Source organism: Schistocerca gregaria, chromosome 1 (assembly GCF_023897955.1).
Source record: "Schistocerca gregaria isolate iqSchGreg1 chromosome 1, iqSchGreg1.2, whole genome shotgun sequence".
Classification (NCBI taxonomy): Eukaryota; Metazoa; Arthropoda; class Insecta; order Orthoptera; family Acrididae; genus Schistocerca; species Schistocerca gregaria.
Genome location: NC_064920.1, coordinates 207949714 through 208021802, shown reverse-complemented (window position 1 = coordinate 208021802; position 72089 = coordinate 207949714). Strand labels below are relative to the sequence as shown.

The 72089-nt window shown below is 41.4% G+C and overlaps 2 protein-coding genes across 4 annotated transcripts in view; one reads left to right on the top strand and one right to left on the bottom strand.

The window, feature by feature from the left end:
* The window catches only part of LOC126288710 (uncharacterized), a 22999-nt gene extending 20066 nt beyond the window's left edge, over positions 1–2933 (top strand). Inside the window, exon 3 of the mRNA XM_049986259.1 lies at positions 2702–2933. The gene's annotated coding sequence lies outside the window, so the exon portion shown is untranslated. The remainder of the gene's footprint in view (positions 1–2701) is intronic.
* A 36922-nt stretch (positions 2934–39855) lies between these two features.
* On the bottom strand, positions 39856–60894 carry LOC126361402 (uncharacterized). 3 transcript variants are annotated; one of them, XM_049970899.1, is made up of 3 exons: positions 51599–51868; positions 50396–50457; positions 39856–40593 (listed from the first exon to the last, which is right to left on the bottom strand). In XM_049970899.1, exons 1-3 carry the CDS (start codon positions 51692–51694, stop codon positions 40194–40196), a joined length of 558 nt encoding a protein of 185 aa, XP_049826856.1. In that variant the 5' UTR covers positions 51695–51868; the 3' UTR covers positions 39856–40193. The 3 variants fall into 3 exon arrangements, with proteins under 3 accessions (XP_049826856.1, XP_049832568.1, XP_049836198.1); XM_049976611.1 differs by lacking the exon at positions 51599–51868 and adding an exon at positions 60844–60894 and having other exon boundaries at positions 39889–40593; XM_049980241.1 differs by lacking the exon at positions 51599–51868 and adding an exon at positions 50697–50735 and having other exon boundaries at positions 39889–40593.
* Between the last annotated feature and the right edge of the window lie 11195 nt (positions 60895–72089).

Below are 72089 nucleotides of genomic sequence, written 5' to 3'. Positions count from 1 at the left end.
CGGAAGAAGTGCTCTCAAGCACTGAACGCTGCATACTCAATGACGACTCCCTACCCGAAGGCAAGTCCAAAATCGTATAAGTTCGCGATAGTGAAGTACCTGATCATTCTAACTATAAAATATCTTGAGAGCAAAGACAACAAGGCCGTCTGTACCAACAAAAGCTGATACTGAGCGACCGTCAGACACGGGCGCTCAGAACGGAAGACCTCAATCTCCCCACCGCTGGCTTCCCAGCAAAGCCCGGCTCCCCTGCCGCGTAACTGCAGAAGGCGACTCATATTGTCGAAACCACGGGATATTCTCCCTCTCTACAGATTCTTCCGAACGCCGACCAACCATATTTTAGTCTTTTGTCATCCGGCGCGGAAAGCTTGAGAGGAAATGTCTATCCCCGTTAATTAGAAATTCATACAATGGCGCACTTCTCAGAATAAAAATACTCGGAACGATCACTACGTGGCTTTATGTCATACTTTTATCTCTACTATTATGTTTCCTACATTCTCGCCACTGCGTAGGAGTTCCGTCTTTTGAAAATTTACTTTAAATCCCCTTTTATCATATTCCTGCAGCTATTTTCTTAGCGTAAAGGAGTGATCATCTTCTTCACTTGCCACCACAACGTGATCAACTGCGAAGAACAAGGTATACAAACTATGTTCCTTTGTTTCTCAATGCTCATTTCAGTACATTTCCTAGTCTACGGTCTGAGCTTTCTCGGTATATATTTCAAACAATGTAGGAGATAAGCAGTCTCTGGACGGTGATAAGACAATGAAAAACCTCTATACTGTTTAATCAAAAATTCAGTGTTTTTATGTTTTATTTTTGTGTCTACTTAGTTACTGAAGCAATCCTCTTTTAACCTTTTCTTTATTTCTATGAAATTGATATTATATGATATTTACACAAAATTGTTTTCGGTTTGCGACCGATTCTTGGTATAAATGAAACTGTCAAATTTTCGACTATTATCACTTTGGGATAATCTGTGGCACTGTCTCCAGTGGTCGCGAACTTCTTTCCTTGTTGTAATACATCACTTACATGTAATACTAAAACATGAAAATCCACCTGGTAATGGAGGTGTTGCAGATAGCGACTGGTAGGAAACCTATTGTTTCATTTGATACATCATTTAAGGCATTAACTAAAATTTTGTGATAAAAATTTCCTTAAACTTGCTCAAACTTAATGCTTATCGGAACGCTCATAACCCCTCTGAGTTAATTGCGTGAAATATTTTTCAGGCTGCATCTTATAAAGTACTGTCATGAATATGCGGAAGACATTACAAACAGCTAGACTGCGGCCCACAGTGCAATGTTAGCATGATACTTCTGGTTAAATGTGGCTGTCTTACTTCTGTATGGGAAAATAATTCTAGATACCAACAAGCATTGTATCACGGGTCTCCTCTTTCTGACAGATGCCGAATGTCGCTAAGAAGGCGTCTAGCCCCATTTTAAATGTCGCAGCTGCTTCTTTAGCTTAATAGAAAAACCTCGTATTATTGAACTGAAAAATGCTCATATTTTTCCATACTATCACTTGCTGAATATCATGTTCTCGTATCATGACCCATTAAGGAAATATAACAGAAGTCCATGTTTCGTGGCAAATACTACTCGTTACCTTACATATTGCTCCATTTTTTGAATAGGACATACACACCACAGTTTGTGTGAAGCCCTTTTCAGCATGCGCGGCCACAAATAAGAAGAATTGGTAATTAACGTCTTGTATTACTATAAGTGTGAAACGTCCCCTTAGAAAAATTAATGAATTACTGTGCTAATAAACCTCTTACATTATTTGATTTTCAAACAGCCGAGCAAAACTGAACGTACTCAGACATTACTCTCTTTACTTATTCTGATCAACACTAAACAGACACACAACATTTTTAGCACAACGCAGTCTGACTTTCAAAAATCCCTGCGAAAGATTGTCCCTGACTAACATAACCTATACCTTTCACAAATCACTTACCTCACAAAAATCTTCGTTACTCGAACTACTGCAATACAGCGAACGCCACTACTGGCAGCTAAATAAAAGATTCAAACTACTGAAGGCACTAACTACTGATAGGCATAGTTAGCAAATGAAACATTTTGATAGAGAACAAACAATGTATTTACCTCAATAGTGTTCAATAGTGATAATATATATATCCGTCCATGATATCCAATATTACAAATTTACTCTTTCTGATGTCCGCTCTCAAAATTCCACCATCTCTCTCCACACATCCACCACTGCTGGCGACTAACCACCAACTGCGCAACGCTACGCGCTGTTAACAGCCAACAGCCCAACGTTGCAATAGTGATTATTACAACAATGCCACCCAGCCTCAGACTGCACACAGCACAACCAGTGATTTTCATACAGTGCGCTACGTGGCGTTACCAATATAAAAACCTAAACAGCCTACTTTCAAGTGGTACGCATCTTCGATAAGCCAATACAATCAGTTGTCACTATAGAATTTTATGGATTTCGAATTCCGAGAGATCTTCATGAGACACCAGAACTTTATAGAGCAAACTGTTCATCACTTGTTAACAGGAGCAGGAGAACTTAAGTCTTAGATAGGAGTAGGATGAGCATTAAGTAACGATAATAAAGCGTACGTAATAATTATGTCCATAATTTGTTTTTCTAATCGCATCTTTTTAATTTATTTTTACAGGTTGAACCCCAACAAAAGGATGTAACAGCTCAAATGTTTGGGCGCTCTTGGCGAACGACATCAACTGGCGACTGGTGATCTTGAGGTCCCCTTCATGGCCCCCTAGAAGTACACAACGAAATGTTCCTTTTTCTCCAAACACGTGACTGCGCTGGAAGATGGAGCACTGACGTTTAAACTCTGTGTTTATGAATCATGTATATCAGTTTCGTGAGGACTCCATAAAGTCATATTTTGTGTAAATATACTTAAATCGAATAAAAATAATACACTGCTGAACTGCGTGTTGTTTCTTTGTATTCCCGCTGAATATTGTTTTAGTTTTAAATTATTTTGTACGCGCAGTAGTCTTTTGTATTATTCGACCAGAATATTATTGCACTTGGGAGTGATGTCACCTTATTATGAGCTTTTATCGTGATATTTTACAAAGCCACGCTGAACCACTTCATATGATATGCACACCTGTTTTGGAGGAATTTACAGGGTGTTGCGTTTTCCCTAATTTTCCCCTGTACTTATTTACTGTAACGTCACGGGAGGCCAAGTGAAATAATATTGTGGTCGGATAGTATATTGCTGTACGCACTTCTGCAGGTTTCTTAATATATTCATGTAGACCACACATTGTGTGGTGTGATGAAATATCTTGTAGTGCAGTACAACCAGAAAAACTGGAGAATAACCATAAATGACTATAAAATACACATATAACTAGAATAGAATATGCATGAAGTATTTTAATACATACATACGTTACGTGACAGATGAAAATTAAATATTTTTCGTTTGATGAAAATGCCACTGGTGGAATTAGTAAAACATGACCCGAGTAAATTTAAATTTACCGTTAATTCGGCTCTTAATATTATGCTTATGTGGTAAAACTGTCTAATGAAAGGAAACACATATGACGACAAGAAAGAGGACTCTGTGGTTACAATATATTGTTAGTAGAATTAGAAGATTGGGTGAAACTGCTACAATAATGAAAGGAGCACTTCATTATTAATTTCGTTATACAATGTAAAAACAGACAATTCACAAGATGTCTCATATCTAAACACTTCACATCAAACAGTTTAGAAATTCCGTCCATTGAAACATAGCTCATTAATCCCTGTATTATGAAATAATATTGTTGTCGGATAGTATATTGCTGAACACACTGCTGCAGGCCTCTTAAAGTATTTATGTAGACCACAAATAGTGTGGTGTGATGAAATAACTTGTAGTGCCGTATAACCAGAAAAAATTGGAGCATAACCACAAATGACTATAAAACACACATGGTGAGACATCGTGTGGATGTCTAGTTTTCACATTTACACGAAATGAAATACTGGATAACTTATGTGAGCACGGCAGCTGACAACGAAAGAAAGAGTAAGACTGATGTTCAGGATAAAGGGTGTAAACTTTTGGTAATATACTGCACAACGTGGACTCTTTTCTCAAAATGTGACGTATCAGTGTTTATTACTGAGTGAGGTGACATTGCATGAGTTTAAAAATATTGTTGTCGAGGTGCCTAACCATAGCTAATATCGAATAAAAAATAAAATAAAAATCTAGTTACTCGGACAGTGAAGTTATAACTGTAATATAAACAGAATTAGTGGATGACGGATGGCACGATATTGGGTTCATGGCGTGTCGAGATTTATTACACATCGAACCACAGTAGCAATACTACTCTTCTCGAGAAGTGCTTTCGTAGCGTTCATTTCGATACGCGTTCTAAACGATGAGAAAAAAACTTTGTCTGGTATTTTTTGTAAGGAATTTTGCTTGGCTTGGCGTCTTCTCACAATGTTCCTATCGAGACAGGAAGAAGTGAGAAATAATAGTGAAGTATGTACACAATTACATCAAGTACATAGGAGTGAGAAAGAAGTTCAAGTTTAATCAGTATGTAGTTTAAACAGACCTAATTGTGTATTACGACGCATAAAATATAAAATATTCTAAGGCGAAAACTGTAAAGCACGCATTAATATGGACGATGACGCCAAAGCTGAATTCTTGTAGAGTTGTACAATTTGATTTTGGTCGTTGATTTTTTATTATATATTCGTGCGTTTAGAGGTCTATCATTAATATTTCGGTATTCTTATCTGTTGGGTCCTGCCCACTCGTCTCGTATAGGGTGCCTAAAGGATGCTGCGCTCTCAGAATGCTATACAATAATTCAAGCCAATAACATTAATAGTTTTTATTATAAATAAGAAGACTGAAATACATAACTTGAAATGGTGTCGCAAGCGATGGGCGACATGTAAGATAAACCCAGTCATTTGCTATTTACAATGTTCATGCAAGTATGACACACAGTTGTGATCAGATTAGATTTACTTTCTTTTGAATTGGTCCGTAGTGAGAAGGTCCTCCAGGATGTAGAACATGTCACAAAAACAGTAATGCATGACAAATATTTACAAGTAAAACAAATAAGCTAACGTACCTTCCACAGATCGCAAGTGGATCACTAGCAGCTGCTATTGTAGCTTTCTCTGCTAGGTCTGTCCGAATACTGAGCGGTCGAAGCTGACAGAAGCGGTGCTGTTGTAGGAATGCCGGACATTTGCCACGCCGGACATTTGCCACACGTGCCCCTTCGCCAGGTAGCGATCCCTCAGGTAAGGGATGCCCTTCCTCGTACTTCTTCCGTCCGCTTTCAAACCGCCGTCTCCACATCTTACTCGATACAACCAGTACGTAAGAGAACTTCTTCTTCGACATCTTGGCGAAATACACAGCTTCTTTTCCGAAATCGAAATACTTACAACTTTTGGGAAACGTAAGCAATTCCGACGATTATGTCAGTATGTAATTAGTTCTCCCAAGTATAAATATAGATCCCTCTGTCTGTACGGTAGCTTCCTTTCACGGTTACTGATTGGGATAGAAACAGTCCATCGCCATGGGAGCAACAAGAAAGGAATGCTGTAGAGAGAATGCGAATGTGTGCTAATTATTTCTTTTTGATCACTGCATTTGTGCCTATTTTAATTACAACAACTTCATACCCAAAAGATATCAAGGAAAGAAGAAATGAGTATGTGAATGTTTGAAAAGAAGCACAACATACTCCATATTAATTTACTCTCTAAAATGCGACATCCCTTGCGGCGAAACATTAGTTAATAAAACGTAGCGGGACAATGTTCAATACATGACTGAAAATACCTTCACTAAATAGAGATAAGAACGTGTATGATTGACATGTCATCTAAAGTCGACGTAGAATTTTAAAATGTTAGAAATAAGGAAATGAAGTAATACAGAATGCTATGCTTGTAACGTACGTTGTTGTTCTACATTGTTTAGCCTTGGTACTCACAGGATCACAGAGAAAACATCCTAGGTTTTGGAGGGAAAAGGCGTAATTGTAATGGTCTGCACTACAACAAAAACAAGAAGCACAACTTTAGGAAAAATTATGTAATGTGTGTTCTAGCTCACAAGCGACATTGAAGCAGATAGTTCCTGTAACTTAGTATGGGCAGAGGTTATATTCGACAACCGGAATAAATTAATAACTGGCTCCTTTTACCGACCACCGGTCTCAGATGTAACAGTTGCTGAACAGTTCAAAGAAAACTTGAGCCTCATCACAAATAGGTTCCCTACTCATGCAATTATAGTTGGCAGTGACTTCAATCTACCTTCCGTATATTGACAAAAATACATTTTCAGACCCTATTGTTTGTAGAAAACAACTTCCGTAATTGTTCTAAATACTTTTTAAAAATTATTTTGAAGAATTAGTTCACGAGGCCATTCAAATTGTAAATGGGTACGAAAACACACTTGACATCAGAGCATCAAATAATCCTGAGCATCACGACGGATACAGGGATTACAGTCGTAGCGAGGCTCAATTCCATAACAAAGAAATTCCCCAAAACTAAACGCGAAATATATCTATTTACAAAATCAACTAAAAAATTCGGTTGACGTCTTTTTAAGAGATAGTCTCCAATCCTTGCAAACTACGTAAGTGAAGACCATGTGTGGCTTCAAAGAAATAGTATCAACAGCACTCGAGGGATTCATACCAAATAAATTAATAAGAGTCGGAACTGATTCCCCATGGTACACAAAACACGGCAAAAAGCTGCTGCAGGAGCGCCGAAAAAGCCAAGTATAATTTAGATGAACGCAAAATCTCCAAGACAGGCGAAGTTTTACTGAGGCTCGAAAATTGGTGCGTATTTCAATGCGAGATGCATTTAATAGTTTCCACAACGAAACTCTCTCTAGACATGTGCCGGAAAATCCAAAGAGATTCTGGTCTTATGTTAAGTAAACCAGCGGAAGACTCAGTAAGCGATGAGGAGGAGGAGGGCAAGAGACAAAGGACCCAACCCTGCGGAGCAGGTGACACCGTGGAAAATGTCCGGCGTGGAAAATGTCCGCACACCGCTCAGATTATCACCTAGATCATTTATATAAATCAGGAACACAGAGGGCCAATGACACTACCTTGCGGAATACCACATATCACTTCTGTTCTACTCGATGATTTACCGTCTATCACTCCGAACTGTGACCTCTCTGAGAGTAAATCAGGAATCCCGCCACACAAAGGGCAATTGTTGACCAAGTAGGGGGAACTAAAGATAATCAGGCACGTGGAAGGTAATCCACAGCATAGCAAGAAACAGTTATGAACAGATTTACAATAAGTTAGCAGCAGCGTGGTAGTGTAGTGAATAAAAAAAGCTACAGATATCAAAAGTACAAGGTGCACTTGTTATAAAAACTAGCGTCTGCTCATTTCATGGATGCTCGTTAAATTTATAGCATGCGCATGATAGTGACCTACTGCTTATGGCTCTGAGCACTATGGGACAACTTCAGAGGTCATTAGAACTACTTAAACCTAACTATCCTAAGTACATCACACACATCCGTGCCCGAGGCAGGATTCGAACCTGCGACCGTAGCGGCCTCGCGGCTCCAGACTGTAGCGCCTAGAACCGCACGGCCACACAGGCCGGCTACCGACTGCTTACGCACATCAAATTGCGCGCAACAGTGAGCCTTTAAAGTGACTTCAAGAGAAACAGTGGTACAGACCTGAAAGACGTAAGAGCAGTAGCTTTTCAAAATAACTTGCTTTTGCTTGATTCCTAGTCTGCGTGTAAAAATCGTACTCCTTTACAACAAACTACCCCTCTGAAGCATATGTGACATTACATTTCGGGCCACCTACAACTACTGGAGAAATTGACCATCTGGATGTTAGTTTTTTTTTCGTCCCTGTAATTCATATTGTCCCACTATCTTCCAGCTACGCCTCAAAGGATAGCCAGTTGCACGATAAGATCCACGGTAGACTGTTTCGCATTCAGTTGGATGTCATCACATTCCATCAGTTCTCATCACCATGTTACACCAATATGACTCTATATGCATTCTTTAAGAGTGGATACCTAGTTGAAATATTCTAAATTTCTAAAGGTGGCAGGGGTAAAATACAGGGAGCGAAAGGCTATTTACAATTTGTACAGAAACCAGATGGTAGTTATAAGAGTCGAGGGACATGAAAGGGAAGGGAGTGAGACAGGGTTGTAGCCTCTCCCCGATGTTATTCAATCTGTATATTGAGCAAGCAGTAAAGGAAACAAAAGAAAAATTCGGGGTAGGTATTAAAATCCATGGAGAAGAAATAAAAACTTTGAGATTCGCCGATGACATCGTAATTCTGTCAGAGATAGCAAAGGACTTGGAAGAGCAGTTGAATGGAATGGATAGTGTATTGAAAGGAGGATATAAGATGAACATCAACAAAAGCAAAACGAGGATAATGGAATGTAGTCGAATTCAGTCTGGGGCTGCTGAGGGAATTAGATTAGGATATGAGACACTTAAAGTAGTAAAGGAGTTTTGCTATTTGGGGAGCAAAATAACTGATGATGGTCGAAGTAGAGAGGATATAAAATGTAGACTGGCAATGGGAAAGAAAGCGTTTCTAAAGAAGAGAAATTTGTTTACATCGAGTATAGATTTAAGTGTCAGGAAGTCATTTCTGAAAGTATTTGTATGGAGTGTAGCCATGTATGGAAGTGAAACTTGGACGATAAATAGTTAGCACAAGAAGAGAATAGGAGCTTTCGAAATGTGGTGTTACAGAAGAATGCTGAAGATTAGATGGGTAGATCACATAACTAATGAGGAAGTATTGAATAGGATTGGGGAGAAGAGAAGTTTGTGGCACAACTTGCCCAGAAGAAGGGATCGGTTGGTAGGACATGTTCTGAGACATCGAGGGCTCACCAATTTAGTATTGGAGGGCAGCATGGAGGATAAAAATCGTAGAGGGAGACCAAGAGATGAATACACTAAGCAGATTCAGAAGGATGTAGGTTGCAGTAGGTACTGGGAGATGAAGAAACTTGCACAGGTTAGAGTAGCATGGAGAGCTGCATCAAACCAGTCTCAGGACTGAAGACCACAACAACAACAACCTAGTTGAACGGACTGCGCGGTTGTAACTCCCAAGGAATTCGCCTTCAATCTTGATGGTGCTAACCTTCGTGATTACTGTGGTGCGCCATTTTTCATGCGGTGTTCATGGTGCAAGTTAATGGTGTGTTTTGAACATTTATTGAATATCGACGATTTCGATTTTCTAACCTGCAATACATCCCACAGAACATAGATCTTTGTACCTTCCGAACACTCATTTTGTGTCGTCTTGCTGGTGAACACGATGAGTCATTGCCAGCTAATATTTTAGCTGTCACAACTGTTAACACAACACTTTCAGACAAGCTATATTAAGGACTGAACTTGCGACCTTGCACTCAAGGGTTTCCTTGCCAGCCTGTTTCGCAGGTGAGTAATGTGGTCCCTACAAATTTTCTGATCGTTTCGGACTTTACTTGCTTTAGTCCGAGTTGGGTGCATCAACATCCGGCGTCGAATGTACTGCTCTGCTAACGACCATCTTCTTCGGGTGAAGCTTTTGTTTGGACGTCGGGATCGTGTGCGAGTGCGCTTTCTCGTGTTGTTCTGGGTGGTCGTGTGCTCGATGGTCTGTGACTGTCGCTACTCTGTTTGTAGCCAAAAATAGCACTAAGCTCTAAGGACTTAACATCTGAGGTCATCAGTCCTCCAGACTTAGAACTACGTAAACCTAACTAACCTAAGGACGACAGACTCATCGAAGCCCGAGGCAGGATTCAACCCTGTGACCGTAGCAGCCGCGTGTTTCCGGACGGGAGCGCCTAGAACCGCTCGGCCACAGCGACCGGCTCTGTTTGTAGTCGCCGGCGATAGGTTCCCCGCAGCAGAAGGATGGCGGCCGCCATCTCTGCGTGGAGCGTCCACATAAATGAGGACTCAGCCTCTTCCAGGGCAGCTGTTATCCCCACGCCGAGTGTTGTAGCGACGCCTACTGCCATTGCGACGAATGTCTGCTCTGCGAGTGGTCACTGTCTGCTTCCGCTCTGCACCACTCGGCCGGCCTTCCTCTCCCACCATTCTCGTGCGTGTACTTAAGGAGGGGAGAGGGCACAGAGAGGGGGGACGGCAAGCTGCTTGGTGAGGGATGCCGCTGACACCCCGTCCTCCGTTCGCCCCGGTGGCGACGCCGCTGTTTTGTCCCAAAGTCGTCGTCTTCGGCGGCATCTCCTCTTTCGTTGTTCAGCATGAATAACCTAAAATTCTACCGACTTTCGCGACCGTTCGGTTCGCAGTGCATGAGGCAAACATGATGTTCGAATCAGCAATATTATCTGATGTAGAGAGAACGGGGGGCTACGCTTTTTTGTTATTGCAGGGTACGTTAACCCCGAATGTACATCGTTTGTAAATGTATTGAGTTCTGCATTCCTGTGAATTGGCTGTGAATAAGGGAGCGATTAAAGTGTTGGCAAGAATTAACTCCGAAACGTACGGAAAAATGTGAAGTAACTATTTTTTCCTAATACGCCTTCGTTAGTTAACCAGGAATGTGAGACAACTTACTGATTTTTAAATTTTTTATAAATTTTACGCCAGCAGTCAATTCAATAAAATGTATATTCAACAGTGTTGTTTAAGGTGTCTCAACGAAATAGCTTACTTTTAGAAACTCTGAATCCTACACTACTGGCCATTAAAACTGCTACACCATGAAGATGACGTGCTACAGACGCGAAATATAACCGACAGAAAGAAGATGCTGTGATTTGCAAATGATTAGCTTCTCAGAGCATTCACACAAGGTTGCCGCCGGTGGCGACACCTACAACCTTGCTGACATGAGGAAAGTTTCCAACCGATTCGATGCCTGCGAAACCCTACATTTCAGCAGAATGATGCACGACCGCATGGTGCAGGTCCTGTACGGGCCTTTCTGGATACAGAAAATGTTCGACTGCTGCCCTGGCCAGCACATTCTCCAGATCTCTCGCCAATTGAAAACGTCTGTCATTGGTGGCCGAGCAACTGGCTCGTCACAATACGCCAGTCACTACTCTTGAAGAACTGTGGTATCGTGTTGAAGCTGCATGGGCAGCTGTACCTGTACACGCCATCCAATCTCTGTTTGTCTCAATGTCCAGGTGTATCAAGGCCGTTATTACGACCAGAGATGGTTGTTCTGGGTACTGATTTATGAGGATCTATACACCCAAACTGAGTGAAAATGTAATGACATGTCAGTTCTAGTATAATATATTTGTCCAATGAATACCCGTTGATCATCTGCATTTCTTCTTGGTGTATCAATTTTAATGGCCAGTAGTGTACAACATGTACGACTTTAATTTACTACGTCTCCCGTACTAACTCTAGTCGCAACGCATTTGTCAGACGGTATTAATATATATCGCTGAATGTACCTGTAAAATTACATCACTGTGAACCCAGTTTTTGGAAGAAATGACGTCGTACGGATTGAGCTGCGTCAAACTGAAATTGAAGGATGAAATTCGCTTTAGATACAAGTGAAAGATATGTACAAATATGTACGAAATATGTTAAACACTATACATGTAACCCATACGTATTTTGGCAAAGCCTCCGCAAAAAAATTACCCCTGAACCCGTCGATCGATTTCTAATAATCGTGGTACACGTATTACTATCTGATTAGAAAAACTGTAGGAACAGGAACCAGCAACCTCCTGTTGGGGGGGTGGGGGTGGGGGGGGGGGTGATAACGTGGAGAGAGAATGGCGGAGGAAAAGATAGACAGACAGAGAGGGGGAAGGAGGATTTGGACACAGATATGATGGAGGAGGAGAATGGACACGTTTAGGTGGAGGTGGAAATGGATCGAAAAAGGGAAGAGGACGAGATGGGCAGAGAAAGGGGGAGAAAGCCAATGGATACAAGAAAGAGAGAGGAGAAGATAGAAAGAGAGAGAGGTTGGTTGGTTTTTGGGGGAGGAGACCAGACAGCGAGGTCATCGGTCTCATCGGATTAGGGGCGGATGGGGAAGGAAGTCGGCCGCTCCCTTTGAAAGAAACCATCCCGGCATTTGCCTGGAGCGATTTAGGGAAATCACGGAAAACCTAAATCAGGACGGCCGGACGCGGGATTGAACCGTCATCATCCCGAATGCGAGTCCAGTGTGCTAACCACTGCGCCACCTCGCTCGGTGAGAGAGAGGAAAGAGAAATTGGATAAACGAATATGAGGAGATAGGCAAAGGGACGAGTGGATGAGATGGACAGAGAAAGGGGGAAGAAGAACATGGACAAAGAGGAGGATGAGAAGTGGGACAAAGAGAGTGCAAGTTGGAGATGAGCTAATGGAACTCGTATAAATTCACACTTGAGAAACACCTGGTACTCAGCTAGTAGTACATATAATTGAACATATTGTAGCACAGTTATGCTTACAACGAGTAATGAGGAGTATGTGTGGAAACATCTGAAACACAAGTGGAAAAATTATGCTATCAGAGTACAAAAAATGCAAATATGTTCTTGTTTTTTTTTAAAAAAAGACTCTGATTGAAAAGTGGGTTACCAGATGCCTCATTTTGCCTTCCTCAGCAACTTTAAAATTTTCCGAAATATTTTGGTATGCGAACATATTCAGGCATTTTTTTAACAAGCAACTCACCTCAAATTCCCACAAGCTCCACTAACTGTAATTCACTTACACGCACGAATCTATCGCTGTAAGTCGCTCATACCCATCCACTCCCATTTGCACTTTCTCACTCATTCATTCAGCACATCGCATTGTCGTTATCTCTTTGTGCCTCTCTGTCGTTGTCTCATGTGTCACACCCACGGTCCTCGTCGTTCTGCCCTACTACTACAGTCTTCTCTCATTCTCATTGCCTCCTTCTTGCTCTCTCTCTCTCTCTGTCTCTCTCTTACAACTAGTATCTCATCCTTCCTCCCCACTGTTGCTGTCTTTTCTCATTGTCATTTTCATATACTCTATCCCTCATTATTACTGGCTTTCACCCACATCCACTTTCTCTTTATTCATTCCTTCCCCCCCCCCCCCCCCCATCTCCCAACTTAACTCTATCCCTAGCGCCGTTGTTTCGCCGTCAACCATGTTAAATTGCCACTGTGTGCCTCTGTTTCTCTGGCATCGCCATTGTCTGCTTCACTCTTTCTATAGCGTAACCACTGCCTACTATCTTTCAATATTTACTACTTTGCATCTCTTTGCCACTGGCAGTGTCTTCTTCTCTCTCAGCATAAAAAAGTGTGAAGATATTAACCATAGAAAATTTTTTAAAGATGCTGAAGAAGAGAGAATGAGGTAGCTGGCATCCCAGTTTTCAGTCATAGGCCTTTAGCCCGCCAGGTTAGCCGTGCGCTCTAACGCAATGCTTCCCGAGCGGAAAGGCGTGCCGGTCCCCGGTACGAATCCGCCCGGCGCATTAGCTTCAGGTCCGGTGTGCCGGCCAGCCTGTGGATGGTCTTTAAGGCGGTTTTCCATCTGCCTCGGCGAATACAGGCTGGTTCCCCTTATTCCGCCTCAGTTACATTATGTCGGTGATTGCTCCGCAAATACTATCTCTACGTATGCGTATAAATAATTACTCTACGACGCCAACATTGGGGTTACAATCGTCGGGAATGAGCCGGCCGAACCGCACAATAGTCCTGGTTCGGCGATGGGCGGTGGTGGCGTAAGTGGACTGCTCTAGCCTGTTGTGGGGTTGTGTACCACTGAGGGCTATGGCGGGGACAAAGCCGCTGCGTCGTTTCTAGGTCCCCAGTTCAATATATACATACATAGTCCTTTAAATAAACATGAACACATTCGCATTTTTTTGTGCTCCAATAGGAACATTGTTACGATGGTTCCCTTTTTTCCCCGCTGCGACGGATCAACTCTAGCATATTAAAAGTAATTTATTAGTAAAGTTTAGATATTCTGCTTACGTGAAATTGAAACAATGCAAAACTAATTTTACACCACAGACAGGACTTTATACGCAAAAAAATGTAACAAGTGCTTCAGTACTGCAACATGGGGTTCCCAGAGGATTACGGAAACACTTAACAGAATCCAGAATGAGATTTTCACTCTGCAGTGGAGTGTGCGCTGATATGAAACTTCCTGGAAGATTAAAACTGTGTGACGGACCGAGACTCGAACTCCCGCGTTCGAGTCTCGGTCCGGTACACGGTTTTAATTTGCCAGGAAGTTACTCAACAGAATATTTCTCCGTGCTACGTCACTTTATAAACAAGGGCTTCGCTCAGACCGGATTTTACGTGCGTATTTTATGTGTACAAGTAGGATACCTTTGAACCCCTGTATCTTCGGAACGGGTAGAGATATGAAGAAATTTTTAAGGTAGTTGAAGTTTGGGATCTTAGGAACCATCGTAAAAGCTATAGCCATTGGCTGTGCATAGCCCTCTCGAAATGCGGGACTGGGTTTTAGTAGCCAAAAAACAGGTTTTTAGGGTGTCTGTCGATAATGGATAAAGATTTTTGAAAAAGAGGAGATGGCTCTTCTAGAGAAAGGCCTAAAGAAAGAATAAACCGTTAAAATTTGAACAAAATACGGGATGTTCCAAACTGAACATAGCGGTGGTGGTGGTGGTGGTGGTTAGTGTTTAATGTCCCGTCGACAACGAGGTAATTAGAGACGGAGCGCAAGCTCGGGTTAGGGAAGGATTGGGAAGGAAATCGGCCGTGCCCTTTCAAAGGAACCATCCCGGTATTTGCCTGAAGCGATTGAGGGAAATCACGGAAAACCTAAATCAGGATGGCTGGAGACTGGACTGAACCGTCGTCCTCCCGAATTCGAGTCCAGTGTGCTAACCACTGCGCCACCTCACTCGGTGAACATATCGGTTTTAAGGCTTTGTACAGTAGTAAATAATACAGAAAATGAAAGAACAACTCAAAAGGTTTTGTTTGTATACCTGTGCGCAATGGGAAGAGTATGGAATGACAAGGAATGACTGAAAAACGTGTTGAACGAGTGCGACTCTTTCACGTTTATCCCCAAGTAATGTCCCTGCGGAAAGTTTATGGGCTTTTCTATTTCGGTGATTCAACTGTAACTGATGTTTCTTGTACTGATGTGCCACAGCTATGGCCCGTGCCTCAATGGAAAGAAGCTGAACAACACACCTTTATTTGGGAGCAAGATGGTACACTGCCTCACTGTCATAACTCAGTACGCCAATAGTGAAACAACGTTGTATCCGACCGGTGGATTGGGCGCAAGGGGCCGGTTGACACAGCATTTTATGCAGGACCTCCACGTTCGGGAGGACGACGGTTCAATCCTGCGTCCGGCCATCCTGATTTAGGTTTTCCGTGATTTCCCTACATCGCTCCAGGCAAATGCCGGGATGGTTCCTTCGAAAGGGCACGGCCGACTTCCTTCCCCGTCCTTCCCTAATCCGATGAGACCGATGTCCTCGCTTTTTGGTCTCTTTCCCCAAACAACCCAACCCTCCACGTTCACACACGATCTGACGTGATCATGTGTATGTGCCTCCGATACTAGCTGATCCATCCGACTTTAGAAACAGTGTTATTGCAACAGTTACTCCTGAAATATTGATCAAGGTTTCGGAGCAACTCGACTATCGACTCGATGCGTCATCGGTGTTCACATTGAGTAATTGTAAGAAAAACTGTGTTTCTCTTTCATTTGGTGTGTTATTTGTAATTGTAAGGTGAATTTAATGTATGCTACATAGCCTTAAAACCCGTATACGAGTTTAGAAACACCCTGTACTTCTGTTACCTATTATATAGTTTCACAGCATGCCGGATTTTATGTGTAGAAGTAGGGAATTTTTGAACCTCTGCACCTCGGAAAATAATAAATGGAATACTAAATTTTGAATGTTGTTCACGACCGGGAGTTTAGGAGTATATTGTAAAAAATTCAACCATTTTCTGTGCATAGGCACCTTTGAATCCTCGACTGGGATTTGATCCGTTGGTGACGGTGAAAATATGGTAGAAACACCTTCTTTGGGGGGGGGGGGGGGGGGGGTTAGGAAGAAACGCCCATGCATTAATGGCGTCTCCATATGTCCATCAAGCCCACTGTAGGCCGCATCAAATGGAAAAAGAACCAAACGATTTGCTCCATTTGCCTAAGCAAAAGCGAGGTGTGTAATATTAAAACTTTGATCATTTACTGTAGCATAGTGCCAGTAAGACGACTGAGTACACAAATGGTCCTAAGTCGAAGGGCTATCGAAAACAGTTGATCGTATCTTTTTATCACCAGTAGATGCCGAGGTAAAAGCACCGAAAATCCCGTGTTTATGCGTGGATTTTGGAACATATTGCTAAGCATGTTGTCGCATGTATACTGTTAAGTTTGGCCTGCTCTACTAATGCCTATTTTCAGGTCAGTTTGTTTATGATATTATATCCTACAGATGACTTACCGTCTTTAAATTACAAAGGTTTTAGTAATGACCAACATAACTTTCAGCTATCATTCAGAAATAGTTAATAATTAAGAGCCGCGCTAGATTAGCCGAACGGTCGCAGGCGCTGCAGTCATGGCCTATGCGGCTGGTCCTGTCTGAGGTTCAAGTCCTCCCTCGGGCATGGGTGTGTGTGTTTGTCCTTAGGATAATTTATGTTAAGTAGTGTGTAAGCTTAGGGACTAATGACCTTAGCAGTTACGCACCATAAGATTTCACACACATTTGAACATTTTTGAATAATTAAGATCAACATAACACGGTCACAGATGTGTTCAACTAACTTCTACAGTTTTAATGACATTTATTTATGAAAGTGTTAATAAACGCGAGTCAATGCCGAAAGCATGCTGATACGTTTCGATTGGTCGTACTCTGAAGCATGGAATAAATAAATAAGTAAAATAAGCAACAAAAAGATTCTATACAAATGTCTGAAGACGGCGATATAATTTCGCTGCAACTAGTAATCATTGTCTATTTTTGTTCGATTTCGGCCAATAAACGTATGTAATTAGAAAAACAAAAATGTTTAAATGTGTGTGAAATCTTATGGGACGTAACTGCCAAGGTCATCAGTTCTAAGCTTACACACTATTTAACCTAAATTATCCTAAGGACAAACACACACACCCATGCCCGAGGAAGGTCTCGGACCTCCACCGTAATCAGCCGCACAGTCCATGACTGCACCGCCAGAGACCGCTCGGCTACTCCCGCGCGGCTAAGAAAAACGATCCTGCTGAAATTATGAAGTAGCCTACTTCAGTATGGTCATTTTTCATACTGTAGCAAAAGCCGCCATTGTACCGAACAAACGTTGCATCCCAGGCTGGAGGTCCGCCGCTTTCTCTCCAGTAATGCGGGTAAAACCCATCTATTCTCCTCTGTTGGCGGGCCCTAATGGCCCACCAGGAAAATCCATGCATCCAGATCTCGCTCTCATGGTACGTTTCAAAACTTGTCTCTGGCCAATTCCTGGAACATATGCGTTGTAGAGTACCTAGTCAGTTCTGAATTTGAGAGTAGTGAAATATGCGCCGTAAATGACCATATCTTTTGAATGCATTAACGCACAAGCTTACATGTTTCACTCCACCAAAGGACTGTAGACTTTAGTATGTAACATAAATTACAAGTATATATCTGTATGAGGTCCTGAGATACAAGGGTATTCATAGATAGACAAACGGACAGCAGCAAAAATATTTTTTAGGTGATGTACATACAAAGTGACAATTTTCTAATTTTTTTCTTTTGTTTCCTCATTGAAACCTTGCTTCTTGTCGAATTTCATGATCGTAGTTAATCGTGAAATACCCTGTAGGTTTTGGAGACTCAGTTGGCGAGTATCGAAATATGTGGCATAAATCGGCGTATCTTTTGAATGAATTGACTTAGAAATTTATATCTTTCACGCCGTCAAGGGACCATAGACCATAGTACTCGATTTATCTACTCGTTCCTGAGGAAAAAATTGGTCTTAACAGGCGAAGAGACAGTCATGTGGACGACAAAGTCATCGGACAGAGGTTCCATTTCTACCGATAGAGGTACAGAGCCCTAAAAGGCCACAACAACGAAATCTAATAATGAAAAATAAAAACAGCGGCATATGAGCTGTAACACTCGTTGCAAACAAAAGAAATGCCAGTGCATTTATCTCTTCGAATATTTAAGTCAAGTTCTTTCCAGATAATCTAATTCACACTACTGACATAAGATGCCAATGCGTTCAAACTCCATAGTACTTTCGTACGAAATCTGCCTGTAATACAGCTGTCACGAAATTCATTATCTTTTTGATAGACCTTACGCTGCACTTTAGCCACGTGACTCTTTAATAACAAAAATTCTGCACTAAGCATTTGAATGACCACTTCATTTCATGGACAAGACACTACCGTATAACGCCGTCAAGCAACATAAAATAAATGCGTTCTAGCTCGTAGGGTTGGCCAGAGACACAAAGAAATATTAGAAAAAAATGTAATCTCATATTAAATAAGTTACTTTATCGTAACATTTTCCACAGGTGTGCAATGTGGAAAAGCACACAATTAATATTTTTTCTATTTGTTGGTCAATGTGAAATACATCAACTCAGAAAAGCTGCAACATGATAACAGCATACAATCAAATTACAAAATTTTAATTGCCTGGTTCAGATTCGTTCCCGAACCAGTACCTAGTAGATGACGCTGACGAACACACTTACTATTCTTTCATCACGTAAAAATTTAAAATATATTGTCTGTTTCGGAAAACTGTAAATCAGAGATCTCTTTTTCTACTTGCTATACCGCTTCCATCATTATATTCAATATTGTTGTGAACTGCAATCATATTATGGAAATTTCAGCTTGAACAATGATTATTATGAACGATAATTGTCAGGAACTTAAAAAAAAAAAAAACAGTTTAGTAGCATATCTGAAAGGACGTCTTGTTGACGATCCACAGTTAAAGGAAATAATTCCAAATTTGTTAGCTGTTTTAAGTATAAATGCAGTCTAGTATACACTTAACAGCACATTCATATTTATGTCTTCAAAACGGAAAACTGTAGGGAACTGTCAATTGAGTAATATCTTAAATAACGCTTGCGCAGAATTCACATTATATTTCTCTTAAGTGAGAACGTATATTTCTTATGACAACTGTTAATTTTTTTACTTTGTGGTGATGCTTAGGCATGTACTAGCAGAAACCCTCTTTACTCCTATCCATTTTTGAGAACATGCAAAACATCGTACTTTACTTTATCCAGTTGACGGCATTTATTTCATTTTCTGGTAAGATTCTTCATCTAGTTGAAGAAGACTCGTTTGCATCACCACTTTGGGCGATGTCCTTTAGATACCTGTAACTTTTTCCTAATGGACAACCGTACGTTGACTGCATTACCACAAACATATTGATATTTTTCGGCGTCAGTGAGGTTGCAGGTGGCACACCCTAAAAAATCTGCCAGATGTATGGAGTGTAGTCTTGAGTTTGTTGGTAATTTTCAGTGCACAACGTAGTACTACTTTGCCCTTCAATCAGTGGGTGGTATTTTGTCGTGGGTATTCTTCCAGAATTCGTGCAAGCCTACGTCTTTATACTTTTGTTCAATGACTTCTGTAGTTTAGTTTTGCACCAAGTTCTTATACACCGCCTTTTACTTTGGTCAAAAGTTTTTCAGGAGTTATCATCTTAATATAATTATATTCATCAGCATTCTAAGGTATAATTCCCTTACGTTTCACAGACGTACAGGGCCTGCGCTTTACTCTACACATCTGCAAGGCTCAGACCTGCTGTCGGTGTTTCATATTTCACCTCAAATATATGCCCGCGACTGACAATGTGAACAAGTGTGGATGAAAATCTTTTGGCAACATCTTTAGACAGTTGCAGAACTTGAGCAACGTAATATATTTTCGACGCGATGTCGATGTTCACCAGTCTACCCTCTGTATTTCGTCTTTGACTGTGTTGATGTGTACTGGCTGACATGGTGGTGCGCATTTTTCTGTAATTTATGGAAGTGCCGGACATATATTACGCGTGAATTCTATCTAAAGATATTTTTTATTGGTAATCTCTTGTGTTTGTCCTTGGATGGAAGTTTCTAATCCACTACTAATAATCCTTATTCCATTCATTTCTATTAAGTTACGCTCCTGATGCTAGTTCGTACTTGTGTATTACACTACTGACCATTAAAATTGCTACACTACGAAGATGACGTGCTACAGACGCGAAATTTAACCGTCAGAAAGAAGATGCTGTGATATGCAAATGATTAGCTTTTCAGAGCATTTACACAAGGTTGACGACGGTGGCGACACCCACAACGTGCTGACATGAGGAAAGTTTCCAACCGATTTCTCATACACAAATAGCAGTTGACCGGCGTTGCCTGGTGAAACGTTGTGGTGGTGCCTGGCGTAAGGAGGATAAATGCGTACCATCACGTTTCCGACTTTGATAAAGGTCGGATTGTAGCCTATCGCGTTTGCGGTTTATCGTATTGCGACATTGCTGCTCGCACTGGTCGAGATCCAATGACTGTTAGCAGAATATGGAATCGATGGGTTCAGGAGGGTAATAAGGAACGCCGTGCTGGATCCCCAACGGCCTCGTATCACTAGCAGTCTGGATGACAGGCATCTTATCCACATGGCTCTAACGGATAGTGCAGCCACGTCTCGATCCCTGAGTCTACAGATGGAGAAGTTTGCAAGACAACAACCACCTGCACGAACAGTTCGACGACGTTTGCAGCTACATAGACTATCAGCTGGGAGACCACGGCTGCGGTTGCCCTTGACGCTGCATCACAGACAGGAGTGCATGCGATGGTGTACTCAACGACGAACATGGTTGCACGAATGGCAAAACGTCATTTTTCCGGATGAATCCAGGTTCTGTTTACAGCATTATGATGGTCGCATACGTGTTTGGCGACATCGAGGTGAACGGACATTGGAAGCATGTGTTTGTCATCGCCATACTCGCGTGTCACCCAACGTGATGATATGGGGTGCCATTGGTTACACGTCTCGGAAAATGTTCGACTGCTACCCTGGCCAGCACATTCTCCAGATCTCCCACCAATTGAAAACATCTGATCAATGGTGGCCGAGCAACTGGCTCGTCACAATACGCCAGTCACTACTCTTGATAAACTGTGGTGTCGTGTTGAAGTAGCATGGGCAGCTGTACCTGTACACGCCATCCAAGCTCTGTTTGGCTCAATGCCCAGGCGTATCAAGGTAGTTATTATGGCCAGAGGTGGTTGTTGTGGGTACTGATTTCTCAGGATCTATCCACCCAAATTGCGTGAAAATGTAATCACAAATCAGTTCTTGTATAATTATTTGTCCAATGAATACCCGTTTATCATCTGCATTTCTTCTTGAAGTAGCAATTTTAATGGCCAGTTGTGTATTTGTAGAGCTTGTTTCTATTTCACTGGCGTCCGTCACTAGAAAACCAACGTCACCGGCGTACGCTTTACATGCGATCCTTAAACCAAGTATTGTTAACCCTTTGAGCATATTACTCGGATAAAACGGAGAGGCTAGTATGCATTGGCAGAGAGTGCTATGGACATCGGCATCGTTGCCCTGCTGAGATAGCCGGCCATACACGAGGGGATTTCCGAACATGGCCAGGGATATTTCAGGCGCATTCTTGAATACCTGCAGTGGCCGCCCATGTGATGATGGAGACACGACCCCCAGACCGTTACCTGCAGTTCCCGGAACAGGCGGTCCGGCCTGTATGTGAGCCTGTGGCTGACGCGCTACTCCAGCAGATCGGCACGCTCACGTCGGCTACCCCTCAGTCTTTCTAAATCGATTTTAAATAAACTATTAGGTAAAAATGAATGTTTTTTACGTCGGTTATACCTTTATATGACGTTTTCATCATGAAATTCAAACGGAAAGTTTAGATACGTCTCTTAAGCACTGAAAGTAAATTTCAGTTGTCCAGTTTTGCCTAATATTCTTCTCACGTCAATAATTTATCATCGTTTTTCGTATTGCGGGTTGGTAACTTTCAACGACCACGTGATTACCGAATTGTGTGAAGAGAATTTATTGTCGCACTCTTTTCACGTATTATTGAAAGCTTCACGGCGTTAGGGGTGTTTTAAAAGTTCTGTGTTCCACTTTGAGTGGCTTCTTCCTCTAAAAGTTGGTTGCTTTTTTAAGTTCGCAGTGCATATACAGTGTGTTCCAAAAACCTTCGACAATAGTTAACATGTTGTGCGGGAAAACTGATCGGTTTTCAAGAAGGAATCGCGGCTTGGCCGCTAAAAAGCGTTGGAGTCTGGAATGTATGTGCGTCAATGAACACAAGATGAGTAGCACTTCGCGCTGTCTACATAACGAACAGGCTTTGAACTGCGTTCCTCCTACATCAAAGCAGAGGCTACATTGGCGGTGCTGAACCTTACGCACATGAGCCAATGACTTTGAACTACATCAATCGCTCCGTAGACTCGAACAATAAGGTTATTCGCTAACGTTACAGGTGTACCTCATTACCCCACAGAAAATAGTCGCGACGTGTCAGATTTGGCGACGGTGCTGGTCATGGAATTGATCCACCTCTACCCATCCATCGACTGGGATACGCGATTTTGAGGTGATTCCACACATCGATATCAATGCTGGAGTCTAAGTGCTGCAGCCGCGTGACCATCCGAACTTTTAGTACCACTGCATTCAATAGAATAGGCAAAACATTTATAATAAGCATCAATTATATCTGTCCTGTTAGACTGTTTGGCAGTAGATATGACCCAATGATATGGTCATCAATTATCACGGCAGAGATGTTAATAGCAACTTTGTGTTGGCGATTTTGACTCATCTACGCACGCGGATTTTCGTCTGCCTAAACTTGCACGTGTGTAGTTTAATATTCCGTCTCTAGCAAACGTGTATACAATCGAGAACTGCACCAACGTCTGGAGTTGTGGTTGGAGTATGTACTGTTGTAAATACCACGGCGAAAACGGTTCCAGTCGTGGGTAATCCCCTTCCTGTAATGCTTGGACTTTCTGCATATGGTATGGGTGGAGCCGGTGTCCATACACAACACGCCTCTCGGCACTTTTACCCGCATGCGGTGTCCGCGAATCCTCCCGAGTGCTGGCGGCTGTGCCCTTTTCGTTTCGACGTCTACCAGAGGACAGACGGTAGCTTGGGGATAGTTTTCTCGAGTAACAAGCACAAAGTGCTGCTACTTTATTGTACAATGGGCCCATCTCAAGTAGCGTGGAATGATAGGGCACGTCTGTTTAGAAAACCTTCCTCATACAATCTTGCGGCAGTTCTCCCACTGAAATACGCTTTTTCGTAGGCAAGCACTCCATTGGTAATTTGCACGTCTGTCGGCTGGTAGGCCTATACGACGCACTATCATCAAGAACGTTACTGCACTGGCAGACTACACAAGGTCGTCAGTAAAATGCGCACAAGTGCTGCGTGGAATATTGTAACGCAAGGAAGTTATTAGGCTCCGGTCGTCCATCCGCATTACACAGATGTCTAAGGAATTGAATGTCTTCCTTATTCATACCGGAAAACGTATCGGAACACACAGTCTCAACCATTCGTTCTCAGACTGGACGCTCTCCAAAGCCCAAGCCGTGCGATTCCGGTTGTGGGTTCCTTCTTGACGACAGTACAATTCACCTTGTCGCAGTACATACAAAGCGTTGTTGCTCTTCCTTTTTTTTTTTTTTTTTTTTTTTGGACGCTCTGTATATGTTACGTGATCTGAAAATATATTCAGTTTGAAGAACCTTATTTTTCAGGATTGCTGTATATTCTACAGGGTGGTCCATTGATCGTGACCGGGCCAAATATCTTTTGAAATAAGCATCAAACGAAAAAACTACACGAAACTTGTCTAGCTTAAAGGGTTGGTCCACTAGACGGCGTTGCCATACCTCAAACGGATATCAACTGCGTTTTTTAAAATAGGAATCCCCATTTTTATTACATATTCGTGTAGTACGTAAAGAAATAAGAATCTTCTAGTTGGACCACTTCTTTTGCTTCGTGATAAATGGCACTGTAATAATCACAAACGTATGGCTCACAATTTTAGACGAACAGTTGGTAACAGGAAGGTGTTTTTTTAAATTAAAATACAGAACGTAGGTACGTTTGAACATTTTATTTCGCTTGTTCCAATGTGATACATGTACCTTTGTGAACTTATCATTTCTGAGAACGCATGCTGTTACATCGTGATTACCTGTAAATACCACATTAACGCAATGAATACTCAAAATGATGTCCGACAACCTCAATGCATTTGGCAATACGTGTAACGACATTCCTCTCAACAGCGAGTAGTTCGCTTTCCGTAATGTTCGCACATGCATTGACAATACGCTGACGCATGTTGTCAGGCGTTGTCGGTGGATCACGATAGCAAATATCCTTCAACTTACCCCGCAGAAAGGAATCCGGGGACGTTAGATCCGATGAACATGCGGGACATGGTATGGTGCTTCGACGAGCAATCCATCTGTCACGAAATATACTGTTCAATACGCGAGCTATGTGCCGGACATCCATCATGTTCGAAGTACATCGCCATTCTGTAATGCAGTGAAACATCTTTTAGTAACATCGGTAGAACATTACGTAGAAAATCAGCATACATTGCACCATTTAGATTGCCATCTATAAAATGGGGGCAAATTATGCTCCCTATCATAATGGCGCACCATACGTTAAAGCGTCAAGGTCGCTGATGTTCCACTTGTCGCAGTCATCGTGGATTTTCCGTTGCACAGTAGTGCATATTATGCCGGTTTACGTTACCGCTGTTGGTGAATGACGCTTCGTCGCTAAAAAAACGCGTGCAAAACATCTGTCATCGTCCCGTAATATCTCTGGTGCCAAGTGGCCGAACTGTACACGACGTTCAAAGTCGTCGCCGTGCAATACCTGGTGCGTAGAAAAATGGTACGGGTGCAATCGATGTTGATGTAGCATTCTCAACACCGACGTTTTTGAGATTCCCGTTTCTAGCGCAATTTGTCTGCTACTGATGTGCGGATTAGCCGCGACAGCAGCTAAAACACCTACCTGGGCATCAGCATTTGTTGTAGGTCGTGGTTGACGTTTCACATGTGCCTGAACACTTCCTGTTTCTTTAAATAACGGAACTATCCGGCGAACGGTCCGGACAGTTGGATGATTTCGTCCAGGATACCGAACAGCATACATGGTACACGCCCGCCCGGCATTTTGATCACAATAGCGATACATAAACACGATATCGACCTTTTTCGCAATTCGTAAACGGTCCATTTTAACACGGGTAATGTATCATGAAAAAAATACCGTCCGAATTGGTACTTATACGTTTGTGACTGTTACGACGCCATCTATCACAAAGCGAAAAAAGTTGTCCAACTAAAACATTCATATTTCTTTACGTACTTCACTAATATGTAATAATAAATGGAGGTTCCTGTTTAAAAATAAATCGCAGTTGATATCCGTTTGACCTATGGCAGCGCCTTCTAGTGGGCCAATCATAGCGTCATCTGGTTTCCCCCTTCAAGCTACACGAGTTTCGTTCTTGGTAGTTGTTTCGTTTGATACTTATTGTGTGAGATATTTGGCCCGGTCACTATCAATGGACCACCCTGTATAGACATGACTTGCTGAGTGATTCGTGATGTGCTTTATCTGGGCAGTGCACCGTTCTTGTTCTCCCACGTGTCTGTCAAGTTTAAGTCTTTACCTATGTACTAGAGTTCTGTGCAAGTATTAAAATGTTGCGTCTGATCTTTACGGAACAGTACGAAGTTATAGTCACCACCGAAAATTATTTGTTCATAACCTGCTCCTCTTTGAAGAATGTATTTCTTCGTTTCCTGTTCCCAGTATCGGAAGGAGTGTGGATGTTTATGAATCGGGTACTGTGTATGGTGTTTGCTATGCTAGTTTCTCTACATGGTTTACACGCTGTCCAGTCACATTAACGTGACCTCTTGTCAGAAGCCTTTTGTAGGGCGGACAGCTGAGAAACGTGCAGGATGAGAATCTACGAGGTTCTGGAAGGTCGGACAGAGATGTGGGGCTATGCCGACTCCGGGCCGCGTCCAGCCGCTAGATTTCTCGGTTGAGGATCCATGGTACGAATAGTCTGATCAAGGTGATTGCACAGTTTCTCGATTGGGTTATAATCCGGGGAGTCTGGTGTTCGAGGGAGTACGGTGAACTCATCCAGGCGCTGTTCAAAACACACACTTACACTGTGAGCTGTGTGTAACGATGCGTTGTGCTGCTAGTAGATGCTATCGTGAAGAAAAATACAGACTGATCCCAAGAATACATGCATGCTTGTGCTGGTACATTGTGCATTTCAGAATGAGGAGACCACCCAGAGAATTCCACGAAAACATGCCCCAGGACATAAATCTCCCTCCTTCAGCGTGTTCCCTTCCGACGATTGTTTGTAGGGTGTTTGCTTTCAGACGTTTCACGAAGTACACATTTGTCCGCTGCGGCGCATCCTCGAATCCTCCCGAAACCAGGTGGGTAAGCAGGTAACAGTACCGAATCGCCACAAACTGACACTTTGTATGTTGTATTATAGACAATGATATATCTGCCATGTTCCTTATCTCCTTCTCCTTCCCCGACCTCTCTCATATTTTAAACAAGAAATATTGATTCACTTATGCACGCTTTGCGCCTGACCTTGAGAGGGACTCAGTCGCTGGCGCTGTGCTGGCTGGACTTTATCTCAGTAAGATAAAAGATAAAACTGTTAAACATACAATACATGCGAAAAATGGTTACATTTTCTACTGTAACTTCATATGCTTTCCTTCGCCTGCTTGGAGTATTCATAATGTTTAGAACTGCTACCTGCTTCAAACAGATGGATTCGGTCCCATCGTTTTTCAGACCCTTGCGGACTTGGGAGAATTCGGTACCATTTTTCTGACCGCGGGAGGATTCGGGGCTGCGGCCGTCCGTTGGATCTTAAAACGTGATTCATCCGAAAAGGCCACCTGTCGCCACTCTATGGAAGTCCAGCTGATGTATGGAAATGCAAATTCCCGCCTTCGCCGGCTCTGAACGGCAGTCAGCATGGGAGCATGGACCAAGTGTCATCTGCGGGGGGCCCATACCGGCAAAGTTCGCTGAACGATCGTTGAGAGGGGTCTGTCGGTACCACTTTCTTTCACCTGGCGGTCAGTTACTCAACTGCTGCACGTGTATCCGTACATAGCAGCAGCCGGGGTGTACCACATTGCCTCGACGCCTTTTTGGGATAACACCATTTTGCCATGCGCGGTATACTTTAATCTTTGCGGCACGTGAACAGTTCACAAACTTAGCCACGGAAGTGCTTCTGCCCTTGGATCGAAAGCCAGTGTTCATGGCCATTTCGACATGAAATAAATCGCTTCGTTTCCGCATTAAGACAAAGACTACGCTGTTTTCCGTGTCCCTCGCCCACACACGCTATATGTTCCCTCCACTGCTAATGCTACCACGTATGTGAGCAGTTATTGCACGTTGACATTAAATATGGTCAGTGCTCACATTAACTTAAATGAACCGTATAATTATTCCACCTTCAGTGAGTTTCGCTGACCCGAGTTTCTTGTCATATAATGTGTTAATAATTGCTGAATTTATCTGACATTGTCCCCGATAGTAAGCAGATAATCAAATATGAAGTTATAAAAAATTTAAAAACTTTTCATAAACTTTTGTCAAATTTTCACAAATATTATATATATTGTCTCAATCACATTTAAAATTTAAAAAAAATTTACAAAGTGATGACAATTTTCTGTAGCTTAACTACCATCTTCAGATTAGGTAATTGTCACATAGAGCCTACACAGTGAAAGGTCCACGTAATTATTTTCGTTACAGTGAGTAACTGCAAACAAAGATATGCCACATACAGTATTGCAGGTAACATCGCTACATCGCTTAGGACATTCTTATTTAACATCTTCAGGTAAAATCTTTTATGTACAGCCATGCTATTTGCGACTGCAACTGAAACAAAGAGCCAGTACAGCATCCTGCAAAAATTCTATGCATTAAAAGCCACGCTGGGTAGCCGCCCAGTCCAAGGCGCCTTGCCACGGCTCGTGCTTGTTTCCCCCGTTGGAGCTTCGAGTCCTCCTTCGGACGTGGGTGTGTGTTGTCCTTAGCGTAAGTTAGTTTAAGTTAGATTAAATAGTGTGTAATAAGCCTAGGGACCAATGACCTTCGCAGTTTGATCTCATACGAACTTATCACCAAATTATACGTTGAACATCTGTGTAATTATTATATACATACATAACTTGTTTTACTTCTGACTTCTCTGTTTGCAGTTACTGACTGCAACGAAAATATTTACATAGACCTTTCACCGTGTAGGCTGGTGTCTCAACTGCTCCCACAGCATGTTCGTAGGATGGTACTTAAGCTACCGAAATTTGGTCATCACATTGAGAAAAAAAAGTCGAATACGATGTAGACAATATATAGAAGATACGGGGAAATTTTAAAATAGGAAGTTTTTAAGTTTTTTATAATTTTATATTTGATTATAGATCACTGCATTATATCCTGTTATTATGTGCAGTGTAATGTCTTTTTCTTCTTGTAACATACTGATGTTTAAATATCGACTGCATGTAACATATCTTGGGAATTTTTAACTTTGGTTGGCTAAGGATGTTGTTCATATTTTGACGTCGCTATTCTGTAGACTTGCGGCGAAGCCTTGATTAATTATGTATGTTCATTGTTGCAGTTTCTTCGCGATGAAGGCACATGCTCTTCGTCTATATGAGTTGGATAACGTCTGCTCTTACAGATTCCCTTCTCTAGGAGCCGCTGACGTGTATTTCAGATTTGTAATCTCCGTCGTATCTATTGGGGGTTCCACAGTTTCGTCTGCCCAATTTCTTGTAGGAGTGCGTTTGGAAATCTCTTTTTGGATTTCTACGTTGATGTTTGGTCCTGTCTGTCTTCTCTTTTTTAATGGTCTTTTTATTTTTAATCCGCAGCTGTACGAAATAGTTTTAAATTTTGTATAATTTATTCCGATCCATAGTAGCGCAGCGGTACGTCTACATATAGGTTTACATCCCCACACATACTCCGCAAGCCACCATACGCCGCCTTGTGGAGGGTACCATGTACCCCTACTAGTCATTTCTTTTCCTGTTCCACTCACAAACAGAACGATGGAAAAACGACTCTTCATAAATCTCAGTTCTAGCTCTAATTCCTCTCATCTTCGTGGTCCTTACGTGAAATAAACTTTGACGCCAGTAGAACTGATCTGCAGTCGGCCCCTCGTTTTCCTGTATACTATCTCGTTTTCCCATTCTCTTTCTCGAAGCATTTCCGTAATACTTGCATCCAGATCGAGGCTACCGGTAAGAAATCTAGTGGCACGCCTCTGAAGTGAGGACAAGGTAGTGATGTTAGATGTTGTGATCTAGAGCGAAGTCGATGTTCTAGCTTATCCTGAAGTAATCTATTGGGTTTAGATCGGTACTTTAGGCAGGGCAGTCACGAATGTTATTACCCACAAACCAGTCCGCACAAGGAGTACTTTGTAAAAGGGTGCATTTTCATGACGATATTCTCACGTCTTCGAACTGGTTCTCCACTGTACACAATACATAATACTATAAAATGTATTCATATCCTTCCGCATGTAGCGTTTTGTTAACCACAGTTAGAGGACATACCCTTATCACGAAAAACTCTCCCACAGCGTAACACGACCTCCCCTGTACTTCACTGTTGGCATGTGACGTTTTCCAGGCATTCGCTACACCCAGCCTTTCATTGAATTGCCACAGGGTATGGCGCGATTAATCATGTCATTCATGTCCAGCGGCGTAGCTCTTTACATCACCTCAAGCGTCGTTTAGTACTGACAACAAAAAAGTGTGGCTTGTTAAGGAGCTGTTTGACTGCCCATTCTTCTTAAGTCCCTAGCGACAATGACTGTATTAGCTGTCCTGTTCCTAACATTGAGGAACTGATGAGGGATTCCCTACTCCGACTGTTTTGCATTCACCCTCCGCAATGTCGAACAGTCTCTGTCCGTCAGTAGATGAGGTCAGACTGCTCCTGGTTTAGCCGTTGTTGTTCCTTTGCTTATGCATTTCAAAATAACATCGTCACAGTCAAACTTGGGTAGAAGTAGAAGGATCGAAATATCCCGTCTAATTCTGACCTTCGCTGTTTTTTTTAAATACCCGCCACCAGCCATGTACGGCGCTGGTGTGAAAATGACGCTTTGGCGAACTGAGGCGTGAGGCAGCAATAGACCGATTCCCTCACGTGTGACGTGGAGCAGTGTGGAAGTAGCTACCAGTATGGGCTAACACTTGCGGTTGTGCTGATAGCCTAATCCTAGTTGTATCGCCGAGCGTTATGTCACGCACAATAGCGAAAATCAGTATAAAGGCAGGGTTCCAAGAAATTAATAGTACAATGTCTGAAGCATACATGTATCAATTTACTATGAAAGTAGTAGATTCATGTAAGACATCAACATGACGAAATTACGAAGTGTCTGTCATAACACAAGTAACAAAACAAGGCGTTTGCATTTCCAGTGCTGGAACTGGGATAAAGGCACTCACTATCCTGATGTGTTATTGCATTGTTAGTACTTTCTACAACCTACGTTCTTCCTAATTACCTCATAAGTTACCTTCGACACTGATTTTGTCAGGATCCCCAATCTTGCAGTGAAATTGTTGCCCATTCTTCACGCACCGCTCTTTTCAGCTCACATACGGTCTCGTATTCCCTTCCATTGTGATAACACGCCCTGAAAGTGTTCTATAAAAGAAACTTCCTGGCAGATTAAAACTGTGTGCTGGACCGAGACTCGAACTCGGAACCTTTGCCTTTCGTGGGCAAGTGCTCTACCAAAAGTTCCGACTTCGAGTCTCCGCCCGGCACACAGTTTTAATCTGCCAGAAAGTTTCATATCAGCGCACACTCCGCTGGAGAGTGAAAATTTCATTCTAGAAACATCCCCCAGGCTGTGGCTAAGCTATGTCCCCGCAATATCCTTTCTTCCAGGAGTGCTAGATCTGCTAGGTTCGCAGAAGAGCTTCTGTGAAGTCTGGAAGGTAGGAGACGAGGCACTGACAGAAATAAAGCTGTGAGGACGGGGCGTGAGTCATGCTTGGGTAGTTCAGTTGGTAGAGCACTTGCCCGCGAAAGGCAAAGGTCCCGACTTCGAGTCTCGGTCCAGCACACAGTTTTAATCTGCCAGGAAGTTTCTTTTATAGAACACTTTCAGGGCGTTGTTGTTGGACGACAGGTGGTTTGCCACAGACGTGTTCCACAGAGTAGTGCGTTTAACTGGCTGCAATATCATAATTTGTCGTGATCTATTGACTGGTTACTGGACGGTCGTGGAAGTACTATTTTGCGTCGTCGTCTTGTGTTCTCTTAGCGCCAGCAGCAGCCACCGACAAACTGTTCTCAGCGTCGGACTGTAGTAAGCCGCTGTGTGTATCCTCATCATGATTTTAATATTACTTGTCTGCTCACCAGCGTGTGGCTTATGGATTGTAGTCGTGTGTTTAGGCTGGTTTTAAGATACGTAGCCCTTGGTGGTTACCGATTATTTTACGGATTTGCGCATATTTATTAAGTTTCGTCCTTCTGTTGCACAACGGACTTGCGTTTTTGTCGTGGTCGTTAAATTTTCTCAGTGGCTCTCTAGAGCTCACATCTGCAATGTCCTGCAGCGAAAACTGTTCTAATTATTTCTTTTACTTTAGTGACGTTTTACCAAAAGTGCCTACTGGCATGGTTTTAAGTGACATAAAGCTCAGTAAATTAAGCTATAGTTTAAGCAGCGAGTAGTAGCTACTCTAATATCTGTTTTCTTTCTTTTTTTGTGGGATGTATTCTACTTGTCTTCCTCTATAAATTTTACACTCTATAATTCTTTCTAATACATGGAAATTACTCTCTGGTGTCTTAACAGATGTCCTATCTTCCTGTCCCTCCTTCTTGGCAGTGTTTTCCACATATTTCTCTCCTCGTCAATTCTCCGAAGAATCTTGTCATTGCTAAGCTTTTCGTCTCACCTGATTTTCTACGTTATTCTGTGGCACCACATCTCAAATGCTTCGATTCTCTTTTTTTCGTTTTCCCACACTGGACGTTTCACTAAAATACAATGCTGTGCTCCTAACCTATATTCTCAGAAATTTCTTCCTTAAATTAAGGCCTATGTTTGACACCAATAGATTTCTTTTGGCTAGGAGTCTCCTTTTAGCCAGTTCTAGTCTGCTTTTGATGTCCTTCCTGTTCGTATCGTTATGGGTTATTTTGATGACTAGGAGAAGAATTCCTTAACTTCATCTACTTCGTGATCAACAATCCTGGTGTTAAGTTTCTCGTTGTTCTCATTTCTACTGCTTCTCATTACTTCAGTCTTCCTTCAGTTTACTCTCAGTCCATATTCTGTACTAATTCGAATGTTCATTCCATTCAGCAGATGTTGTAATCGTTCTTCACGTTCGGTGATGACAGCAATGTCATTAGTGTATCTTATCATGATATATTTTCGCCTTCACTTTTAATTCCACTCTTTTATTTCACTCATTGGTTCTTCGATATTTAGGTTAAACAGTACGGGCGAAAGACTACATCGCTGTTTTACACCCTTTTTAATACGAGCACTTCGTTCTTCGTCTCCCACTCTTATTGTTCCCTCTTGGTTCTGGTACATATTGTATATTACCCGTCTTTACCTAAAGCTTACCCCAATTTTTCTCAGAATTTCGAACATTTTGAACCACTTTACACTGTCGACCGCTTTTTCCAAGTCGACAAATACTATGGACGAGTGTTGATTTTTCTTCAGTCTTTGTTCCATTATAGACAGCAACGTCACAGTTGCCTCTCTGGTTCCTTTACCTTTGCTAAAGCGAAACTGGTAGTCATCTAAAACATTCTCAACTTTATTTTCCATTCTTCTGTATATTATTCTTGTCAGCAACTTGGATGTATAAGCTGTTCAGCTCGCACTTGTCGGCAATAGCAGTCTTAAGAATTCTGTGGGTGACGTTTTTCCGAAAGTCAAATGGTATAATGTGAGACTCATACATTCTATACACCAACGTGAATAGCCGTTTTGTTGTCACTGCCCCCAATGATTTTAGAAATTCTGATGGAACCTTTTCTATGCCTTCAGCCTTATTCTACCGTAACTCCTCCAAAGCTCTTCTAAACTCTGATTCTGGTACTGGATCCCCTACCTCTTATATATCGACTGCTGTTTCTTCTCCTATCACGTCTTTAGACAAATCTCATAGAGGCTTTCAGTGTACTCTTTCCATCTATCCGCTCTTCCCTATGCACTTAACACTGGAATTCCCTTTTCACTCTTAGTGTGAGCACCCTTGCCTGTTAATTTCACTGAAGGTTGTTTTGGCTTTCCTACATGCTGGCTGAGTCATTTCTTTACCAATTTCTTCACATTTTCCCTGTAGACATTTCGCCTTAGTTTTCCAGCACTTCCCATTTATTTTATTCCTAAGTGACCTGTATTTCTGTATTGCTGAATTTCCCTGAATATTTTTGTACTTCCTTCTTTCATCGATCAACTGAAGTATCAACTCTGCAGTTCCCTTCTTTGTATCTATGTTTTTCTTTCCAACATTTGCGATATCGATTTTAGAGGTGACGATTCCTCTTCAACTGAACCGTCCACAGAGCTCTTTCTTATTGTAGTACCTATAGCCTCAGAGAACTTCAAGCGTACCTCCTCTTTCTTAGTGCTTCCGTATTCCACTTCTTTTCATATTTCATTCTTCCTAACTCGTCTCTTAAACTTCGGCCTACTCTTCATCACTACTAAATTGTGATCTGCGTCTACATCTCCTCCCGGGTACGCCTTACACTCCAGTATCCGGCCGCGCGGGGTAGCCGTGCGTTCTAAGGCACCTTGTCACGGCACTCTCCGTCGGAGGTTCGAGTCCTCCTTCGGGAATGGGAGTGTGTATTGTCCTTAGTGTAAGTTGATTTTAGTTAGTTTAATTAGGGTGTAAGCCTAGGAACTGATAAACTCAGCAGTTTGGTCTCAAGGAACCTCATCACAAATTTTCAAAGTTTCCCGTATCTGGTTTTCGAATCTCTGACTGCCCACGATGTAATCTAACTGAAATCTTCCCGCGTCTCCCTTCCTTTTCCAAGTATACCTACTCTTGTTGTGATACTTTAACAGAGTATTTGCTATTACTACCTGAAATTTATTGCGGAACTTAATCAGTCTTTCTCTTCACTCATTCCTGGCACCAATGTCATACTCCCCCGTGACACTTTCCTCAACTCCTTCCCTGTAATCACATTCCAGCCCCCTTGACTATTAGATGTTTATCTCCCTTTACGTACTGCATTACCTGTTCAATATCCTCACAAACTTTCTCTGTGACTTTATCTTCATTTTGCGACGCCAGCATGTATACCCGAACTGTGGTTGTCTGTGTTGGTCTGCTGTAGGTTCTCAGGAGAAAACCCCAACACTGTTCACAATAACACAGTCTCTGTTATACCTTCCCATTCAGTCGGATTCTGCTCCCGTTACAGGATTTTCTGCTGATATTACCCTGTACTTATCTGAATAGAAAACCTCGTCTTCTTTCCATTTAAGTTCACAGACCCCCACTATATCTAGATTGAACCTTTGGATTTCCCTTTCCAGATTTTCAAGCTTCCCTTTCATTTTCAAACTCCTAACATTCCAGGCGCCGGCTCCTAGTACGTTATCCTTTCCTTGAAAATTCAATCTTTTTCTCATGGCCACCATTTCCTTGGTAGTCCCATCCCGGAGATCCGCATGTGGGACTAATTCGGGCTCTTTTGTCAAGGGAGAGGTCATCATGACACTTTATCTGTTACAGCACACGTGTCTTCTGGATACATGTTCTCTGTGTTTAATGCATTATCCTTATACCGTTGATTATTGTTGATTCTCCCCCATTTAGAGGCGGTTTCCCGCCTTAAGTGTGAGAGAATGCCCTGAAAATATGTCCGCTCCTCTGTCCCGTTTCGACAAGGCTGTTGGCCTGAGGTGTGGCGGGGCTCGAACCCGGGACCGTGACCGTTTTGGTTAGTAATCAATGACGCCAATCCTGGATCGCCAGTGCAGCTCTAATCATTTAGTAACTTTGATTAGTAACTGGGCACGAGAAAAAAAAGCTGAAGTATCTAACTACTTGAGTGTGGGTGATAGATTTGAATCACTGTGCACATTGCGATCACGTTTAATTTTTGTTAAATGGCATTCTGGTTGAGTTTTAGGAGAACGCTCAAACGGATGTTTTAGTGTAATTTGTCATCAGTCAACGGTTTTACTACAGATTGCTGTTTAAGAGTAAAGATGCTTCCGTTTTTCGTTCATTCTGTACTCTCAACAGCTGAGGGGTGCAAGCCGTTGTTACCACTGGCGGCCGGCCGCGGTGGTCTCGCGGTTCTAGGCATCTGCCCTGGCATGTGGCGCATGCCGGGCACCCCCGTGGGGTCCGTGCTTTGGATCCCACGGCGAGCTCACTCCCACACTACAAACTAAACCTGATTACCGCCGGCACGGTAGCTCAGGGTGTTCGGTCAGAGGGTTAGTTGCCCTCTGTAATAAAAAAAAAACTTAATTAATCGATCAATGACGAACTTAATCGGATGTCTTACGACGTCCTCTCCGAGCAGATGCAACGGAAAAAAAGAAGGCGTGCAGTACGGAACCGTGCGACTACTACGGTCGCAGGTTCGAATCCTGCCTCGGGCATGGATGTGTGTTATGGCCTTAGGTTAGTTAGGTCACTCCAAAGATGTCGGGTTTTCCGACTTGATGCAGGGAGTGAAAATTTTATTTTGAATGAAATTAAAATTGGAAACATTAAATAAAGGACAGAAAAATAAACGTTTGCTGGCCCAACTACCCACAGTCTCAAACAACCCAGCGCGTCATACCAACCACATTCCAGGTCATATAAGGAAGGTCCCTGATGGATTAGTTACTCAGGAGACACTAATGACTATTTCATGCTCACTCTGCCTCCCGCCTGAATCATTCTGCTGTTAAGGCTACTCTGCCGAAAACGCTACAATCCTCGCCTCCTTTTAAACTGGCGGGTCCCCTCACGTGACGTTTAGTGGTAAATATTGCATTAAAAAAAGGGACCGGATTCTTTTGATGAGACTGTATGCGTAATATACCACAGTGAAGGGCACTAAAACTTTCTATGTATAGTTAAAGATTGGTTAGAAAATTATACAGAACGAAGTTTTTCAATTGGATGCTACGTTTGGACGTCTGTCAAACACCGGTACCTGAATATTTGATGTCTTGTGTACGTGGGTTGTTTGAATGCCAGAGTGTAGTAGCTAGCGCCCAGTATGGCTCTGAAGACGAACGAAAACTAATATTATAGATGATCACTTTCAAGTGTCTGGTGTTGAACAAATTAGTTTCCAGTGCGTACGAAAATCGAATAATCAGTTGCTGCCAATAATAAATGCAGCATACAGTTCTGCGTCGACTCAGTAAGTGTATTGCTTGACAGGATGTTGATAAAATAATTCCTGGGAATAGTTTTGGAGCGTAAAGAAGTCACACTTCTACGTATCGATTAGTTCTTCTTTGCAACATAGAAAATTAAGGATTTTTGTGAAAAACGGGATTGGCTGAGGAAAAACAAACTAACGGGAAATACAGTTGATGTGGTACAGATCGGTCAAAACAGTGCTTCAGTGATTGGTGTCCTGATGCAAAATTGAAAAAATGTAAACCCAACGCTCGATGAAAGTATGGTTAACACTGTTTTTTTTTTTCACAGAATTTCTTAATTCTCGTGCCTTTTTCTGTCTAACACTATTCAAGTTTTAATGAAACTTTTTTGTGAAGATGCGCCAATTAACAGAAATTTTTGTAGGAAACATGTTTCTGCAGATCGTCGAACAGGATGGCATTTCAGACTGAACGAAAATGTTGTTTGGATTTGTTATAACAATCTGTAGTCAAACGTAAACGTTAAATGAAAGTAAAAAGTTCTGGTAATCTCTGAATAATACTCCACACATATGAACTTACAATTGCTCTGGAAACAAACAAAGCCCATTATTAGGACTCACGTAGTTTCTGCATATATTTTCCGACGTTGATAGTGAATTTTGTGAAAAATGTTATTCCAATAGTGTTTGTTTAAGAATTCTGTACTGTGAGGAAACATGTTTAATGGTCTCGGTACCTGTGGCTTGCAAGCTGTTAATGCTAGTTTGCTGTGAATGTAGCATTTGATTGGGTCCATGAGGCCCCTGTTTGTCATACTCGTAACATTCACTTTGAAGATTACGAGCGAGACGAAAACCTAAATTACGGTCGTAAACATTTCATATTTCTGGATGAGTAGTTTTATTACTTGTTAGATAGAATATTATAAACGATATTTCATTTACATGATTTAATACGTTTGCCTTATCAGAAGCTGAAAAGTAATTTCAATACTTCGACACTGTGCCAATTAGACGCACCACACTGAATTGAAGTGACTAATATATACGTAAGGAAGCACTGCTTTAGCATATGTGTTGTTTATAACATCGTTGGTAACGATAATAAATGCAGTTTAACCAATTGCTGTAGTTTGAAGTTGCCTTACGTGAATGCTCAAGAACGAGAGTGGCAGTAAATATAGTACACTTTTCACGCACTGCCTTAGAATGTACAAGTGCTGTTCATTGTAAAATTATTCTGTCACATAACAGACTCAACCATAAAGTAAAACATCTAACAGGCGCTTTTCTACTGAATGTAACATCAGTACTTTGTGAAAAATATCTCAATGTTTTGAGTTTATCTTTCTTGTGTTTACCACCGTTACTCCTCATTACTTCATCGTAACAGTTACCACTGTCACCTTTAATTTTATTATTTTATCAGAGACGCTAGAAAATATTTCGTTTCGCTATCACGTACTGCCCTTATAAAACAAATATTAGGTATTACGCATCTCCATCTAAGCAATAACACTAATAGCACACTGTAATTCCATTTAAGATTTTTCTCGGTTTTTAAGATATGAAATATGTCATCCTTTCAACAATAAAATAGCATCGTTAAACCGATTTTTGTTCTTCTAACCGTGATACTGTAGAAACAAATGAACGAAAGAATGTTTTAAATGAAAATGGTATCACATCTCAGTGAATGTAAGAGAACTAATCGATAGAAAATTAGTCAAAAGTTTAACTAGCTTCAAAATCATAGACAGCTATCATACCTTAAACAACGTGCTAGGCGTAAGACATAAATCTCAAAATAGGACACAATCGTTAGGAAATGAACTAGATCATTGAATAATGTAACAAGTGTGCTAGCATTTTAAGGTTGTGAAGATTTTAGTTTTGGAACATTTGAGTATATCGCTGGTGACTTGTGTAGACACATTACAGAGCTCTCCCGAATGCAGCTGGTTGAGCAGGAATATTCCTGAGTGACAGCTCTGTACTATATACAACTGCGTACAGTTGAAAGGCTTATTTCAATAGTGGTTCAAGTCCATTACCTCCACTTTTCTGTCTATAATGCTTCTGAAATTAATGAGCCAAACAAACAGAAAGAAAGGTTGATCTCTAGAAAGAAGACATATGCATGAATATTTCTGGTATCTCAACTGCAGATTTTTCAGCGCTCATTCAGCTTTAGGATTCTGTATCTAAATATGAACAAAAATGGACTTTTACCACTATTGAAATAAGCCCTTCAATTAATGTACTTCTTCTTGTTAAGTTTTGGTTTACTTTTAAGTTGTTATACACACATAGGTAGACGTGTCTGAATGCTTTATTGGTTTTTTTACCCTTGTGATCGTAAAAAAATGTAATGGCACCAGAGCAGAAATAATGAATATGGCAGCCGAAAATAATCCGTGCACTGCCCCAGTAACTGTCCTCTGACACACAGATGCATTACATATTCATTTTAGATGATAATGGTAAATGATGCGCAAGTTTCAAAACGAGCTGTCCTGATCTAGCAAGCAGCCATGGAAGTACCACTACAGCAAAAATGTGTCATCAAATTATTAGCAGAAAATTCATTGTTGAATAAACATCTATGTAATCATACACTTTTCGTTCGTTTGGTGTGTTGTACTAATATTAATTTATCAGGCTAAATTTCAACTCTGTAACACTTATAAAATCTGTGGTTGTTCTGAGACACAAATGTTAAGAAAAAAATTCGATACGTTGCGGCGTTTCCGAGTTATTTAGCACTGAAGTTAGCCAATCAGATCGACGCACGCGTAAATTGAGCTAACGATACAAAGCACTCGTTGGGAAACACCGCCCCTGGCAGGCCGCTTGAGTGTGAGCGCGCAACGCCCCCATTGGTTAAATTCTATGCTAAATAACTCGGAAACGAGAAACGTATCGAATTTTTTTCTTAACTTTTATGCCTCAGTACAACCTGTACTGTAACATCCCTACAAGCACTTCACACATTTTCTGACCACACAGCATACGACGGAATCCCTGAACTTACCATTCACACGATTGTCGTGATAATGAAATTGTAAGTGCAGTTGCTGTCAAAATAGTAGCTAAATGTTATACATCAAACGGGGTCATTAGTTTCAGACACACGAATATTGCATTTACTTCGGGATATAATTAAGGAAGAAGGTACTGTAAAACAATTAACCGTTTTGAACAAATTATTTTTATAAATCTGTTTTATTCGTATGAGTTAATTTTCATACATATCAGCACTATGTAACACTGTTTAAATATTATGTGCAACTATGCATTCGTTGTCATTGGGACTTGTGTCTTACTGTGCTGCTGCTCAACAAGTTAATCAGAATATTAGTATTTGGGTAAGGTGACCCGAGAGTGACAGTAGCTGAGGTGGTTTTCTCTTTGTTTTGTTTTGTTTTGAAGGAGTAGGGACAGTTGGAAGGTCTGAGACGGAGGTGGTCAAACTCAGTGCAGGAAGCGGAGTTCAGAGCTGACCATAGGGCTGACGTTCTTGCGTGAGGGCTCCGTCGCCGCCGGGCTAAGCCCCGTCCTGTTGCCACTCGGGGCTGTTGAGCAGGTGGCTCAGGTCGAGCAGCGGGTTGAACCCCCCCGGGGCCCAGATGCTGGCGCGTCCACTGTAGCCGTTGGCGGCGGGGCGGCTCGGCGGTACCGCCTGATGCAGGTCCTTCGCCTTATGGCGCTCCTCCCTCCGCGACACCGCCGCCTCCTCGAGCGTCTTCCGCAAGCGACGCTGACAGCTCCAGTCGTACGGCGTCATCTCGCGCACGTGCTGCCGCATGCGCTGGCCGGTCTTCAGCTTCTTGCTGCTCGCCTGGGCCTCCTGCAGCACTGACAGCCGCTCCTCGTCGCCGCACTGCTTGAACTGGCGGCTGCGCGCCTCCGGTGACGGTACGGACGCATCAGCGATGTCCACGTCCCTGTGGTAACAGACAGGTGGTTCGAGTTAGTGGGAGCCATGTTGCGGTGCACACGGTCATCAGCATCTAGTGGCACGATGGCATCACGCCGGCCTGTGTGGCCGAGCGGTTCTAGGCACTACAGTGTGGATCCGAGCGACCGCTGCGGTCTCTGGTTCGAATCCTACCTCGGGCTTGGATGTATGTGATGTCCTTAGGTTAGTTAGGTTTAAGTAGTTCTGAGTTCTACGGGGACTGATGACCTCAGATGTTAAGTCCCATAGTGCTCAGAGCCATTTGACCCATTTGATGGCATCACAGACCAAATAATGAACTTTATTATTGACTCACTTTCTCCCACTATAACACATCAACCAATCCTTAGCCACGAGTGTTGTCCACGAGGTTTGCCAACTGGGACTTGTTAAGCCACTACCTAAAATGAAATTTGTCGCCAGTTGCAAATGTGGACAATTTTCATCTGTATAAAGGAACGACAATGGAAATTTTTGTTGTGCCGGGACTCGAACCCGGACTTCCCACTTAGAGAGCAGTCACCTTTCCATAAGGCTATCCGAGCACGCTTCACGGCCACAATCCAGCTTCCATATGATGCCAACCATGTGTCTGCAACCTGCACTCATACATCCACTAGGCTTATGTGCACTAAGGTGACATCCGTCACGGGACAGCGATGGGCACATATACTGATGAGGGTAGTATCACGAACACAAGGTACAAAAGGCCAGTACATTGGCGGAGCTGTTATTTCTACCCGGGGGATTCATCGGAAAAGATATCCGAGGTAATTATGAGCGCACGACGGGAATTAGGAGAGTCTGCACTAGGAATGGTAGCTCAATCTAGACGCGTGGGACATTCCATTTCGCAAATAGTAAGGGAATTCAAGAGACCGAGACCCACAATGTGAACAGTGTGCGAGAAAACCGCATTTCAGGTATTACCTCTCACCACGGACAAGGCAGTGGCCGAAGGCCTTCACTTAACGGTCGAGGGCAGCGGCGTTTGTGTATTGTCATCGCTAACAGATAAGCCACACTGCATGACATAACCACAGAATCAATGTTTGACGTACGACGATCGTATCCGGTACTTAACTCAGCCTGCTTTGCACAGAGAGTTATTGCAGACTTTTGCACTCTAGAAGGCATCAGAATGGCATACTTCGGATATTTTCATTCTGTTGCCTCATTTGGAATATTGTTCTGGGCCAGCTCAAATTTTAATTTGAAAGATATTTTTATTTTAGAAAAACGGGCTTTTCGAATAATGACGAACAGTCCAACAGAAGCTCAGTGCAGACCTCTTTTCAAAAAGTTAGGAATACTTACTCTGCCATCAGTCTATATACTTAAATGTGTACTCTTAACCAAAGCTAATCTAAGCAATCACCAAACAAATGCAGACTGTCACAACTATAACACAAGGAACAAGAATGATCTCCCCATAGAACAAGTAAGAAGAACACGAACTCAGAAGCATGTAAGCAACATGGGCATTAATTTCTATAACGCACTGCCTCAGTACATTAAAGATTTAAAGGACAATACAAATTTTAAATTGGAACTTAGAAAATTTTTAATTGATAAATGTAGCTACTCAATAAATGAATATCTTTACAAACTAACCTCAAAAATTTTCTACCTTCGTTTGTTTCAGCTTTTATTATACTTTACCGTCTATAGCACTAGTTATATACTGTTACTGAGTAACAAATTACTATAAACCATTTATGTGGAAACAAAACTGTAAGTTTGCTGTCGTTTATTATAGACAATTTCATTTTGTACATTCTAATATTTTAATTTCTGTGTATGACAAATCCAATTGTAGACAATTTCATTTTGTATATTCTAAATTGTTAATTTCTATGTATGACAAGTCCAGTATCGTTTGTACGATGACACGGATGCTAAATAAATAAAGAAGACAGAGCAGCGACTTTGGCCTTAATGGCGTACAGCAGCAGACGACCGACACGAATGCTTGGCTAAGACACGACATCAACTACATCGCTTCTGGAGTCGTCAACTTATCGGTTGGACCCAGGAGGACTGGAAAACTGTGGCCTGGTGAGACGAGTCCCTATTTCAATTGATAAAGGCTAAGTGGGGTTCGGATGTGCTACAAAATTTACGAAACCATCGACCCAGGTTATCAAAAAGGCACTGTGCACGCTGGTGTTTTACCGATCATTGACTGTAAATTGTTATGTTCTGTTACTTGCAGACCATTTGCTGCCATTCATGTTATTAAACAATGATGAAATCGTTATCGATCAATCACAGTGCGATATGTCACCAAGCCACAATTTTTCGCGATTGGTCTGAGGAAAATTCTGGACAATTCGATCATATGATTTGACCTTGCACATCGTCCTGCAAAAATCCCATCGAACATTTACGGCCCACAATAGAGAGATCAGCTCGTGCACAAAATCCTGCACTGGCAACATTTTCAAAATTATGGACGGCATGGCTCAATATTTCTGCAGGACTTCCAACGAATTGCTGAGTCCATGAGCTGCGTCGCTACACCGGGCAAAAGGAGGCCCGACATCATTTTCGGTGATATCCCATCACTTTCGTCATCTGAGTTTATATTCCCATAGACGGTAGACCTCTAGATGATGTCCAGTAGAGAAATACTTTATTGCAGTGTCTGTGTTCTTCAGAAGTAGGATGCAATCTTTCTTCGGATAAATATGACGAAATGTACTACTCAACAACACACGTACACCAGTATCGTATTTCTCCGCAAGCATCGGGTAGGTCTTTCAACCAAAATGTTTCCCCTGTACAGGATTAAACATAATGGTTGTACGAGTGCAGGTTGGAAATATATGGTTGACCAGCTACCGAAGTTTGAGTCTAGTCGTAAAGCGTGCTCAGACAGCTTTATGGTATGGTGACCGCTGACAAAAAGCTGGAAGTCAGGATTCCAGTCCTGGACAGGCACAAGTTTTTATTGTCGCCATTGTCCAAATTCGCGACCGAGAATTCGTTTTATGTACTTCATAATGGCTATGGTCGCCCGAGTGCCCCTTCGTTCGGACATGCATGCATGTTCGAAGGAACATGCAATTTTGGAACACGTATTATGTTCGAGTATAATGTCTTTTCTGGAGACTAGAAATCTACTCTGTAGGAATCAGCATGGGTTTCGAAAAAGACGGCCGTGTGAAACCCATCTCGCGCTATTCGTCCACGAGACTCAGAGGGCCTTAGATACGGGTTGACAGGTAGATGCCGTGTTTCTTGACTTCCGCAAGGCGTTTCACATAGTTCCCCACAGTCGTTTAATGAACAAAGTAAGAGCTTACGGACTATCAGATCAATTGTTTGATTGGATTGAGGAGTTCCTAGATAACATAACGCAGCATGTCATTCTCAATGGAGAGAAGTCTTCCGAAGTAAGAGTGATTTCAGGTGTGCCGCAGGGAAGTGTCATAGGACCGTTGCTATTCACAATATACATAAATGACCTGGTGGATGACATCGGAAGTTCACTGAGGCTTTTTGCAGATGATGCTGTGGTGTATCGAGAGGTTGCAACAATGGAAAATTGTACTGAAATGCAGGAGGATCTGCAGCGAATTGACGCATGGTGCATGGAATGGCAATTGAATCTCAATGTAAACAAGTGTAATGTGATGCGAATACATAGAAAGATAGGTCCCTTATCATTTTGCTACAAAAGAGCAGGTCAGCAACTGGAAGCAGTTAATTCCATAAATTATCTGGGAGTACGCATTAGGAGTGATTTAAAATGGAATGATCATATAAAGTTGATCGTCGGTAAAGCAGATGCCAGACTGAGATTCATTGGAAGAATCCTAAGGAAATGCAATCCGACAACAAAACGAGTAGGTTACAGTACGCTTGTTCGCCCACTGCTTGAATACTGCTCAGCAGTGTAGGATCCGCACCAGATAGGGTTGATGGAAGAGAGTGAGAAGATCCAACGGAGAGCAGCGCGCTTCGTTACAGGATCATTTAGTAATCGCGAAAGCGTTACGGAGATGATAGATAAACTCCAGTGGAAGACTCTGCAGGAGAGACGCTCAGTAGCTCGGTACGGGCTTTTGTTAAAGTTTCGAGAACATACATTCACCGAAGAGTCAAGCAGTATATTGCTCCCTCCTACGTATATCTCGCGAAGAGACCATGAGGATAAAATCAGAGAGATTAGAGCCCACACAGAAGCATACCGACAATCCTTCTTTCCACGTACAATACGAGACTGGAATAGAAGGGAGAACCGATAGAGGTACTCAGGGTACCCTCCGCCACACACCGTCAGGTGGCTGGCGGAGTATGGATGTAGATGTAGATGTACTTCTGACCAAGACAGGCACTGCGATATCGTAATACTACTTAAAAAGGACGTTGGCACGGATTATCAGATTATTTTCATTCTTCTCTCACTGTCCACGGCTTTAGAATATACAGTCCACGACCAGGTAACAAACTATTTAACTACAAGCAAACAAACAATTTAACTACAAGCAAACTATCAGACGAATTCCAATCACTTTTCCGTAAATAGCGCAGCAAAACATCTGCCTTAATACAGAAAAAAGACAACCTCAAGCTTGTCGTGAATGTACAAGAGGCGACTATCGGTTGCTTCTTAGACTTTAGCAAAGACTTCGAAACTTTTCAGCAGCAGGAACCTGATTCTGGAATAACCTCCGGCACTGTGTTAAAGAAATGAATAACATCTCCAAAGGCCTATTAATGACTTGTCCACCGAAGCAGCAATAATGACTACAATTGTTCCTGTACGCATTCATTACCCCTTATCTTAATTCTTTCCAAACATATTTTCCTCATTTCCCACCGTTCTTAGCCGGTGCAATCTCTTTAAATTTCCCTCACCCGGTATTCGATATATCAGAAAATATCTATTTTGTTCATCAATAAATTCTTTTTATATCTGCCACTATCACTATTATTGTTGTTATCATTATTAATGGTATTGTTATTATTCGAAAAAGAAGTTGTAGAAGTACTGTCAGTGTGAACTTATTAGCTCTTAGCTAGTAGTATTTACTCATGACGTTTCTACAGACTGTCAAATCATTATATTATTATTTTTCATATGTTCTTAGGTGACTGCGACGTAAACAAAGTACTCTATGTGTGAAACAAGAGTACGGTGTTAGAGAGGACTTGAAAGCAGTAGTCTGAGCAACTTAAATAAATAAATTCATAAAAATTAGAGAGTGCACGATTAAAATTAGTGGTTTAGTTTAATTTACAGATTTTTGAAAACTCTTGCGTACAAAAATTGAGGTGACGCATTAAAAATTAACAGTTTCTGAATTCCATAAGGCAGCCCTATATTCCCAGTAGGTTCATCAACTAGAAAACAAGTACGGAGTGGCGTGCGTCATTGTATGGTTAAGCAGACCACGAGGGCTCAATAATATTGAGATATGTAGACTATGGTTATCAGGGAGGAGCGACAATTCATCCCCATGCTCACATAACCAGGCTTGGATGAAGTGATCCGTGTGAACAAGAGCCTTGTAATCTTGGAACACAGTATTACCATTGCGGGATAAACACTGTACTATGAAAATATCCTGAGCAAACAAAATGGTCACTTAATCCCTCACAGCAATTTTACTTTGCAGAGGAACCATGGGACGAATGGAATACCACCATACGGCTGCATGTTTCACTCATGTTTCACATACAAAAGGCCAGAAGTTCGAAACAATGTGAAACAAGGCACACCCGACCACATTACTTTCCTCCATCGCTCCGTAGTATAGGTTTCGTAGCTTCGGCGCATTTTCCGTTACGGGCATTTGCATCACTATTAAGTCAACTCTCTTTTGCCCTGGAATTCCCTGTTATCGAACTCCCTTCGGGTTGTTTTTGGTGCTGACGGGGTTCACGAGTGCGACATTCAGATCAATAGTGACTTTTGTAGCTGATAGTACCGTATTTGTCGTCACAATCTTCCTCAACAACTGTCTGCCGTTATTACTCAACACATACTTTCAACCGCGTTGTGACTTAGTGGACGATGTTTTTTGCGCTTACCCTGTACGCGATATACATTTCCGATACGGTGCCAAATATTTCGTCTACCTTGTTTCCGGAAATATCGATACAAGCGTGAACAATTTGCCCACGTTCGAGTTCACGTACCTCCGATTTTACGCACTCACAAGTATACACTTATGGCCACAATTAACATTAGCAACGTGTTGAGGTCATTCCATAGGCCGAAAACAACAGTGTCACTTTCAGGACTGCTAAAACTGATGTTCAAGCACGCATTTCTTACGGTGTTACCATATTTTTGTCCAGCCCTTGTACGTCCCTTTCCTCGCCTCACACCAGCAATAAGAAACTCCGAAACATTTTGGAGTGTCGTTTATTAATCGCCGTCAGATTCTGTTACATCCTTTGAGGGTAACTTTGGGCCCAAATTAGCATCACAACTTTTTCTCTGAAGTAGAGAGTATTCTCGTGTGAATATGAAAACAGTAAACAAGATAAAACCCAATAATGAAATAGGAGGCAAGTAATTTTACTTCAGTCAAGTTCACAACTTCTGATTCTCACTGATGTCTTTTGGCTCTTGTGACTGCTGTCATTCTCCATTAGTCGTAATCGTTTGCTACTTGTGTATTGTCCCTGATTCATTCATATCATGTATTTTACATATCGACTGGAGCAGTTTTTCAGAGTGGCCGATATACACTATATTCGGTAATCTGAATTTCAAAGAGTGTGTTGCTTTGTTGTAAATATATGTTTGTCTTTCTTGAACGTGTCATCTAAAGTAAGTTGTTGAGAAAGTACTCCTTCACACGTTCTGCTTTTCTTTTTTTCTTTTTTTTTTTTTTTGACGGACCCCAGTTTCATTTTTCCGCAGGTCAGCTATTTTCAGTTGTACTATTCTTTTGAAGATAAACCACGCTCACGTTTTTGCAAACAATACTTCTTAAACTGATTGTTCGATAAAATTCCGCTTGCCAGAAGCTGCCTTCTTCGGTAGCCCTATTTTTATATTGCTCTTGAAACCTGCAGTATTTGAGCTATCATGTATTTTACATATCGACTGGAGCAGTTTTTCAGAGTGGCCGATATACACTATATTCGGTAATCTGAAGTAAAATTACTCTACCTGTAGACTGAACAACAAATAACGTGAACGAAAGAGACATTTGAGAAGAAAATTTAAGGTTCAGGGACAACAAATATTTGCGGTTTGCCAGTGCCATTAAAAATCTCTCACTGACGGAATGCACTTCATACATCAGTTGAACAGTAAAATTAATGTCTAAAAAAGGGTTATAAGATGGATATCCAAAAAATAAAATAAGGGTCGTTGAAAGTAGTCGAATTAAAGCGCAATGCATAAATAACTCCGGACAGGACTGCTTACCTGTCAGGTTCAAATGTTCAAATGTGTGTGAAATCTTATGGATGTTAACTGCTAAGGTCATCAGTCCCTAAGCTTACACACTACTTAACATAAATTATCCTAAGGAAAAACACACGCACCCATGCCCGAGGGAGGACTCCAACCTCCGCCGGAACCAGCCGCACAGTCCATGACTGCAGCGCCTCAGACCGCTCGGCTACAGTCAGGTTTCTTTCAGAGTGTACTCATACAATATCTCCATTTTTAGCAATGATATACAACCGCTCGCTTTTCATAAAATCCGTACCTAAAGTTGTACAAGTCACACCAGTACCCAAGGAAGGAAATAAGAGTAATCCACTGAGCTAAAAACCCATATCGCTAACATCGATTTTTAGTTGTTTTTTTTTCCACATGTACTACACTCGAGAACTATGCATTGCCTCAGAGAAAACGATTTATTGACAAATAGTCAATACGGATTCAGAAAATATCGTTTTTCCGAGAAACAAAGGCAGTTTTTTTATATTCATGTTGTAATAAGTGCCATCCCGCTTTCGTGAAACAAAAGCAGTTCTTTATTTTCACGAAGTAATAAGGGCTATCGACTGTGTCACACTTATTCCATATTTTTAGACGTCCAGAAAGCTTTGATACAATTCCTCAAAGCGCCTTCTAACGAAATTGCATTCCTATGGAGTACCGTCTCAGTCGTGCAACTATATCCGTGATTTCCTGTCGAATAGGTCAAATTTGGCAGTAACCGACGGGATATCGTCGAGTAAAACAGAATTAATACGTGGCGTCCCCTCAAGGACGTGCTAGAGGCCCTCTACTGTTTCTGATGTACATGAAAGATTTTAGAGTCAATCAGATTAGGCCTCTTAGAATTTTGCAGGTTATGCTGTCATTTACAGACTTGTGAAGCCATCATATGATCAAAAACAACTAAAGAATTATTTATACAAGATAACCGTGTGGTGCCAAGAGTAACAATTGACTGTAAATAATGAAAAGTCATCCACCTAAGTACCAAAAGGACTTTCGGTAACACGATAAATCACACAGATCTGAAGACTGTAAATTCAACTAAATACTTAGGGGTTACAAATACGAATAATCTAAATTGGGCCGATCACATAGGTAATGTTGTGGGGAAAGCAAACCAAAGACTGCGAATTATTGGCAGAACATTTAGAAAAGGCAAGAGGACTACTGGAGCGACAGCTTACACTGCCTTGGTCCACTCTTGTGAAGTATTTCTGCAAGGTGTGGGATCTGCATCAGATAGTATTGTCGAAGGACATCGAAAAAGTACAAAGAAGGGAAACTCGTTTTATGTTGACAGAGTGTCATGGATACGATACGTGAATTGGGGTGGCAATAATTGAAAGAAAGGCGTTTTTCGTTACGGGCAGGATCTTCTCAAGAAAATTCAATCACCACCTTTCTCCTCAGGGTGTGAAAATGTTTTGTTAGTGCCCACCTACATGAGAAGAAATGACTATCGTAATAAAAGAAAAGAAATCAGAGTTTATTATAAAACATTTAACTGTCGTGTTTACTGAGGGCTATTCAGAATGGAACGGTAGAGAACTATTTCTACGGTGGTTTGATGAACCTTCTGCAGGCACTTATTTGTGAGTTAAATTAGGAACTGAATCAAAGTGATCGATAAGTTTTTCTAATTGAAGAGCATCTGAAAAGGCAGCTGGTAATAGTACGATAAATGTTTCTGAAAAGGAGAATATAAATTTCGGTGTTAAGAAGTCTTTCCTGAAAATATTTTGCCGAAGTAAAATGTCGACGAGTCACAGTTCATACATAAAGAGAACAAAAGACTGAAATGTGGAGCCGCCTATGGAAGATAAGATGGCTAGGTCGGTAACTAATGAAGAGGTGGGGACCTACTAAATAAAAACTGGAAAGACAAATTGGTGGTAGGACTTTACTAAAAGAGGGGACAACTTGATAGAACAATTCTTGATTAATTAATTGGTAACTGAGGAAATCGTGGGAGGTAAAATCTATAGAAGACTGACCCTTGGCTACAGCAAGGAAACTGAGGTAAATGTAGGTTGTGTAGCGGAGCAGTAAAGAAAAGATTTGAGGAGGATACAGTAGTTCGAAGCGGTACACCAAACCAGCCTTCTGAAGTCCACCATAGCAACATCAGGATCTTACAATACCGTCCAGTCTCTAGCGTTTTCTTCTATCTGATAGTAACAGTAAATGAGAACTCTGAATTCTTTTCCAGCTGCGCAATAATTCATTCCTTATTGAGGGCAAAAAAGAACAGTGATAAGTTAGGAAAATCTTGTACTGGAGCCATGCATAGAAAGAAAATGATAGAAACCCGATCCATAATAGGATTTCTACAAAAGAAAATATGTTTCAGATAATGTTTACTTACATGTTGTTGCCTTTGTTCGCTTCGTCTAAGTGGATATTCTTCATTGAGGTGATCAAAATTTCCTGAAAGGCAAACGAAAAATCTGTTAATGATAGCATTTAAAAATTTTTACTACAAGAACAAACACATTTTATGTTCTAGGGACTGCCTTTACGGCTACTATTTTATAGTCTAATTCGATTTTGTTACCAATTTTTAGCAAAATGGATTCATTATGTACGAAACGAAATTTCATATTTCATCTCAGATACTCCTTTGCAAATAAAAACTACGCTGTGAGTTTCCCTGATTAAATGATTACCTAAAACGTTATTAATAGCTAAAAAATGCAGAAACGTCGAGATTTTCATCACTATAATCTCTCCCTCAAGTCTGAAATCACCATAAACTCCCACAGACCGTGGTAGAAAAACTGCGAAAACTTCTCCGATTTCCCTTTCTATTTCTAGTATTTACATTTAACGTCCACGAAAGTAACTGCATCTGGATTAACGTGAAATTTCTCCTGAGTAAGTAAATAAACCGAGACTGTAGAAGTAAAGTACGACAAAAGTTGTATGACATAAAATTTGTAATAATATGCAGTAACAATACATGAAGCAGAACAGGCAATGTTGTAGACTCTTTCAAATGATGCGTTAATGATTAGAAAACCGTAAAGTAATCATCTTCTTGTATTATGATGCTCTTTTATTCAGCATAGCAAAAGTGATCTGGATGCAATTTTATTTTTTTATTTTTTTTTTTTTTTTCGAGAGGACTGGCCTTCCCGTTTCAGTGTTTCATCATGTGTTCTGATTTGTAAGGCGAGATCCAGATACTGACAGACATTTGCACGAAGTGTCGGATACCATAAATACATGATCAAACCTTATGAAAATGTGGGTAACACAGTTTATGTGTAGTGGGCGGAATATGTTGAAACTTGTAACCTGTTATCAGTATATGCAGATCAGTATCATGTGAAAGTGATGTTGTGTGTCTGCATAATTGGCTTATGTGAACACTTCGTTCGTGATAATAGATGTTATCTTCCAGGTCATTAAGACAAGATGAAGAAAAGTTCTATCATTTCCTAATTGCTGTTATATGTGAAGCCCCTTATTTCACTGTATTCAGCGTAGTTGCAAAGAGAGTTAAATTAGACAGCATGAAATCACATCTAGCAGAATTTTCCGTCGAAGGCACAGAAACTGTTACAACCAACAAACTCAGCCAAAACTCTGATGTGTACTGCGCCACAAACGTAAAATCGTGCGCTGATATTGTCACTGCGCCAACGATTTTGTGTGTCTGCATAATTGGCTTATGTGAACACCGGTTTCCGTCAGATCACCAAACCGTCGGTATTGGCTAACACGAGTCTGCCGAAAGCTGTTGGCGAAAGAGCTGTACTCAGCCCTCGTGAGACCAACTGAGGAGCTACTTGACTGAGAACTGACAACTGTCGGGCAAGCGGTGTGTTTACCACATGCCCTCTGATATCCGCATCCAGTGACGATTATCGACTGAGGCGATCGGTCGGTACCGTTCGCTTTCCGAGGCCTGTTCTGGGAGATATTGTCACGAGGAATGCTATGGACCCACGTGCGTGTACAGGTAATTGAGCTCACACACAAACTGATCCCGCGCAACAAATCTTATAATAAATTTGAGGAAAACACAACCTAGAAAGGATGGAAAACAGCTTATGCTATTCTGGGACACTTGACAGAAAACGACCAGTCTGGGCCTCACTTAAACGTAATACATTTAAAAAGATTAAGTATACTGCAGTATAATGACCAGTGGGTATAGACCACGACTCGTTAACACAAACAAAAAGAAATGGAATCTGCATCGACCACTTTGACACAGAAAAATCAGGAACCTGTGAAATCACTGTTACAGCGGGAACATGGATGCCTCTGCTGTGGCTTATTTGGCGTGTTCGTTCATTTATGGTCTTTATTTTTATTATTTTACCAACCACAACTGCTGGACACACACAGTTTACAGGTATTTATACGCAATGACTTAACAATAGCAGTAGTTTGTAGTTACTGCTGTGAATTAGTGTCACACCACCCACAATACGCAGAAAAAAATGTTCCACTTCCTAACGGATAACATTGGCTCGAAACTATACCCAAAAATGTCAAACTACTTTCTACTTTGTCTACCAGGTGTCAGTCTTCACAGTCCTTTTAACTACTTAATCGGCAGTAATCACAATGGGAACCATCTAATAATGGAAAACACACTGCAATTCTGTTTATGGTGGAACATGAAAAAAATGTTGCTTTGAATAAAGGCGGGGAAGTGATGTTATTCGTGGCAAATACACAAAAACTGAAAGAAGTTAGCTCATAGATTAGTTTCTTGAACAATGCTCAGAGATATCAAGAACTGTTAGTCTGGTAACTTTTATGGATAGATCTAGTAATGAGAAACTGTGTGCCGAAAATGATGATGACAAATCACAAACGACTGGACTGCCTAGAATAAAGACATTTCCACCAGAGTATAACAACAGTTCCTATCACGCTCACGCAGTCCCGAACCTGAATGTTGTTTCACACATGACAGTGACTTTACGTGCGTGATCTTTTTAGTGCGTAAAATATTTGTTATGTTACAAACACCAGACAAGGTGGCGCTCTGGTGAAGACAACGTGGGCGAATTCGAGGAACAGCACGCATCAAGGTCAAGTCCGATGATTGTCCTTTAGAATTTACATGGTTTCATAAAACATTTCAGATGGAAACCTCGTTGGTCAAGGTTGTTCAAGGTGTCTGCCAGTAACAAACCGTACCTAGTCATTACATTTTCACTGCTTAAAGAACGTTCGACGCGTTTCGAGGGTAAACACGTCTGCAAAGGACAACCCACATTTCGCATTTGTCTGCTTCAGTTCAGGTCAGATGTAACCTGAGCCACATTCTTATTTGACATCGAAAACTACCAATCTATGTCTGACTGAGCCACATTCGTTGGTATTAAGCATTTTCAGTAAAATTGCTGGAACCGCTTTCCTTATAACGGCTGTGTGCTCTACTGTATAAGCCTATTTTATTCTTTTTATTCGTTTATACTTATTTATCAGGTGTCGTAGGACCACGTAAGGCAAAGCAGCCAGGTCACTGAGTCAGTACGTACTTTACAGAATACTGATTAGAAAATTTATTATCGAAAGAACTAAATAATTGTTGTACTTTCAACATTGCAGCCCAGTCAACAATTACGATAATCTAAGAAACTATCAGCATCGACTGAGGTAATGAAACCAACCTTTACCTAGGTTTCAGCACAAATAATTAAGCCTTCTTCAGAAGATATACCTGAATCTATAATTTGTGAAGAGGGCATGGTCTAGAAATAACAGGCTACAGTCTGGAATCGCGCGACCGCTACTGTCGCAGGTTCGAATCCTGCCTCGGGCATGGGTGTGTGTGATGTCCTTAGGTTAGTTAGATTTAAGTAGTTCTAAATTCTAGGGGACTGATGACCTCAGAAGTTAAGTCCCATAGTGCTCAGAGCCATTTTTTTAAATTTTTTTCAAAATATGTGTTGCATTTTGTTGCCGCTAAGCACTGACCCGTTCTCTCAAAGTTTCGTATTGGACTAGTCTATTAGCTAGATCTTTTACACTACGACTTATTGATGCACTATTACGTGTCTTATTTTGCGTGTCTGTTCTCCAGAGATAACAGTGACGCATGTTTAGAGTTTTATTTCGTCACTTTTAGAATACTGCACCTAAAGTCTGACTATAATGAAATCCAAAATAGAGGAATCTTTACGAGAAGCCTTGACTTAAAGTTACGGCCAGCACTTACTACGCAAGGCAAAAGTTAAGGTTTGTACTGTTACAGCGTTAGCAGCTGTTTAATTGCAACGATAATATACACTTATGAGCCAAACAGCAATAGAGTGGGAAAGCTTGCGTGTCTTCTATTGCCAAGTCATCCATTCGCTCCCCGCCAACATTGAAATTGAAGGGTTAGAAATACATTATACCTTATTCCACTGGTTTCCAACTAAATTATAACTGACTAACTATGGTGGCCCTTTAAAATAGCGGATATGGTTCTCTAGGAACCCCAGAGAGTCAGTTTGTTCTTGATTTTTATATGTGGCCTTTATCTGTTTAAGATACGTAACACATAATTCGATCTATGGATTGTTCATTAGAAAAATACAAAGGACCCCACTACGTTACATATTGTGATGTACTCATATTTAATTTTTTTGTTATTTTCATAACGTGAATGCTATAAATTTTCAAAAATGGCCATTAATCAAATCTCAAATGATGACAACCTTCGGATGCTAAATGAGTTTAATTTCAGTGACGCAGAAGATGCATGGAGCAAACCTGATGAGGACTTTATTCTAGAACAAGATGCATCAGAATCGGAAGATAACCTTGAAGTAATTTCGGAAGAAGGTAATACGTATGCCCTGTGGAACTTGTGATTAAGATTCTGCTAAAGGAGAAGAGTTCACTGCAAAGACAGGAACAAAGTAGACCAATCAGTGTTCCTGTGGCTCACTATCCCCAGGATAACACTGTCAAATGATCTACCAGGCGAACGAAACAAGTGATCTTGCAGCCACAATGTTTCAACACATTCTTTGATTAACAAATTGTTAATACCGTATGCATCTTCACCAACGCTGGAGTTTCGTATTTTGTTCACCATTACAGTGCAAATGCTGCTATAAACAGAATGAGAATTGGGACACGTTTAGATGCTGCCGAACTGACAGTGATTTTTGGTGTACTTCTGATAGCTAGAACTGTTCCCTGCCGAATGGAAACAGTTCCTGAAACGTGGACAGCAGACTAAAACATTCGTCGTGCAGATTAAACTTATCCATTACGGATGTTTACGAACCTTTGACAGTTCTTTCAATATAAATACAGAAAACAGAAACCAATCATTTTTTGAAATAGTTATGTATTTCATGAACCAGTTTTCAAACCTTCCCAGGCTCATGTTCAGAGGGTGTGCAGGAGCAATTCACGAAATAAATAACTATTTCAAAAAGAGACTGATTTCTGTTTTCTATATTTATATTCGTCTTGTAGTTTCTGCTACTGCCTTGGCCCAGAATCGAATTGCACACAATTTTCAGTTTTACGACAAGGCTTATTTACTTTAAATGTACAATTAAACATCCAAAGAACCCAATCTGAGTAACCTTCTAAATTCTATATTGAGGAAAAAAATAAAAAAGAAAGATGCGGGTTACCCATAGAATGCCAGCTTGGTAAACAACGTTGAAAGTTTAAGCTTGGCATTTTAAGGCGGTGGCTTGTGTGCTTCAGCGATACAGACAGCCGTATCGCAGGTGTAACCACAATGGAGGGGCATATGTTGAGAGGCCATTAAATGTAGCTGCGTCCCATCGATCTTTCGCCGACGATAACACCACGTTCAAATTCACTTAAATCTTGTTAACCTGCCATTGTAGCATCAATAAAGGATTTAACAACTACGCCAGACACTGCGTGCCGAACACACCGTATTTTGCCTGTGTTACATATTTCTGTATCTGAATACGCATGCATGTGCCAGTTTCTTTGGCGTTTCAGTGCAGAAGTAGAAGGCGACATTGATGAAGATGTGATGAGAGACATGATACTGCAAGAAGAATTTGTGGAGGTCTGAAAGACCTAAGTCGAAACAAGGCCCAAGGGGTAGGCAACATTCCGTCCGAACTACTGATAACACTGGAAGAGCCAACCATGACAAAACTCTTCTATCTGGTGTGCAAAATGTATCAACAAAATCAAGACATGGATAATGGAATGTAGCCGTAAAGTTTAGACCGGCATTGCCACGACATGTGTTTCTGAGGTAGAGAAATTTGTTGACACTAAGCATAGATTTAAGTGTTAGGAAGTCTTTTCTAAACATATTCGAGTGGAGTGTAGCCATGAATGGAAGTGAAACATCGACGGTAAACAATTTACACAAGACGAGAATTGAGGCTTTTGAAAGGTGGTGCTACAGAAGAATGATGAAGATTAGATGGATAGATCACGTAACTAATGAGACGGTACTGAGTAGAACTGAGTAGAAAAGAAATTTGTGGCACAGTCTGACTAAAAGAAGAGATCGGTTCACACGATACATTCTGAGACATCAAGGGATCTTCAATTTAAAACTGGAGGGAGCTGTGGCGAATAAAAATTGTAAAAGGGGACCCATAGATGAATACAGTAAGCAGATTCAGAAGGACGTAGGTTCGAGTAGTTATTCAGAGATGAAGAGACTAGCACAGGATAGAATAGCATGGAGAGCTCATTGAATCGTTTGGACTGAAGACCACATTAACATACGACAGCAACTCGCCGAGCCTGTATATTTTCGACTAGATGGTAACAAAAAAAAATGGTTCAAATGGCTGTGTGCAATATGGGACTTAACTTCCGATGTCATTAGTCCCCTAGAATTTAGAAGTACTTAAACCTAACTAACCTAAGGACATCACACACATCAATGCCCGAGGTAGGATTCGAACCTGCGACCGTAGTGACTGTAGCGCCTAGAACCTCTCGGCCACCCAAGCTGGCAGATGATAACACTTTGATGATATGAACACCATAAGAAAAAGGACAATTTAAAAAGAAGTTCTGAATTTAGCTTAAGAATGCGGAACAAAACCGCTTCAGACTGAAAATGTAATATAAATTCTTAATTCTTACGCGATTTCAGCCTCAAATTGTAACGGTTCACTTTTGTCTTCAAGAAATGAATCAATAAATTAAATAATAAGTACAATGCGCCTTTCGAAATGCCCTTGTAGTGGCGCTTTTCGTAAAACGATCGTCTTCTATATAAAACCTTTGACTCATAGTACACCCACCAGTCAGAAAATTGAGTCATTCCCAATAACGACGAGCAGCTTGCTGGACGAGCTGTATTAGCGGTAGAGCTGAAGGTACGACATAAATAAGTTCAGTTATGTTGTGGAATGACTGTCAAAATATCAAACAAAAAAGGGAGTAAGTTTTTGAAATTAATACCTTCGATAATAATGGATAAGCATATGCAGACTGGCCCCAGAGTATCGCAATTCAGTTGACAAATAAATGTGGCACCGTATGTTCACTGCACAATCAACGACCATGAATTTTTATCAAACTTGCTGTGACACACGTGCGAAAGAAATTCTAGATAGACCCTTGGCGAAGTTAATCCTTCCTACTGGAGATGGAAGCTGTATTTCCATAAGCGGTTGACGTGAATATTTATTTATATAGCTCTAATTCCTTCCTCTGAACTGAGACAACACCACACTCCCCCATACAAACCGCAGGGGAGCATACGTTTTTCCCAAACACTATGTTCTTCTGAAAAGATGCGCTAGACAAAAGAAAAATAACTTGGGACCAGCCGAGCGTCGAACCTCAGGTTTGGTGGCTTGACTGCTGGGGCACCGAAGCTCATAAACAAACGTCCAAATATAAACTTCCAAAGTTCGTAGCACTAACTTCCATGCACGAATATAGACAATACCGACAGTTATGAGTAGTCGATTGGCTCGTCATCAACATCTGAATTAGGTAGACATGCTAGCGGAACGACGCTCAAAAAAATTAACTGTCAATGAAAAACGTAGCTCTACACGCCGTAGCCTTGTGAATATGGTTCTTCATCCATTGGGCTGGCTCTCATTTCAGAGCTTGCTTCCAACGAAGACTAAGAATATCAAATATCGGCTTGTAATTATTGGATAATCTGAAGAAAAAAATGTTTATAACATTGAAAACACAACAATGTCCGAGTCGCTCTTGTCCGATATCCAGTACGATTGGTATAAACTAGAAAGACGGACGCTATTCTACTGTGGTGTTCTTCCTGTTATCATCGCCGTGTAACAAGTGATATTGAAAAAATTATGAAAATTAGTAGATCGGATGACAGTTCACATCATAATTCATTAGTATACGTATGTGAGGACTGTCACAAACAAGTTTTCAATTATAGCAATTATTTAATGCTATTTTGTCGAAAACTGACGTTTTGAGACCACAATTGTGTACAAAATATAGGTTGATCCTTGTAGCAAGGTAATCGCAACCAGACACGTTTCATAATTTTATTTATTGACACAAATAGCATTGTTGCCGATTTCGAAACGACAGATTCGTCATTAGTCGAGTTGTTCAGATTAAGATACATTTTTGTTGTAGGTACTTTAGTTTTCGCATTTTATTCCCCCCATGCAGTGAAAATTCCTTGCGGTGGTGGTGCCCTACAACCAAAAAAATCTGATGTGAGAAATTGTCTGTTTCACTGTAACTGTGCCTCAAAACTATATCATTCAACGTAAAAGAATTATCAAAGTGAAAATATTTTAAAAATAATTCCAGTTCTGCTATTGATTGCCAAAGTGGTTGATGACGTTTCGCCACAGTTTTTGATGTAAGGTGGCAGAGAAATAGCGAAGTTATCGTAAAAATAAAAAATAAAACGTAAAATCTGTATTCTGCAGTAACCTGCAAAGCAATTAACATTTCAGTTAATAACCACATGTGCCGGGCAAATAGTAATCAGACATGTAGTGAACTAACGAAACTTACATTCAGTGGGACACTTGTATTATGCGGACGCGTAAGGACACAATTCCAATTCCATAAAGTATTACCCCTAGGACTTAGTGGATTGCGTGTTCACAAAACTTACGGCGTACCGTAGATTGTTGTCGAGTAACTTTTCAATTATAAGTCAACATTTGTGTGGTGTCTTGATCCAGTACGCATGCGTTGAGTACTTTACAAAGAACAACACTGCACTATCAAAATGTCACTCGCTTTATCCCGTTAGCGCCAGATGAAACGCATTGTGCAACGAGTGTGATTCTGCAGGTACAGTTGTTTCTTACTGAGACCGCAATACCCTATATTTCCTTAGATAGTACGGCAAGATAGCAACCAATTAATCCGCAGTGCTGTTCTATGTAATACTAAGTAAAACTTTCAACGAATATCTTTCAACACTCTTAACACTTGAGTACGCTCATCATAATTAACAAACGGCGGGTAACAGAAATATATATCGTAATCAGAACCTGTCTACTACGTGAACTGATTTTACTAATTCAGCCGTTTTCCCTAGTGTTTCGTTCCATCTTCAAGTGTGTAAGTAATAATGTGTAATAAGCTCCTGATGGGGCATGTACATCCAAAGCATAAAGATCATGATAACTCGAATATTGAAATGTCTAAAGTAGCAGCAGAAACTATGGTTAATAAGAGTCAAGCACGACCACTGATTACAAAAAAACAAAAAAAAAACTACCGAACAAAACACACGCAAAATTTGAACGATATAGGGTCTTTGAAATTCGTATGTTGTTCAGTGAAACTGATTTTCTGTTAGAAATTAGTTAAGGTTCTGTCACAGCATATATTAAACATGAAAACAGAAACCTTCACACGTCCCGAAGAAAAAGAGCTACTTTCGCAATTATTTCGCTCGTGCTCTTCTTTTTACGCACAGCAATTGAAGGTGGTAATTAGCTATCAAGCTAAAAGTACATTAAAAAGTTGGGCACAGACATTGAAAATCACAGCGCTTTGCTAGAATTGGTATTGCCAAATAAAGGATCTTCCACTGAGTTACAAGTTAACATGGGAAATGACTCACGGTTTTTGCGGACAGAAGGACCATGCTAGAGATTAAGGTGAAGAACTGTTGACAAAAGACCGAACCTGGCACTTCTGAAATAAACGTAAAACCACTGAAGTCAATGTAGAAGTCCTTATAATGACATTTCTTAGGCCGTATGTGCCTACTCCGAAACACGTAATTCGTTTCTTTTGAGCTCCATAACAAGAAGTCAGTTATGTGTAAAACGCAGAGTGAATAAGTTACAGTTATAATTCACTATGAAAGCAGTCTTGAAAAGGAATACTGAACACAATAAATGCAAGCACTAGTTCACAACATAAAAGCCTCGGGTACTTCAACAAGACCAGCAAAAAAAAGTATAATATGCAACACTCTTCCGGATAAATTTTGAAGGTAACATATCTGCCTCTAAAGATATGTATACATTCATTCGTACGTTTCTGTCTTGCTTTCCGTCCTCAGCCTGGATTAACCCCAAGGAAAGCGAAATGAGACGTGCGTTATTTTGTGATACCACAAAAATTATAGAATACAATACAATTGAAGCATAAAAATATACAATCCGAAGAAAGACTACCCTACACGTAATGTAAATATTATTTTCTACGTGAATGAAGCGCTAAACAATGTAAATTTACTAACAGAAGGAGAAGGAAATAACGCTTGAAAACATGTAACTGGCAAACACCTCGTGCTGTTTTAGCAAGAAACGCGCCATTAGTGTCATCTGCCGTCACAATTAGCAAGAACTGCTTGCTGATGTGACAGATAAAAGTCTTAGGTCTCCGAGAAACGGACGAAATAGATTCGAATCTTACCTCAGGTCTCGAAGCATCGATCATTGTGTTGTTTTCATTGTGACCGAACGTTGCCATCTCGGATGCAGTCCGTCTTGTAGGAGTCAGCAATAAATGAAGGGAGCCGATTCGCCTTAACAACGCCTAAGACTGCCTTGACGGGTCCCCAACAACTTCTTGACAGCCAGAGAATGACCTCACAAGATACGCGCGTCCTCCCTGTAGAGTTGCGAAACAAAGACTGTCGCAATCTTTAGCAAAGGGGTGGTAGCAGCACTAGCCACAGACAGGGGTAGGGGCAGGGAAGGGAGGGTGAACTAGACTCGAGACAGTACCTGGCAGGCTCGCATGCTGGCACCAAGGGCGGACAGTGAGTCATCCGGAACTCAAACAATTTATCTCAACCGCCTCAGGCCTTTTGCGGACCTCTACGGCAAACGAAGAGGTAACCACAACAGAGTTGAGCCATTCTCATGGTGACTTAAAATTAAAAATACAAGGTTACAGTTTCCGAATAAAGTACAGACCTATATTTCGCTTGAGCTGTTTCAGCAACACCTTTCTGAGACAAGTGTCCATGTCATTTTCATCCAGAATACATAACGCGACTGCATATAAAAACACAGAGATGAACTCAGATAAATGTCTTGGGCACGTGAATGACTAGCGCGCGTCTGTAGATGCTGATATTTTGTGACACATTTCAACTTATTTGTTACGGCGATAAACCTTTCGGTAGATTTACGCCTGGCTTGAATTGTTTCTTATACTGGAATCCGCAGACTTTGCTTTGGAGCTTTGGTTTTAATAAACGTCTGGTCAGGCCTGAACGTTCTTCGCGTCAGTTTAAAATTTCTGTTTACTGTACATGAAAAAAAAACTTACAATTGTCTCTCTATATTATCGATTTATTGTCACAACAAGCACCTTCAGCTCTATCAGGTAATAATTACAATAGGAATACAGACACAATTTAAATACAAGCTGAAAGTAGAAACAGTACTCTCCAAAAGTAAAATATTATGAAATGAACCAGTGGTACAATATTAGTACCTTGCAGATCTTCTTTTTTCCTTTTTGGGGCATCATTGTGCTTACATCAGAGGAGCACCTGCACTCTGCATTCTCAATTAAATGTGTGTTCCAATCTCTGTCTCTCCCTACATTTTGTACCCTCTGCAGCTCTTTCTAGTACGTTGGACATTATTCACTGATGTCTTGACGCATATCCCGTCATTGTGTACCTTCTTGATGTTTGTGTCTTCCTTACGCTGCTTTCTTCGCCGATTCTGCGGAGAACCACCTCATTCACTAAATTACCGGTCCACTTTATTTTCAACATTCTTCTGTGATACCAGGTCTCAAACAGCTCGGTTGTCCTCTCTTCCGTTTTTTTCACAGCCCCTGTGTCACGAACGATAAAATGCTGTGCTCCAAACATACATTCTCAGAAATTTTCTCCTCAAATTAATGTCAATGTGTGATACTAGCAGACGTCTTTCGGCTGTCTCAGTAACAAATCACTCCAAGTTAAAATACATGATGTGGCATCATGAGGATGTACATAATTTTAGATGCAATCACTGAGCGTCGTGAAAATGGTGGTAACATCACATGGTGACAAGCGCGCTAACGAGGATTTAAGAAATTTTAAGAAAAACCTGTCGAGTACACTTATTTTCCGTGACATTATGGTACGGTTTCCTAAATTAATTTCGTTTTTGCATCTAACAAAGCTGCTTAGCATGTTACTTGATTAATTAATGATTTTTAAGAGTAGAAATATTATCACTCGATGTTAGATGATATGCGGATGGATTTCTTAATTTATATCCTGTAAAAAAAGAACGCTGAGACATATCGTGACCACTTTTTAACAGATTCCTGACCGACTTACACTGCCACTTGATGCAGTCGTTTACCTTAATAAGAGGGACGTACGATAACACTAACCTTGTTATTATATCAACACCCGTGGATGTTCACATATCCGCAAAATATTCGAGGATATATTAGTAAGCTCGCAGACAACTAGACAGCGGCTTGGTGGCTGTTTCAAGGGGAAACGTTCGTGAGCTGAGAAGATACATTATTCAAATATTGAAAGGTGAAAATACAGGGCGACCAAAATAAAAAAATGGGTCGAAAAGGGTATCAGGAATTCCGTGAAAACAGAATCAAAACATTGAAGAGAACATAAAATTGTTCGAAACGAGGCCGCATGCTGCGAATAAAAGATAGCCGACAGAAAAGGCAGACAAAATACAAGCACCGATTAGGTGTGCAAATGGGAATGGCAACATTTTAAATCTCTTTCTTATTATCTGTTCCATACCAGTTTAAAGTTACGAAACCAACGAGCGCTCTGTCGGTGTAAGATGCTTAGCTCAACTTGTCAGTGAATGTAAACTCTTTCTGCTGCAAGTACATTCACATGGTTCAAATGGCTCTAAGCACTATGGGACTTAACATCTGGGGTCATCAGTCCCCTAGAAGTAATTAAACCTAACTAACCTAAGAACATCACACACATCCATGAGTACGTTCTATGTGTCAGCTGCCGTCAGCAAAGCGTTCTGTGTAGTGGTGACCATTATGTAGCAGTTTGGTGAATTCGAACGTGTGCAAATTGTTGGTGTACAGAGTTACTTATTGAAGATTTATACCTATTCAGAAAAAGCAGAAAAACATGACCCACTAAATCAGAATACGGATGAAAGTGTAAATTGAGTAAATTTGAACGATGGTCTATGAAGAGGAATGTGCGAAAAATTAAATGACGGTAGCTGCAAAGATCATTGCAAACTGAATGTCGCCCTGACGGACCCCGTCAGCACCAAAGCAACACCAAGCCAGCAGGGAACTGCAGGGTGAGAGAGGATTCGAATGCCCGTAACAGGAAAACGTGGCGCCAGAGCTGTAAAAGCTGGACTATGGAGCAACGAAAGAAAGAATCTTATTTCGTCGGCTGAGTCTTGCTTCACATTGCTTCCAACTTCTGGTCACGTTTGCGTCCTAGAAGTGGAACGTGACGTGGGTTCGTTAAGGATAAGGGGGTGATGGGTTCGGAAGTCATATCATTGTGTATAACTGATCCCTTGGTTAGTCTGCAAAGCCGCATTATCGCCGAGGCTTATGCGACCATTTTGACTGACCAACTGTTTGTTCCTTAATGGTAATGTTGTGTTCCAAAGCGACAGGGCTCTTGTTCACATAGCTCGCATCGTCCTGAGTACCGTAATAAACAATGGCATTTCTCCTGGCCATAAAAACGGTGCAGATCGCTATCCACTGACATCAGCGTCGCTTGAACGTGCCAGAATTTTGTAGGCGAAATGGCGTAAGTTGCTTTTAAAAGCTCACAAGACCTGTATTTATCCATTACGAAACGAGTGGAAGCTGTTTTGAATGACAATGGGTTTGCTACACCTTTTTACGCGTAGTAATGTGTTGTGTTTTTGGTATTTCCAGAAACAGGCTCGAAGAGGCCTTCAGTTACATGAAATACCAGCACCATTGAGTTGCGAAGAGCACAGTTAAGTGTTTTGTACACTATAAGCAAGCATCCACTTTTCGCACCAGATCGAAATATTATCTAGGTGAACCAGAGTATTTGTGCAGTTTTTATGAGATAGTATTCAATTATGGATAGCTGCTTCATCTGCAAAAGTCTGAGTTTACTAATGCCATTCTCAACCAGGTCAATAACACATGAAAAAACGAATAGCATAAGTGCCAGTATAGTTTTCTGATGGGAGGTAGAAGTTAATTTATACTTCTCTCGATAATTCTCTGTCCAAAAACGGATGCTTCGTCCTCCCTAAAAATAAATCTCCAGTCCAGTCACAAGTTTTTTTTGACACCCCATACGATGATACTTTTGTTAATGAACTCTGATGTGATGCCGAGTCAAATGCTTTTCGGAAGTCATAAATAACTCATTCACCTGACTGCCATGGTCCGTGGCTTCCAGGACACAGTGAGAGAAAATCTCGAGCAAGGATTCGCGAAATCCATGCAGACTGGGAACGAGGTCTTTTGTTCGATATATGCCGAGTATGTTGGAGTTCATTTTACGTTTTGGGAGTTTATAACAAGTGGATCGCAATGAGAATGTGCGGTAGTTTTGCGGATAAATTCTGCTATTCCTCTTGTAAACGAGTGTGATGTGTGCTTTCTTCCGGCAAATGACTACATTTTTGTTGGGGGGGGGGGGGGGGGTTGTACGATGTTTTATGGTTAAAACTGGAGCTAACTCAGCTGCAAATTCTGTACATTGTCTAACAAGGAGATCATCGGACTTCGAAGCCTTGTTAGGTTTTACATACTTCGGGTGTGTTGCAGCACAACCGCATTTGTAAGTGCATCACTCATCTTTGCAGTTATGAAAGAATTAAAATGAGGCAGTACTTCAACATCTTTTATGAAAGAACATGTGCAAACGGAATCCTGTATGGATGGTTTTCCTTTGCTACTTTTATATTTCCACTCCTGCGTTATCCATGCGTGTTTGAACAGTAATTTCGGTACAACTGATACGTTTAACAAATGAATTGCTTTGGGGTCGTGGGAGATTTTGCTACGGTAGTCACTGAAGGCTTCACGCATTGCCCTTTTGACGGTCAAAATGACTCGCTGAGCACCTCTGTCTCTATAGCTTCATGTTTTGTTTTATAATCAGGCAGTAGTCGCTTTTCCTTAGAAGCATTTCACTGACACTGTATACCACGTAGAGTCTCTCTCATCATGAAACGTTCGAAATTGGGCATATTACTCAGTGCTTATCCGCTGAATACCTAGCACTAGTACGGCGAGGAAAGGTAAAGGAACGAGAGAGGCAATTCTGACGTTGCGGGTTGCTGTTAATAATGGAAGCAAGACTAAAGAAAAATCAAGACACGTTCATAGGATTTGTCGACCTGGAAAAAGCGTTCGACAATGTAGAATGGCGCAAGATCTTAGAAATTCTGAGAAAAACAGCGATAAGATATAGAGAGACACAGGTAATATACAAAATGTACAACAGTCAAGAGGGAATAATAAGAGTGGACGACCAAGAACGAAGTGCTCGTATTAAAAAGGGTTTAAGACAAGGATGTGGTGTTTCGCCCCTACTGTTCAATCAATGGAATAAACAGCCTAATGAGTACCGAGTATGGATTAAATTGAAGAAAGACGAAGGTAATGAAAAGTAGTAGACTGAGAACAGCGGGAAGCTTGACATGAGGATTGATGGTCACGCAGTAGATGAAGTGAAAGAATTCTGGTACCTAGGCAGTAAAATAACGGACGGATCAAGGAGGACATCAAAATCAGACTAGCAATCGCAAAAATACCATTCCTGGGCAAGAGAAGGGTGCCATTATCAAATACCGGCCTTAATTTGAGGAAGAAATTTCTGAGAACGTACGTCTGGAGTACAGCATTGTATGGCAGTGAAACATGAACTGTGGGAAACCGGAACAGAAGAGAATCGAAGCATTTGAGATGTGGTGCTACAGACGAATGTTGAAAATTAGGTAGACTGATAAGGTGAGGAATGAGGTGGTTCTGCACAGAATCGGAGAGGAAAGGAAAATGTGGAAGACACTGATAAGGAGAAGGGACAGGACGATAGGACATCTGTTAGGGCATGAGGGAATGACTTCCATGGTACTAGAGGGAGTTGTAGAGCGCAAAAGCTGTAGAGGAAGACAAAGATTCGAATACATCCAGCAAATAATTGAAGACGTAGGTTACAAGCGCTACTCTGATATGAAGAGGTTAGCACAGGAGAGGAATTCGTGGCGGGCTGAATCAAACCAGTCAGACGACTGATGACCCACAAAGAAACGGTGACGTCCGACCAGCAGGTAGCTGATTCGAGTACTCTCTGTGGAAGAAAGTGACGAGACCTGCAGAGAGAGGAAAGCGGCATAAAGCTGTCAACCTCCAGCTAGTGAGCCAATATCATGGGCTAAGTGGTTTACCTCTTCTCAGTGATCCAAAGAATAATAGAAATTTCACATTATGAAATGACATGAAATTTAAAACATCTGCAGCCACATCCTTTGCATTCAGTTTATTTATGCAACCATTTTCTATGTTCCCTTACACCACCTTCACACTGATTGAGTAAATAAATTAAATACAAAACAGGCGGCTGCAATTGTTTAGTTTTCATTTCGTACTGAGTAACTGACGTCCCTGTAAGCATCTATTACAAGGATTGACATATAAAAATTATAATATTTGAATTAAAAATAGCCAGGTTGCAATTTACGTTTTTTAATTAACGACGCATTTCGCTTTATTGTGACATTTTCCGATTATCTTAAAATTTTCCTCTTGAAACATGTTTAAAATTATAAAACGACTCTGTGCTACATTGAAGCACGCGAAGAATCAAATGAGCCCGTAGAGACGTTAATAAAGGCCAGAGTAGTGCAATGGCAGGAGTATACACTTATTTAAAAGATCATGGTGATCTGACCATCGAGAGGCTACGTTAATCTTGGCAGTTTCCCATGGTGGTGTTCGAGAAGAGTAAGCTATCCCGGTACTGAGTGTCAACATATATCAAAATCGCAGTACTTTTGCGTAGTATCGCAGCGGGTAATGCCAGGAAATAAGTATCGACCTCAGTGAACCTACGAGACTCTGGGTGGCAACAGGACGCAGAATACGAACCCAGACAGTCCCCAGTTTTCCAAAGTGGCCTCTGCTCTTGTAATGCACGGCTTGCATACCAATAACGGCAGGATACTGAAATACCGTTAGACGCTGGCGGAGGGCGGAGGAACCTGGTTTACATGAAAATAGGGAGAGGAGCAAAGTTTCGTTCACAGGTGAGTAGCGATTTGGAAAGTAGACCAGGATTCGACAGCTTTGTACCTGCTTAAAGTATGGAACCAGAATCAACGCCATTTTTGAGCAAGAAACAACAACTGTTGAAGTTTAATTGTCGAGTACGTATTTTTCAATCTACGATCTAATGGCGTTTTTCTTTTTCCACGTTTTTTTATAAAGCACGACAAATATACAACCCTGCCATGGATACTGCATCAATCACATTGGACAATCGTTATCCGTGAATACAAAGACGTGAGATTGTTGTGGAGCTGTCTTGAGCTAGCCACAACAGTAGAAGCCGTCCGTGATGAATCTTTCATAGGTTCAGATAATTATTGAGGAGGAACGCAGCCAAAGTACAGGGTGAGCGTGGCATTCAATATGAAGAGGGACGTTAACGGTTATTAACTGTAACAAAAAATAAGACGACATCCACTTATATTGAATGAAACATGCACGTAGTAAATGAGTGCACCGGCTCTATTAAAGCAGCTTTCATGCCTAAGAGTCCAGTGAGTGTATTTTTTGCCTGCGAGAATTTAGCGCCGCGTGGGATTAGCCGAGTGGTCTGGGGCGCTGTAGTCATGGACCGAGCAAGCCGGGTATACTCAGTCCTTATGTGGCCAGCTAAAGAGGTCCTTGAGTGATAAGTAGGGGTTCCAGGTGCGAAACCTGATAACGGCTAGAAGAGAGGTGTCCCGCCAATCTCCGTCCGGTGACGCTATCGGCTTTGGTTCAGTACGGTTAGCACCATTCGTTGCCTGTAAAGACGGTGTTCCATTTCGAGATGTACGTATTATTTGTTTCTGTGTTGTTTGGCCCACTGAAGATATGCAGCATCATGTTCCGCTTTGAGCAAAGATATTTTGCGGGGTATCCCACCCGAAATGTCCATTGCTTGGCGTTCCATGCACAAAGCTTGCTCGGAAACTGCTTGACTGTAGCAATTCCTTTCGACTTCGAAAACAGTTGCCACTGACAAGGCTCGAAACTTTTCACCAGTTCCTGTATCTTACATTTTTAATTTTTCTGCAAGAGGTGCAGTGGGCTGTTTGAAAGCCGACCTATTGAAGAGTCGCGGGTCTGTTCGGTCCGTTGTCAGACAAACTGATTGTGGGCAGCTGCGAAATCAAATTGGCATTAAATGGAAGGGGCTTACCAGTCTTGAGATTATCGTTACAACCAAGGAAAATCTCCCATAAAGCTTGATGGGAACCGAGGATTGGAACCTTATTACCTTTACTCCTGGATGTCGTCTTCGTCGAGGACTTTCTCCCAGGCAAAAACTAAATTTGTGTATGTGATAAGTGCATATATATGCTACATGTGTATGTGTCTTTACAGACGAATGGAAAAACTAGTAGAAGCCGACCAAGGGAAGATCAGTTTAGATTCCGAAAAAATATTGGAACACGTGAGGCAATACTGACCCTACGACTTATCTTAGAAGCTAGATTAAGGAAAGGCAAACATACGTTTCTAGCATTTGTAAACTTAGAGAAAGCTTTTGACCTATGTTGACTGCAATACTCTCTTTCAAATTCTGAAGGTGGCAGGGTTAAAATATAGGGAGCGAAAGGCTATTTACAATTTGTATAGGAACCAAATGGCAGTTATAAGAGTTGAGGGGCATGAAAGGGAAGCAGTGGTTGGGAAGGGAGTGAGGCAGGGTTGTAGCCTCTCCCCGATGTTATTCAATCTGTATACTGAGCAAGCAGTAAAGGAAACAAAAGAAAAATTTGGAGTAGGTATTAAAATCCATGGAGAAGAAATAAAAACTTTGAGGTTCACCTATGACATTGTAATTCTGTCAGAGACAGCAAAGGACTTGGAAGAGCGGTTGAACGGAATGGATAGTGTCTTGAAAGGGGGATATAAGATGAACATCAACAAAAGCGAAACAAGGGTAATGGAATGTAGTCGAATTAAGTCGGGTGATGCTGAGGGTATTAGATTAGGAAATGAGACATTTAAAGTAGTAAAGGAGTTTTGCTATTTGGGGAGCAAAATAACTGAGGATGGTCAAAGTAGAGAGGATATAAAATGTAGACTGGCAATGGTAAGGAAAGCATTTCTGAAGAAGAGAAATTTGTTAACATCGAGTATAGATTTAAGTATCAGGAAGTCGTTTCTGAAAGTATTTGTATGGAGTGTAGCCACGTATGGAAGTGAAACATGGACAATAAATAGTTTAGACAAGAAGAGAATAGAAGCTTTCGAAATGTAGTGCTACAGAAGAATGCTGAAGATTAGATGGGTAGGTCACATAACTAATGAGGAGGTATTGCATAGAATTGGGGAGAAGGGAAATTTGTGGTACAACATGACTAGAAGAAGGGATCGGTTGGTAGGACTTATTCTGAGGCATCAAGGGATCACCAATTTAGTATTGGAGGGCAGCGCGGTGGGTAAAAATCGTAGAGGGAGTAGCATGGAGAGCTGCATCAAACCAGTCTCAGGACTGAAGACCACAACAACAACAACAACGTGTATGTATGTATGTATGTATCTATGTGCTACTGAATAGAGTGATATGCCTGTGGACAGTCCTTGTCCGATTTGGGTGTTCCTACGATTTTACACCGTCTTACATGGCTGCACGTGGCACTACTTTTCCTGTAGACACTCTGGCTAGCCCTCTTTGACATACGTACTACCAAACCTGTCAATTCATTCACGGTGAGGTCATGAACAGACATAACCACGTTAGTTCCTTCTCCCATTCTGTCACGCTCCGACGACGGTGCATCTTACTGAGGTAATTCCATACGAAGGGCACACACACGTGTTTCCACTGCCGTGACTTACGTCAGTGGTCACGTGACCGCCTGGCGACACGTGTGCACCATCTACAGTGCTCCAATGTTACAAGAGTCCTTTTTTAATGGGGATGACCTACATATTTTACGGTGACGTGTTGAAGTGAACAGTTATACACAACATGGTGCAGGCTAAAATTTACCTCACGTATTAAAGAAATGTGTAAGTGGGTGTTTATCAGCAACAGCACTAACAAAAAACTCAGTAACACAATGACTGCCACGAGCACGCCGACGGTCACACGGGAGTCGACTGGTTGAAAACGTAAAATACTCAGTAAGGCAGAGGTCATGCAGAGTAGCAATGTTACGAAATTTGCTGGATTGCTGAACTACAGTTGTATCATGCACGCGGTAAGTTGTAACTACGGCGTACAGATATAAGTCAGTTAAGTCAAATTGTATGCGCAGAAGACGCAACTGTTACAGTGAAACTCAGTAACGCCAACTATTTTATAAGCACACAACTCAAATGTATTATCGTTTTCTTAACTGCAGCATTTATTGGCACTGTGTATTTAATACGTCTCCGCTTTGACTGTATTTACTAGGATACAAATGTTGACGTTGTAAGTCAATTAGGCAGTCTCGTTTAGTGAAAGTTGCAGAACCTGTGATAATAACTGTTATTTCCTATCAACGTTATTTAACGACGACTGTGTCTATGACCGCACCTGTAAGTATGTGGGCTGAAACATTTCTACATCACTTGTGGCAACCTGGAACCTCATCAGTATACACAGCTTGTGAAGAAGAAACGAAATGAAATGAGCGTATGGCATCGTGGGCTAGGAGGCCCCATGCGGGGAAGCTCGGCCGCTAAGTGGAAGTCTTACTTCAGTCGACGCCTCATTGGGCGACTTGCGCGCCGGTGACGAGGATGAAATGATGATGATGGCAACGCAGCACCCAGTCCACGAGCGGAGCAAATCTACAGCCCGGCCGGCAATCGAACCGCTTGCATGGGGGGCGAGGACGTTACCACCCAGTTAAGCAGACGGACGAATACAGAAATTTCGAAAGAGAAAAACTGCAACAGATCTCATAAGTTGCACGTCGTAATAATGTAGTAGAGCGAGGGTCCAGTGTCCAAGAACGACTACACGGCGCCCTGTCGTTGTCACAAATTGTTACTTTGTTTGAACGAAGCTATAGTTTTAGCTTTGTAGATGATAACCACTGGTGTTTACTAACAATTGGTACAATGTTGTCATTGGCATGGCAATGCGACAGAAAGTTGGCAGACGACATTCTACAAGAAGAGGCTACCAGTCGTATTTCGTGGCGAGTACGGTTAGGAACTTGCTTGGAAGACGCGGTATCAGGCCTCATACGCATTTCTGCATGCTACATTTATTTGCTCTATCTGATACTGATCTATCTAGTAACACGTTTACTGACTGTCTAGTAGCATATTTCTCGCGCTTGTCACTACGATTTTACTCTGTGTCACAAATATGGCAATTAAGATCACGATTTTAAATTAGTTGTACACGTTGCCATCTGTTGTATGTTTTTAGTTTTTTTAAATATGTAGATGATGTACGTATGTCATTTCAATGTTTCTGTGGAGATGTCCTTAGCAAGTTTGACATATGGAAGAAGCATACAACGGAC

Excerpts from the sequence above, each read along its gene's own strand:
- LOC126361402 (XM_049970899.1), bottom strand. The coding sequence starts at position 51,694 with ATGCAGACACACAAAATCGTTGGCGCAGTGACAATATCAGCGCACGAT. Across the intron at positions 50,458-51,598 it reads AGTTTTGGCTGAGTTTGTTG|GAAATTTTGATCACCTCAAT; the intron begins GTTGTAACAGTT and ends TTTGCCTTTCAG. Across the intron at positions 40,594-50,395 it reads GCGAACAAAGGCAACAACAT|GGACGTGGACATCGCTGATG; the intron begins GTAAGTAAACAT and ends CTGTTACCACAG.